This window comes from Castanea sativa, chromosome 3, assembly GCF_040712315.1.
Source record: "Castanea sativa cultivar Marrone di Chiusa Pesio chromosome 3, ASM4071231v1".
Classification (NCBI taxonomy): Eukaryota; Viridiplantae; Streptophyta; class Magnoliopsida; order Fagales; family Fagaceae; genus Castanea; species Castanea sativa.
The window spans coordinates 24,483,195-24,555,283 of NC_134015.1; the positions used below are offsets into that span (position 1 = coordinate 24,483,195).

The following is a 72,089-nucleotide window of genomic DNA, read 5'->3' on the forward strand; positions in this document are numbered from 1 at the left end:
TGAGGAAACTTGTAGTCGTGAAGCAGCTTCTTCATCCAGAGGAGTTATGTGCAGCAACTCCCAGCAGCTATGTATTCTTCTTCCGCCATAGAGGGGGACACCAAATTTTGTTTCTTGCTCATCTAAGAGACAAGGTTGTTACCAAGGTAAAAACAACCACTTGAAGTGCTCTTTCGATCATCCACACTCCCGGCTTAATCTACATCTAAATAACTTGCAAGGCAAGCATTGGAATCCTTTGAGTACCACAAGCCATAATCTGGTGTGCCATTGACATATCGTATGATTCGCTTCACAATAGTCAAGTGGGATTCCTTTGGAGTGGCTTGATATCGAGCATAAACACTCACGCTAAAAGCAATATCTGGTCTACTTGCTGTAAGATAGAGTAAACTCCCAATGATGCTCCTATACAGAGTTGGACTCACTTCATTAAGACTAAGCTTGGTAGATGAACTTATAGGAGTGGAGGCATGCTTTTTGGAATCTAGTCCAAACTTCTTGACAAGATTTGTAGCATATTTTTCTTGTGAAATGAATATGTCCTCCTTCTTTTGTTTGACTTGAAGGCCCAAGAAAAATGTAATCTCCTCCACCATATTCATCTCAAATTCTTTCTTCATCTCCTCGAAGAACTCTATTGCACGAGCATTAGTGGTAGCTCTAAATACTATGTCATCAACATATACTTGAGCTACAAGAAGATAGTTCTCATCATTCTTGACAAATAGAGTCCGATTGGCATATCCTCTTTTGAATCCTCTATCCAAGAAGTAATGTGTAAGCCGATCATACCAAGCTTTAGGTGCTTGTTTCAAGCCATAAAGAGCCTTCTTCAATCTCAACACATGATCTGAGAAGTAAGGATCTTGGAAATCTTTGGGTTGTTCGACAAACACTTCCTCATTACGATATCCATTGAGAAATGCACATTTCACATCCATTTGATAGAGTTTGAAGTCCATAGTACATGCAATTGCCAAAAGGATGCAGATAAACTCAAGTCTAGCTATGGGAGCAAAAGATTCATCAAAATCTACTCCTTCTACTTGAGTGTAGCCTTGAGCCACCAACCAAGACTTATTCCGTATAATCTTGCCATCTTCATCGGTTTTGTTTTTGAAAATCCATTTGGTGCCGATGACATGAATGTTTTTGGGCCTTGGAACAAGTTCCAATACATCATTTCTCACAAATTGGTTCAGCTCCTCATGCATTGAGTCCACCCAATTCTCATCTTGAAGGGATTCTTCTACCTTTTTCGGCTCAAATTGGGCAAGGTAGTAATGATACGTTATATGATTGGCAATAAGTGTGTTTCCCTTTCTAAGAAGAAGACCTTCATCTAGAGACTCGATAATGTTACTTTCCGGATGGTTTTTAACCACTCTTGATGATGGCTTCTTTGAGGTGGACACTTCATCATTTTGGGAGATAGGAGGATGAACTTTTAGAGGGGTGGGAGGACTTGATGATCTAGACATTGACATTGTCTCCATTCTATAGTTCACGAGAGTCAATTCCTTTTTAGGTGTAAGTCCTTCCACTTCAATACCTTGGGCTTCAACCTTAACGATGGGTTCTTTGGAGCTTGGTCTTTCTCCATCATCATCAATTTCTACTCTTGTTATGGCATTGTCAATCATCACATTGATGGACTCCATCACCGTCTTTGTTCTCTTGTTGAAGACTCAATATGCTTGGCTAGTGGTAGAATAACCAAGGAAGATGCCTTCATCACTTTTTGCATCGAATTTTCCAAGGTTCTCCTGATCATTTAGAATGTAACACTTGCTTCCGAAGATTTGAAAGTACTTCACTTTAGGCTTCTTTCCATTCCAAATTTCATATGCGGTCTTCTTTCTTCTTGCTTGGAAGAATATTCTATTACCGATGTGACAAGAGGTGTTCACTGCTTCTCCCTAAAACTTTTGAGGAATTTACTTGTTAAGTAGCATAACTCTTGCCATTTCTTGAATCACTTGATTCTTCCTCGCAACCACCCCATTTTGTTGAGGAGTTTTAGGAGCTAAAAATTCTTTCTTGATCCCATTCTTCTCACAAAAAGACTCAAATCTTGCATTCTCAAATTCCTTGCCATGATCACTTCTTATCTTGACAATAGGAACCTCTTTCTCATTTTGAAGTCTCATGCACAGAATCTCTATCTTCTCACATGCTTCGGATTTCTCTCTAAGAAATTCCACCCAAGTGTATCTTGAGAAATCATCAACAATGACCATGATATACCATTTTCCTTCTAGGCTTTCAGTTTTTGTGGGCCCCATTAGATCAACATGAAGAATTTCTAAATAGCGTGAGGTGGAGATCACATTCACCTTGTGATGATTTGACTTTGTTTGCTTCCCTATTTGACATGCACCACAAATGGTCCTCTCCACCTTCCCAAATTTTGGAAGCCCCACAATAGCCTCAAGTTTGGACACTTTAGCTACTTGTTTGAAGTTTGCATGCCCAAATCTTTGATGCCAAAGTTCCAACACATCAACACGAGCACTTCTACATGAAATCTTTGGTGTAGGAACTACTCCGTAACAATTGTCAGTAGTCATATTTCCCTCCAATACTTGAATCCCTTCTTCATAAATGATTACACACCCCTTCTTTGAGAATCGAACAATAAAGTCCTCATCACATATTTGAGTGATGCTTAAGAGATTCATCTTAAGCCCTTTAATGTATAAAACATCCTTCAATAGAGGTAGCCCCGGTGTCTCAACAGTCCCTTTGCCAAGTACTTGAGCATGGCTTCTATCGCCAAATGTCATATAGTCACTGACCTTTTCTTTGAGAAACTTAAACAATGATTTATCTCTTGTCATATGGCGAGAGCAACTGCTATCAAGATACCAAAAACAAGAATTAAATACCTTCAATGAGGCGTGCATAAATAAGCAAGCATGGGACAAGCACTCTTGACCTTTAAACAGAAAATTATCTTCATTTTCCACTCCCTCGTTAGATTGAATTTTCTTTCTGAGATCATCAACCTTATCACACAACATTCAATTCCTTTTTTTATACTTCTTAATCAAAGAATTTGACTCACACAGACTATTGTGTAGGATATGGTTCTCATTTTCAAAATATTTCAGCATGTGAACAAACATTCTAGCATGTTTCTTTGTGTTTAGTAACTCTAGGAGTTTATTGTTAGGACAATCTTCAAACATACTCATAGAGTCATTATCACAAACATTTGAACCACAATTCAATATAGCCTTTTCCATAGCTAAAGGGTCTAGGATCACACTTTGGTTATGAAACCACAGCAAGTGCACTCACTCTGATATCAATTGAAATTTCAATTAGTGTGTAAAATAATAATGAATGTTTAGACCCCCAATTTCAAATTAAAACAACACACTTTTATACCCAAACAATATATGTGCGGAATAATAGATACAAGCAGAAACCCAAACAAATAAACAGTTCTACACCATAATTAATCACAACATAGCAGCAATTAAATGATAAAGATTAAGGGAAAAGAGATGCAAACACAAAGATAACACCGATACGTGTTATCGAGGAAGAAGCCAAAGAACTCGGTGAAAAACCTCTCCGCCGCCTTCCAAGCAATGAAATGATCCACTAGAAAATAAAGTTGGAGTACATGAATAACAAAAGACCCTCCAAGCCTAGTCTATCTAATGTACTTGAGCCCTCCAAGCTCCTGCTACCAACTGGTTACGCCTAACCTTGTCTTTTCTAACTTTCCGGATCCCGCAATAAGCCCATTGCATCAACCAAACAAATTGGTCATCTCTAAACTGCTTCCCAAGCACCAAAATACCTCCTCACTGATATGAGTATGGTTAAATAAGGATTTGCCTAATGTACCTTTCAAGGATATGTCACTGAATAGGGTGAGAGTAGAGGAATTTGGAGAATCAAAAGGCAAAGATTGTGGATGAGTCAATCTTAGTTTTCTCTCTCAAAATTCTCTCTAGAAGCTCTCAACATTTTGTGGGTATAAGGGTATTTATAATAGGGTACGTGAGGAATGTGGAGAGTCAGTTTTTATCAAAACAGGGCATTCTGGCAACTTGGCCTCGCGACTAGAACGAACCACGAGTTTGAGTCGCGAGATAACTTCCAGACTAGACTGTACTTTTTGTCTTGTAGTAATCTAGGTGCCGTGACCCTTCAACTCCCTGCATACTTCACACGTGTGCCACTTTGGCGACTTCCTAATCGTGAGTCAATCGCGAGACTCCTTTGAATGCACACATTTTGAGTTTTCTTCACACTCTCTCACACACAACCCTTACATAATTCCCACCTAAATATAAGATATTTAATTGCTAAATTACAAGAAAATTTGGCACGGAATAAAGCCAACACATGATTGAATAAATTCAACCTTACAGAAATGTTACATTAGTTTGTAAGTATTTTTATAGAAAAATTTGTAGTAATTTTAGCACTTTTTCCACTTAAAAAAAAATTATGAATTAATAGAAATACAACATAATCACCAATTCATCATTAAGTGAATGAAAAATGTTAAAACTAAGACAAATTAAATTTTATGACAAACAATATAATAAATGATTGTTTTGAATAAAGTTTTTTTACTAGTGACATTCTAGTTTGTAAAATCTATATAGTAAATATCACTAGCTCACTTGGGGTGAATTAGTCTTATTAATTAGTAAAAACTAGCCGCTAACCCATGCGATTCACATGATCATTAAATAAAAATTAAAAGTATTTATTTTACTTAAAAGTCTATGACTTGACTTAAAAAAATGTATAACTTGAAAATAAATGAAAATAAGTAATTTTTTGTTCAATATAATAGTTTAGAAAAATTCTATTTCTTTCATATCATTGTTTCTGCATAACACATCCCGATGTGGGCTATTCTATGGTGATAACTTCACACAATATTCAACTACAATTAAATCTATTATCCACCACCAATCTAATCTATGTTATCTTGATAGTAGATCTACAAATTGCATTCTCATATCCTCCATCATTTAGAAGGTAATTGAAGTAATGATTGTGTGTAATGTATAAATTTTATTTTTTTATAATATAAAATTATTAAAATAAAATCTAATGCTCTGGAAATTTTTTGAAATAGAATTTTAAACTTCTTAAAACTTAGTTAATAGAGTTTCTATTTTACCTAAAAGTAAACTATCACAATTAATGAGAATTTAACTATTTTTTGCAAAGAAAAGGTAACCATAGACCCAATTTTTATTTTATAATATAGGATGTTACAGTTAGATCAGTACCATGTTTAATACGTTAGTCCATTATGATAGTTCCAAATAATATCCTAATACCTATTTATGTGAGTTTTCTTTTTAATGATGCCATAAAGGATGGAGTTTAATAGAAGTCATTTAAGATCAAATGTATCCAATAATTTAAAAAAAAAAAAGTAATTTCAAAAGTATTTTAATTGTAAACTTTTTTTAATCATAAAATAGACTCTATCTAAACTCTAAAAGAAAGCATTCAGAATGATCACATCATTGATACCATATCATGATGGTTGCAAATAGCAATATTATTATTGATGATTAATAGATGAACAATGAAATTGTAAATTAACAATTTAACAATGTTTAAACTATAACAACACATATATAGAAGACTCAAAATATTGGAACATACTTCTTCTGTCATTTTCATTATTCAATCAAAACCAAAGTTTTAAAGATAATTCTAGTTCAATTAAACCCAATACATACATACACATGAACGTAAAGAATTCCAAAAATAAAAACAACAATCTCCAAAAGCCTCTGCCTAATATAGTCAGTATTTTTTTCCCCAGATTGTGCGTTCTTTAGTTCTTTTTCCTTTTATGTCTCATCAAACCTTTTCTAATTGACCAAAATATCTATCATATATGTTAACATTAAACCTGATAAGAAAACTTTACAAACCTTTTATTTTGAAGGCGCTCCAAGAACCAAAATCTATGCAAGAGACTGTACAACAGAGTGGTGTTGGAAGAATAATCCCCCAAAAAAAGAAAAGCCAAGTTGAAATTGTAACAAATAATCCCTAATAAAAAACAATTTATAATATAATATAGGGTTATGGATTCCTAATCAAATTTGGTTATATAATTTTTTTTAATGGATGAATATGTTGGTAGAGTCCATTTCATATCAAATTTAAATTCTATTGAAATTAAAAATGATATATATATTTGTTGAGTCTCATTTGATATAATCATAGAGTTTAAATCCTATTGAAATTATAATTTATAATCAACGTTAATATATAAAAAAAAAAAAGAAGAAGAAGAAGAAGAAGAGAAAGATAACGTGATTGATAACTATAAGGAAATATGATAGGATTTTTTTTGAAAAAAAATATCATCAACGTCGAAATTATCAAATTAATGGAGATATATTCTGTTTTTTGGGATAGATTTATATTAAAGGATCTATTATATAGTTTGTTAGGATTATCTAAAAATTCCCTGATTAGGTGATAATTTATGTCTCCTTTAAGTATAGTGGTTGTATGGCACCAAACAACTAAATTTAATTTAATTTTTTAAAAAAATTTAATAAAATTTATGCAATTTGGAGCTATAACATAAAAAGAATTAAATTGAATTAAATCAAATTAAAAAAGACTGATGTGACCAAAAGTCAAAGGCTTCGGTTTTATATATATACTAGTGAAAGTCTCGTGTGTTGCACGGCTTTAATCATGAGTTTTCTTTATATGTAATTTTTGAGAAATAAAAACTATGAGTTGTTATTATATAATTTTAGAACTCATTTCTAACTAAATGAATGATTATTATTATATAAAAATGCATAATTTTGAATGTTTTTCTTCATATATAATATATTTAATTAAAATTATCAATAAATACTTTTTTAACTTTTTTTTTATAATTCCTTATTTATTAATGAAGAGGATGATTTGCACTCATTTAAATGTTTTCTAATATTTGCATATTATTGTTACTTGCATATGCGTAAGTTGCAATTTGAAAAAAAAAAAATGTGGGGTGCAAGAGAGATTCTATGAAAAAACCATTGATGAACATTTATAAGTTTTTTTTTTTTTTTTTGAGAGAGTTTCAACCTATGGCATCCGCTCCTAATGAAAGCTCATTACCATTAGACCAAGACACCAATAAGTTTTTGGTGTAGGTGGGGATTGAACCTCAGATCTCTTATACAACCATCAGAGAATTTACCAGTTGAGCTAACTGGAACCCATAACATTTATAAGTTTTGAAATTTTGATAATAGATTCTTAGTTAGAGTAGAATTTAAATATCTAAAACTTAGATGCATGTTGCATATATTGTTAAAATATTTATTATTACTTTATCTAAAAAAATTGATAAGAACAAATAAGTTGTTATCTCTATCAACTAAATCTTAGATGCATGTTGCATATTTTGTTAAAACACTTATTATTACTCTATTTAAAGAAATTGACAAAAATAACACTACAACAAAATGTAACTACAATGACGAATTTTAGTGAGGAAAATTTTTTCGTCGCAAAAAAGTACCATATAGCGACAAAATTTATATTTCGTCGCTATTTATAAAATAATTGGTAACATTTAGCAATGAAACATTAATTTCGTCGCTATAGGGGGTGCTGAATTAGAGGCGCGAAACCAAATGGATCTACAGCGATGACTTTTTTTGTCGCTAAAAGTTCTAGTTTTTTGCGACGAAACAATTTTGTTGCTAAAGGTGCTGGTAGTTATGCTTTTAGTGACGAAACATGTTTCGTCACTGAAGGAGACAATTAGCGACGAAAATACTTCGTCGTTGAAAAGAAAAACACAAGATTTGTGTGGAGCATCAGCAACGAACTCAGATTCGTCACTAAAGGCAATGAATAGTGACGAAACTAAATTCATCACTATAGATACATTTAGCGATGAAACATAGATTTCATTGCTATAGAGGGTGCTGAATTAGGGGCACCAATAAAAAATGTAGGCGCGACATCAAATGGAGCTATAGCGACGAAATTTTTTCGTCGCTAAAAGTTCTAGTTTATGCGACGAAACAATTTCATTGCTAAATGTGCTGCTATCATGCTTTTAGTGACAAAACTAATTTCGTTGCTGAAGAAGACAATTAGCGATGAAAATGCTTCATCACTAAAAAGAAAAATACATGATTTTGTGGAGCATCTGTGACGAACTCGGATTCGTCGCTAAAGGTAATAAATAGTGACGAAACTGAATTCGTCGCTATAGATGTCCTATATATAGCACTTTAACTCTCTTTTTTCCCTCACTCATTGGGCAATACCCACTCCCTCACACTAATACCCATACCCACTCCAAATCAAACTGATGAGCTTCGACAATGCTCCAGCACAGGCGAGCTTCAGTGACGCTCCAGCATCGACGAGCTTCGGCGATGCTCCAGCACCACGACGCTTTGGCGACACTCCAACACTGAGGCGCTTTAGCGACGCTTCACACTTGCGACGCTTCAGCTTCCATCTCCCTCTCAGCTTCTCCCATTTCATTTCTTTCATTCTTTGCTACTATATTTTCCCACCTCCCTGCTCCTAGATCATTCTCTATAGGTATATTTATGAACAAAATTGTCAATTTCATCTGGGTTTATTCTTTGTTTGGTTACTAAGATATATATATATATATATTTTTTTTTTTTGGAATTAAATGAGACCCTTTTGCTTTGAATTTAATTTAACTTTTTGGGTCATCTCAAGATTGGGTTTTTTATTTCCTTTTCTTTTTTATTTTCTTTTTTGGGTTTTTGTCATTTATTTTTTATTTTCTTTTCTGGGTTTCTTTTTTGGGTTTTGTAGGTGGAGGAGAACATATACAAATTTGCCAAGAAGGGTTTGTCACCGGAAGCAAGATCCTCCGTGTTCTCAAGGCTCATGGTGTGTGTTTTTTTTCCTTCTATTTTTGATGTAATATTTGAGTTGTGTTTAGATTCTGAGAAATTTTCATTTGGTTTAGGTGAGAAATTTGATTGAGAAATGATAGATAGGTAGTTGTCATTGTGAATAAGAGGAGAAATTATATGGGTTCTGAGAAAAAAATTGTTTGCTATGATGCTTCTGTTAGAATTCTGAGAAAATTCTGTTTGGTTTAGAAGAGAAAATGTAGTGTGACACCATTAGGTACTGTGATAATGTACAGTAGGATGAAAGAAACAGAATTCCGATTATAGTATTTAAGCAATTGAGTAGCTGAACACCAAAGAGAAGTTATCGTTAGGGACTCAATTTTGTTATGTCTTCTAGTTATAACGTTATTTATTTATTATTATTTTTTATTTCTCTTTGTTTTATGGTTTAGTTAGTTATTTTAGATTATTTTTTGTGCTCCTCAATTTTCAATTTTGTTTCTCTTTTTGCAAGAAAGCATTTCAACAGTGAGTGTCCCTTTGGCAAACACTAGTGATTTGTCACTCCTGGCCTGGTGCCTTCGCTTCTTCTTTTTATTATGATAGGATCATTTTCAAGACTGAAGTATTTATAAATTTAACTTTTCTTTTGCAGGCTAAATACACATTGTTTTGAATCACTTTGGATTTTTTCTGAAAATTGTAAGCTTAGCTTGAGCAAAGTAAGTAAATTTTAGTTAAAAACTTATAAAACTCTATACTTATGATGTCGGAAATTGGATTTGTGGTGGTATGTTGTGTTGGAGCAAGCGGGTGGCTTGCATGGTGTTATAAGGTGGTTTAAATACATATTGGGAGTGTTTTTTCAATTCTTGCAAATGTGAATGAGTATTGTTAATTAGATGTGATGAATATTACTTTATTAGATTTCAATACTTGTAAACTCTATACTTGTGATGTTGGAAATTGGATTTGTGGTGGGTTTTTGTGTTGGAGCAAGCGGGTGGCTTGTATGGTGTTATAAGGTGGTTTAAATTCATATTGGAAGTATTTTTAGTTTCTTGCAAATGTGAATGGAATTTTTGACTAGATATGATGAATAGTACTTTAATTGATTTCAATACTTGTAAACACTTTATACTTGTGATGTTTGTGAATGGTTTTGTGGTGGGTTGTTGTGTTGGAGCAAGCGGATGGCTTGTAGGGTGTTATAAGGTGGTTTAAATTCATATTGGGAGTGTTTTTAGTTTCTTGCAAATGTGAATGAGTATTGTTAATTAGATGTGATGAATAATACTTTAATTGATTTCAATACTTGTAAACACTCTATACTTGTGATGTTGGAAATTGGATTTGTGGTGGGTTTTTGTGTTGGAGCAAGTGGGTGGCTTGCATAGTGTTATAAGGTGGTTTAAATTCATATTGGGAGTGTTTTTAGTTTCTCGCAAATGTGAATGGAATTTGTTGATTAGATGTGATGAATAGTACTTTAATTAATTTCAATACTTGTAAACACTCTATACTTGTGATGTTTGTGAATGGTTTTGTGGTGAGTTGTTGTGTTGGAGCAAGCGGGTGGCTTGTAAGGTGTTATAAGGTGGTTTAAATTCATATTGGGAGTGTTTTTAGTTTCTTGCAAATGTGAATGAGTATTGTTAATTAGATGTGATGAATAATACTTTAATTGATTTCAATACTTGTAAACACTCTATACTTGTGATGTTGGAAATTGGATTTGTGGTGGGTTTTTGTGTTGGAGCAAGTGGGTGGCTTGCATAGTGTTATAAGGTGGTTTAAATTCATATTGGGAGTGTTTTTAGTTTCTCGCAAATGTGAATGGAATTTGTTGATTAGATGTGATGAATAGTACTTTAATTAATTTCAATACTTGTAAAAACTCTATACTTGTGATGTTTATGATTGGTTTGTGGTGGGTTGTTATGTTGGAGCAAGCGGGTGGCTTGCATGGTGTTATAAGGTGGTTTAAATTCATATTGGGAGTGTTTTTAGTTTCTTGCAAATGTGAATAGAATTTTTTGATTAGATGTGATGAATAGTACTTTAATTGATTTCAATACTGGTAAACACTCTATACTTGTGATGTTTGTGATTGGTTTTGTGGTGGATTGTTGTGTTGGAGCAAGCGGGTGGCTTGCATGGTGTTATAAGGTGGTTTAAATTCATATTGGGAGTGTTTTTAGTTTGGCGTAAATGCACTTTTAGTTCATACATTTTGACCCGATTTCTATTTTGGTCTCTACATTTTATTTTTACCACTTTTAGTCCCTAAACCAATTAACGCGTGACATTTAAGTCCTTACCGTCACCCAACTAACAGAAAATGCTGACGTGACTGACGGCACAGCAAAATAATAATTAAAAAAAATCTATTTTGGCATTAAAAAATTACCACGTCAACATTTAAATTAATTTTAATTAAATAAAAAAAATTAAAAACAAAAAATTGAACATGAACATCAACAACAACAAACCCAGAATCAAGAACACGAACATCAAACCCAGAATCAAAAACATGAACATCAAAGAACATGAACATGAACAACAACAAAATAGATCAGACCGAACCACACCCAAACCAACAAACCCGGAATCAAGAACATGAACATCAAAAACAACAAAATAGATCAAACCGAACCACACCCAAACCAACAACAACAAACTACACCCAAACCAACAAAAAACCCACACCGATCAGACCAACAACAACAACAAACCCACACCGATCAGACCAACAACAACAACAAACCCTGCAATCCCAACCAATGAACCCAGTCGAACCTTGCACCCACCAACAAGCTCCCTTCCATCGAGACGGAACCGGACCCTAACTTCACGCTCGACGGAGCTTTCTTCTTTGCTGCCGGAGACTTCATGCTCTTTGGCTTTGGTGCTTTGTTTGCCGGTGCCGCCTTCTTCGACGAAGTTGTTCTCGTTGAAGTCCTCGCCACCTTTGCATTTGGCTTTGCAACTGGTTTTGCCTTTGCTGCAACCTTCGTCTTTGGCTTTGGCTTTGGCTTCACAGCCACGGACTTCGCCTTAGGCTTCACAGATGCTACGGCTTTTGCCTTTGGCTTTGGCTTGGTTGAAACTTTCTTTGCCTTGGGAGCCACTTTGGTTGCCTTCGGCTTTGCAACGGACTTAGGCTTTGCCAGAGCAGAAACGGTTGAGGACTTCTTCATCGGAGCGGCAGGAGCGAGCTTGAACAAGTTTTTCACCTTGACGAGCTTTCTAGAGGTGACGAGTTTCTTCAAATGGAAGAGCAAAAGCTTGTGGAAACTTGTAGGCAAGTGCTTGTGCTTTTCCTCGAAGTATTTCGTGATCGCGTACTGGCTTGAACCTGTCTTCTCCTTTAGAGACACAATTGCCTCCGTAATCATCTGCAAAAAACCAAAATCAAACACATAAAAAATCAGTTTCAGATCTGAAAATTTTGAAAAAGAAACAGTTTTTTTTAATTAAATTAATTTAAACCCTGATGTGGCAATTTTTTAACGCCAAAATAGATTTTTTAATTATTATTTTATTGTGTTGTCAGCCACGTCAGCATTTTCTGTTAGTTGGGTGATGCTAAGGACTTAAATGTCACGCATTAATTAGTTTAGGGACTAAAAGTGGTAAAAATAAAATGTAGGGACCAAAATAGAAATCGAATCAAAATGTAGGGACTAAAAGTGCATTTACACCTTTTAGTTTCTTGCAAATGTGAATGAAATTTGTTGATTAGATGTGATGAGTAATACTTTAGTTGATTTCAATACTTGTAAACACTCCATACTTTTGATGTTTGTGATTGGTTTTGTGGTGGGTTGTTGTGTTGGAGCAAGTGGGTGGCTTGCATGGTGTTATAAGGTGGGTTATACTAATATTGTGAGTGTTTTTTATTTCTTGCAAATGTTAATGAATATTGTTGATTAGATGTGATGAATAGTATTTTATTTAATTTAAATACTTATACTTTTGAAGTTTGTGACTGGTTTTGTGGGGGGTTGTTGTGTTGGAGTAAGCTGGTGGCTTGCATGGTGTTATAAGGTGGTTTAAACTAATATTGAGAGTGTTTAAGTATTAATATAGACTTATGCATTCATGAATGAGATAGAACTTTATCTAAGTAGCTTATAGACTTACGCTCTGTTTGTTTCAATGTAAAATATTTTCAAAAAAATATTTTTCAATTTTACAGTGTTTGTTTTACAGTAAAATATTTAGTCAAAAGTAAAATATTTTCAGTCAACTAAATCATCGTAGACAAATTTATGTAAAATATTTTACACTTAAAATTTTGGGAAAACATTTTACATTTGCTCAGTATTTCACACCCCGATACTTATCACTCCCGCACTTTTGCGCTAAAACTCTCTCTCGTATATATCTCCAAAAAAATCCAGCCCCTCTCAGATTTCTCTCCAAAAAACCCAGCCGCCTTCAGTCCCCTCTCTCGCCAATCTCCAGCTCCAAGGTACAACGCACCACCGACCAGCTCTAGCTTCCGCCGGCGCCGCCCATCGTCAGCAAAACCAGGTACTTTTTTGCCTTTTTAGTTCAGATTTCTCCTTTTCTTTTCGTTTTTCATCATCTCTAACCCTTCTCTGGTTTGTACGTTTTTCTGGTTTTTCTTTGATTTTGGTTGCTAACAGAGCAGTAATCTCTGGTTTTTCTCTGGTTTTTCTTTTAAAAACGAAACCAAATCTCTGGTTTTTCTTTGATTTTGTACGTTTTTCTGGTAAGGGCTTTCACTAACTTCCATTGTAACCACTGTTATGTTGTATAGTCTAGCAAGCCTGAATAAATTAGGATATTTATCCCTCTAAGTTTCATTGCTACTCCAATGATCGTTTCAAATAAAAAAAGAAAGAAAAAGAAAAAGAAAAAGAAAAAGAAAAAAAAAGTGCCATCACCCACTTCTATAGGGTAAAAGAAGCGAGTGCCATATTCCTTTCTAGTTTTTACCACATAAGGCCCCAACCATTTGTTAAGTAAAAATCACGAGTTTTTTTTTTAATGCCCAAACCCTTGTTTCGGATTGGAGTAGGCGCTGTTTGGGCCAGTTTACCAACTGGAATTTATGCTCTTCAACAATGGGCAATTCTTGTGTGTAGAGGTGTATGGTGGATGGACTAATCGAAGTGTGGAGTTCATCCCTCTAAGAAACCAAATTTGGAGTTCATCCCTCTAAGAAAAAGAAAATGTCTTACTAGGATCAACAAGGTTAATAATATCCAATCCATAAAGTCATTTTTGTGTAAAATTTTAAAGTTTAAAACACTTGAAATTTTTGTATTTTATAGAGGAGATAGTTATGGATCTTTGATAATTTTGATATTTTACAAGCATGTCAAGTATAAGAAGATAATGTAATTCAACATGGATTTCTCAAAAAACACTTTCAAATGAAATTTTTTTTTAAGGAGTATAACATAGACAAAATTATAGTTATAACTTGAAATCTAAATCTTTAGAAAAATATATTTATTTGTAGATGAGTATATACATAATTTTAAATTTGATTGGTACCATATGCCTGTCTACAATTTTTGTATATACAAGTATAATATATTCAAAGGTTTTACAAAATTATGGGGGCATGACCCCTGTCTCCATGTGACTCCCCCGTACACTCTTGTCCAAGATGTTAGTTGGTTCTCAACAAAAGCCATTGAATGGACCAATGGTACAAGGTACATCATGTTGAAGTTTAAACAAAAACCCATTTTGACCTTTTTTTTGTTTTTCTTGCTTTCAAAGAAGACTTACCAGGAAAACGAAGAAGAAAAAGTTACCACATTTATATTTTAATAACAACAACATACCGGCTTCATGAAGATGTCCTTCTCAAAAAATAAAAATAAAAATCCTGTGAATAACAACAAATCATCTTCATGAAGATGTCCTTATCCAAAAAAAAAAAAAATCTAGATTTAATGCATTTGACATTGAGTTAATGAAGTATAATATCTAGTTTTCCAACCAAAAAAAAAAAAAAAACAGATGATATGAATAGAAGTGAAATCGTACCCATTTTGTGCTTTGTGTGTTTCTGTTATTGGAGTGCTAAGAATGTGATTTATAGAAATGGAAGTGCTAAGGAACATTTGTGCTTTGTGTGTTTCTGCATTAGTAGCTATCTGATCTGACAGGGTGGTTTATATGGATTGTATGTTTAAGAACAAACCAGGTTGCATATATTTATGGAATGTTTCATACTTAAGTCTGATATATTTTTTCTTTGTGTGTGTGTCTACTTCTTTTTGCATATTTGCTTTGTGTGCCAAGCCCTTGTTTTAGTAATTGATATGGGTATTAAAATATGTAGCTGTAGCAATGGTGCGAGTGGGTGTTTTGAATGATGCTCTTAACAGCATGTACATATTCAATTTCGTATGGTATTTGGTTACTACCTCTGCTTTTTGGTTGTGTGGTTGGCTTTTTCTATTTTGTTTTAGTTTTGTGTGGCTAAACAAAAGTTAAAAGAGCCCATTATCTTGGTTTTGTTATGTAGATGGATAACCAAAAAATTCAAGCAGCAGTTCTTGCCACAATTGCATCTGTCCTTGCTGTGGGAGCTATAATATTAGAAGATATTAGGTCTAGGAGATTTATAATTAGGCAACCTCGTGTGAACCGGGATTATGAAAGAGAAGGTTTTATAAGTGATATTCTTCATCGAGGTGACGCACGTTGCAGTTTTATGATAAGAATGAGACTTGTAGCTTTCTATGAATTATGTAGAATTCTTGTTGAGAGAAACTTGGTACGTGAGACTATCTACATGCCTGTTACAGAGCAGGTGTTGATGTTTTTGCATATTATTGGCCATAATGTTAGGTTTCGAGTCGTTGCTGCCAGGTTCCATAGATCGATTGAGACAACTTACCGATATTTTAAAATTGTCCTTAAAGCAGTTTTGCAGTTATATAGGCATGTTGTTAGATTATCTGAGAACTCTACACCCCCAGAGATAAGGAATAGTAGAAGGTTTTATCCTTATTTTAAGGTAAATTTTCAAATTTTGTTTATTGTTTTTTTATTTGTTAGGTGATTTTTGAAATGAACATTACTTAATATTGGTCATCATTAGGATTGTGTGGGAGCAATTGATGGAACTCATGTTCGTGCATCTGTTCCAATTGAAATCCAAGGAAGGTTTCGTGGTCGAAAGGGGGGGACAACACAAAATGTGTTAGCTGCAATTTCATTTGACTTAAGATTCACCTATATGTTAGCTGGTTGGGAAGGCAGTGCTCATGATTCGCGTATTTTAAATGATGCACTTAGTAGACCAAGGGGACTTACAATACCAGAAGGTATTATATAGATAACTAGCATTTATATTTGGTTTTATGCTAGAATTTTTTATAAAAAAATTGATTAATAATTTGTAGGTAAATATTATCTTGGTGATGCTGGTTATAGAAACAGGCCTGGAATCTTGTCTCCTTATCGAAGTGTTCGATATCATTTGAAAGAGTTTAGTGATCATCCACCTGAAAATGCAAAAGAATTATTCAACCTTCGTCATTCTTCGTTGCGAACAACCATTGAGCGAGGGTTTGGAGTTATAAAAAAATGTTTTCGTGTCTTGGACGCAGAACCATTTTGCTCTTTTAATACACAAGTGGATGTTGTTTTAGCATGTGGTGTTATTCACAATCACATCATGGGCGTTGATCCTAATGACCCAATTATGCAAGCTGAAACATGTGAGACAGAGTCTAGTGATCGAGTCCAACCTAGCCGACGCGAAGCATTAGTGGAAAGTAGAGAATGGAATAATAAGAGGGATGAGATATGTCAAGCAATGTGGGCTGACTACATAATTAGGAGGCATGCATAAATTTATTCAATCTAAGCTGTTTGGACTTATTTGTTGATGATGTTTGACAGCATTCTATGATTACGTGTTGTCAACTTAAATTGGCTTTGTATTTGGTTGCTAACAGAGCATAAGTGGATATCTTGTACACTTTTTAAAATGCAATAATTGAATATTTTTGTGGGATACAGTTAAAATTGTTATTTGGTTCCTCAAGTTCAAGTCAACATGGCTTTGCATTGTTTTTGGATGATGAATTTTTTGTTCCATAGTTTCAGGTTTTATTTTTGTAATAATGTTTTATATTGTTATTATCATAATGGTTGTGATTCATTAGATTGTCCTTTTGGCTATAGCTATGTCCAAGAACAAGGGGAAAGAACTAGGATCTCAACTTAGGTGGACACAACCAATGTGTGACATGCTATTTAAAATGTTGGTTGTTGAGGCTGAACAAGGCAACAAGCCCTCAAACAAATATAAGCCTCAATCCCTTGACAAAGTGGCAAAAGAAATTGGTGTGAAGTTTAATGTAGAGTGTTATGCATCACATGTGCATAACCATCTTCGTTCGGTTAGAAAAGAGTGGAAACTCATTCAAGACATTCGAAAAAAAAGTGGATTTGGTTGGGATGATAATTTGAAAATGATCACATGTGACAAGCAAACTTATGATGCTGAAGTGCTGGTATGAAATTTATATAAATGAGCTTCTTCTTTTTTGAGGATCAATAATGATTTATGCATTTATTATATTAAATCATCCAATTTATTGACATTGTCATATTTCTTTGAACAGGCTCATCCTCCTCATGCGCCATATTTAAATAAAAAAATTGAACAGTATGATGAGATGGCTATTGTTGTTGGTAAGGACATGGCAACTGGTGGCTTTTCAAAGCAATGGAGTGAACCTTCTCCATTGGTTGAAAATGAGACCCCACAGAATGACATCCAAAATCCAGAATTTGAAGGTGACTCTAATACATTGCCAAAAGATGCCCATGAAGCTTCCAATTGAACTTCATCTAAGGGAAGGAGCCATAGAAAGAGAACTTATGCAGCTATGAATGAAGATAGTCCTTTCAGTGAGATGACTGAACAACTCAAACAGATTGTAGTAGCCGTTATAGCTCTGAGTCATGGCCCAGTTAATACAAATGAGCTTCATAAAATAGTGATGAATGTTGGCTTTGAAGAAGACATGCTTGATGAAGCTTTTGATCATTTGGTTAATGATGAAAAGGCAGGAAGGGCCTTTATGGCTAAAAATGATAGGATGAGAAAGCTTTGGTTGGAGAAATTTTTCAACAAAACTTTATAACTCGAAGTTGCTGGATACGTTGTGTGAAATATGGTAGTGGTACCATGGTATTCTTTAGGTTATTAATAATTATGGAACAATTCCATATTTTGCAAGATTATGTGTTAATGTTAGCTATATTGTCATAGTCTTTGGGTTTTGTTATTGTAAGTGTGCTTATGGATGGTTATGCAACACTGATTGACATGTTTTGGAGTTATTATGGAATAATGTTATATTTTGGATTCATTAGGATTATGAATGTTATATTTTGTCCAGATATATTTTTGCAGGTTTTGGTGTATTGGTTTCTAAACTATTTTGCTGGTTCTTTCATTTTGTTAATTCACGGTATGCAGTTGGTTCTTTCTCCGTTGGCAAGGGTTAGAAAAAGAGAAAGCATGGTCACTGATGTCTCAAATGTTTTATAGAATTTTTGGCTTCAATTCAGTACTGTGGACATGTTCCTTGACCCAAACGGACATTTTGCTACTAGAAGAAAGCAAAATGATGTTTTGTACTGCTGAACTCCCTGTGTAGCTGCATTGGTCATGATTATTACAATAGGTGAACTCACTAGACATTTGCACGGGGCCAGAAACGTTGGGTGACAACTGTGGTCACCTGCGTTTTCTTCTAAAGTGTCAAAGTATTATTACATTTTTTTTTTCTTCCTTTTTCTTTTGACATTTACATATTTCTTCAAGAAGTGTATTATATGTCAATGATTATTCCGAGCCATCAACCATGTCATAACGTGTTCTTGGCTAAGATCCAATGAGCTCTGGAATTTCGAATGGTCAAAGAGGTTATACTATATATATGTAAATCCCTTTTGTTTGATACACGTTTTTCAAATGATGGGTGTACAAAGAATACTAGATTAGTGCCTTTGATCACTTATGTCTTGCTCTTTCTAAAATTGTAGACACCTGCGTTTTCTAAAATTCATAATTTTTGGAAAAATCATTTAGATATTGTACTTGTTTTAGCCATTGGTGATGTCTCAGTACAATTTTAAATTTTTACCAGTTTTTTTTTTCTTTCCATTTTACATTGTGCCAAACATCGGAAAATATTTTACACAACATTTTCATATACACTGCCAAACACTGTAAAATGAAAATATTTTCTTGTAAATATTTTACATGTAAAATATTTTACCTTTACAAATATTTTACATCGAAACAAACAGAGCGTTAGATGTTAGAATACATTATGCATGAGTTGTCCTTATTTTACTAAAGTAGCATTCACTTTGAAATTGTAGTCAAACATGGATAAAAGTTGGATGACAATTGGTAAGACACCTGATGGCAAATTAAGTCATCCATATATTGAAGGGGTCAATGCATTTATTAATTTTGCAAGAGCGGTTGTGGACTATTGTGGTAATATTACGTGCCTGTGTATTCACTGTGTGAATTGCTATTGACAATCTCCTCAAACTGTGCGTATACATTTGCTTCATCGTAGGATTATGCAATCTTACATTAATTGATATAATCACGGAGAACCTCGTGTATTAAACAAGAACATTCATGATAATGAAATGTCGGATGGTGATCATATGGATGGTATCGATGCCTTGGTAGGTGACCGAATTAGAGGGGAACGAAGAAATACAACCGAAGATGAGGAAGTGCACAATTTTGACAAACTTGAGAAAGATGCAAAGCGTGAGTTGTATCCGGGTTGCACTGATTATAGCATCTTGAAGTTTGTTATTGAGATGTTGAATGTAAAGATAATGACTAAGTTGAATAATAAGAGACTTGATATGATGCTAGAATTGCTGACAAAGGTTTTACCGAAAAGTAACTTGGTTCCAAAGTCAACTTATGAAGCAAAGAAGATATTACGTGACTTGGACATGTCATACAAGCATATAGATGCATGCAAAAATGATTGTGCACTATTTTGGAAGGAAAATGAAAACCTTGATAAATGTCCGGTGTGTGAGGCGCCTAGGTACATGGATACATGTGCCTAAGGTAAAAAGATTCCTCATAAGGTATTACGTTACTTCCCGTTGACATCGAGACTAAGTAGGTTGTATATGTCAGGCCAAAGATCTAAGGACATGAGATGGTATATAGACAAACGTGTGGACGATGGGGTAATGAGGCATCCGGCTGATAGTGAGGAGTGGAAGGAGTTTGATTTGCAACATCCTGATTTTGCCTTCGAACCTCACAATGTAAGGCTGGAGTTCGCTATAGATGGATTTAACCTTTTTGGAAATATGAACAACAACTATAGTATGTGGCCTGTCATACTTATCCCCTATAACCTACTGCCTTGGTTGGTTATGAAGGAGTCATATTTTATGTTGTCATTGCTTATTCCTAGTTCTCATCAACCGGGAAATGAGATTGATATTTACTTGAAACCATTGGTTGACAAAGAAGGTGTAGAAACTTATGATGCTTATAGAAAATAGCATTTTCAGATGCGTGCAACTTTGTTGTGGACAATACATGACTATCCTGAATTTAGTAACGTGTCTGGGTGGAGGACAAAGGGTTATCATTCTTATTACATTTGCAACGATGAACCATATAGAGAAGCTTTGGAAAGTAAAATTGGATTCATTAACCATCGAGCTTATTTGCCTATGGTACATTGTTGGAGATATAGTCAGTTGCATAATGGTTTATTGGAGAAATGGAAGAGATCTTTAGAGTTACAAGTGGGAAAGATACAAGGATAGCTAGATAGAATGCCAAATATAATTTTAGGAAAACATCCAAGTAATAAGAAGAGACAACTCATTGGAGAACCAAATTGGTCAAAGGTAAGTATTTTGTACAAGCTTCCATACTGGAAAAATAAGAAACTTAAGCACAACATTGATGTCATGCATGTGAAGAAGAATATTAGTGAGAGTACTTATGGTACTTTGTTGGGCATTGAGGGGAAAAACAACGACACCAACAAGGCACGGATAAACTTGCAAAATATGAACTTTAGGCACACGTTGCATTTGAAACAACGTCCTAATGGATCATATGACAAGCCTCGGGCTTTCTTTTCATTAAGCCCAAATGAAATGGATGGTTTCTATGACTTTTTGAAATCTGTCAAGTATCCGGATGGCTATGCAGCCAGCATATCAAGGTCAGTGAATGCAAAAAATGGTAGATTATCTGGTTTGAAAAGCCATGACTGTCATGTGCTACTATAACGAATTCTTCGAATTGGGTTGTAAGGATTTGCACATAAAGACATTGGTCTTGTATTGTTTGAGTTAGGCAGCTTCTTCCAAGACTTATGCTCAAGGGCCCTAAGGCGGAGTGAATTGGAGAAACTGGAAGAGTGTATAGTTCTTATACTATGCAAGCTTGAGAGGTTCTTTTCTCTAGCATTCTTTGATGTCATGGTCCACATTGCTGTTCACTTGCCTCGAGAAGCAATTCTAGAAGGCTCGGTACAATATCGGTGGATGTACCCAATTGAAAGGTAATTAAATCATTTGATGCATCCATCAATTACATCTTTCCCATGTGGTATAAAATCACATACTGTGGTTATTTTTTCCTCATAGATACCTTGGAAAATTGAAAAGATATGTTTCCAACCGAATTTGACCAGAAGGTTCGATTGCATAGGCTTACATTCTCAAAGAATGTATTAACAATTGGTCTTTGTATATTGATGGGATCGAAACTGTGCATAATCGAAGAGAAAGAAATGAAGATTTTGGTGAATCTAGCGAAAGATTGATAGTTTTTTCACAGACTGCCCGACCTATAAATGGTGGGCAGAATGATGGCAACTTGTCTCATACATTGCTTGATACTGCTCATTGGTACTTGTTGTACAATAGTCCTGAGTTAAAACCTTATTTAAAGTATGTGATTTCATATGCATGTATTGTTTGATTAAGTTTTGAATATTATCTTCAATGCTTAGCTGAAAATAAATCACCTTATTTTTATTAGTGAGCACAAAAGCACATTGCATAATCCTACTGGTGAAGCCATAACTCAAATCCAACGACAAGAGTTTCCCAAGTGGTTCAGAGAACATGTAAGACATTTGAAATTTAATCATACACTAATAAAAATTAAACATTTAAATAGTTTCATTATTGCTTATTACTAATTAATATCACTTGTTGTATGTCATTATAGATGAATAGATTGAAAGTTAGCGAGTCACCAGAAGCAACTAAACAGTTATGGTCATTAGCAAATGGTCCTAAGTCGCATGTGAAGGAGTACACAGTTTGTATGGTCAATGGTGTAAAGTTTCATACAAGGGACCTAGACAATCTTCGTGTAACCCAAAACAGTGGTGTATGTATCGAAGGGGGCCATGAGGGAGAAATGCACGACTTCTATGGTCATGTGTGCAAAATTTGGGAATTGAAGTATGTGTTTCACCATAAAGTTGTTTTGTTCCCGTGTGAATGGTACAATACTGGTACCAATGGTCGAAGGAGAACGATAAGAACCGATGCACATTGCACAAGCATTGATGTTACAAGTCAGTGGTATGAAAATGACCCTTTTATACTTCCTAGTCAAGCGAGACAAGTTTTCTACCTTCAAAAGATACCAAATTGGGTGAACCTTGAAAAATTGTGCAATCCATCCAACATAAGGGAGTGTTTGATGTCTTGGAAGTCGGGGTTAGAGAATCCAATGATAATACAGAAGATAGTGACGCATTTCAACAAGAAGCGATTGTTGATGTTGTCTTTATCAATGTTGAGGACAATATTATTAAGTATTGTATGGGTGATGTTGAAACTGAGGTTGTTCTTGAAGGTGGAACTTCAGGAGATGCTAATCAAAATGAAGTGCATGAAATACCTAATGTTGATTTTGATATGGATTATGATATGTAGAGTTCATAATAATTGTCTTAAATGTTGCGTGCTTGTCTTAAAGTTTTATGCTTGAACTTGATATTGATATTGATGTGGCCATTTTTTGTGTTGAGTTAGTAGCAATTGTGTTCAAATTTAACACTTGTGAATTGCTTGATATGGATAATGGTGTGAACTGTGATATGTAAAGTTAGTAGTAATTGTTATTGAGATGTTTTGTACTTATCTTGAACTTGATATGGATATTGATGTGGTCATTTGTTGTGTTGAGTTAGTAGCAACTGTGTTCAAATTTTGTACTTGTGAATTGCTTGATATGGATAATAGTGTAGACTATGATGTTAAGTTAGTAGCAATTGTACTTATCTTTTATGTCAATACATAGTTTCAAAAAATGCCCAAAAAGGCCAAATACGCTCATAATATACCAAGGTATGAGATAGCAAGATTGGATAGAATGAGGCAAAACCAAGAGAAAATTGATGCTTTGGGATTGAAGCACATCTCAACTTCTCTAAAGGATTCTGCTCAGTCCAATTGTGCAAAAGAGAAAAGAAGTAGAGCTAGTGTTATGGTAGATGACGCTTATGTACCACCTATTGGTGACGATGACAATGATGATGAGTCATCTACTTCTATAATCCATAAGTTACAATAGATGTTCCATAAGGTACAATAGATGACAATAACTTTGTTGTTCCATTATTTGTAATGACTTTGTTGTTCCATTATTTGTAATGACTTTGTTGTTCTATTATATATATGTTTGTTAGTTACAGATGGCACCAGGACGGCTTACACGCTCACGAGGTGAGGCATCCATTCTGGTGGTCCAATCTACGGTTCAATCTACGGAAACACCTCCTGAGGCAAATCCTCTTGCCCAAAGTTCTTCTAGTGCAGAGGCACAGGCTACCAACGCATTAATTAGCACGACTAGTAATTACATAGAACATAATTAATTACAATTGCACCCTGTCTTTACTATTGAGATTATACTTCACTTAATTTAACATTGATAATGTTTAAATAGGATCTGCTAGGAGAAATACCCGTGGAACAACACGAGGTATAGCAGTAGGGCACTTGTTGAAAAAAGTGGTAAGCTGCCAGTATGTATAGCTGTAGAGTATGATGCTCCTGTTGGGAAGAATACGCGCAAGCTTGTCAATCAAATTGGCGTACAAGTGTGAAGTAATTTGTCTAATTACAATGTGAAAAACTGGAAAAGTGTTGATGTTGCTACTAAAGATGTGGTGCTTCAAAATATAGTGGTAAATTTATATTAATAACGTCTAACTCGTCTTTATTTTCACTAAGCATATTAAATTTATATAATAATATTTTTATAATATATATACACTTCATTTTACAGGATTAGTTTGAGCTACAAGGAGATTCCAACTTGGTAACAAAATCATTAAATACAAAATGTGGAAGATTATTGAGTTGCAACTCCAATAAGTTGCATCAAACTTATAAAAAGCTCGTACAATCTCATGGTGCTAACTATGTAAGAAGCCACCTGCCAAAGAATGCCACACTTGAGCAGTGGACTGGACTCATTGATGGGAAATGGACTAATAAGGATTGACTGGTAAATTATTTATACGTATATTATTATTACCCAATGTTTACTATATTATATTGTCAAATGATTAGCTTAATACTTAGATGAAGTAAATGTATACTGTTTTATTTATGACTTAATAAGTATCTTGAATGTTCTTTATTAGGAAAAATCAAGAAAGAACTCTGAAAATAGGAAGAAAACTTCAGGCAAACATAGATGCGGGACAAAGGCACTTGCTGTTAGGGTTGATGAGGAGGTGCCTGTTTTTTCATTTTCTTAAACCTTAAGATATTACATGAGGATGAAATGACATATGTATGTGTATCATTCTATCCTTATCATTCCATCCCTATCATGTTTGTAAAGCTATAACATATGTAGTATTAATGTTGTGATTATTTGTTTCTTTCTCTCTTTCAAATGATAGGAAACTATTCTCAAAGTGCAAGAGGATCATTGTCAACATCCTAATGCAATTCCCCTTACACAAGAGGAGATCTCAAACTTGGTTTTTAAGAAAAAGTTCGGTATTGTGAAAGGACTTGGCATGAGACCTTCTTTTTCTCTAGTAACCACCGTTTCATCTAGTTCCTCGGTGGAGTATATCCAACGGCTAGAAAATGAGATAATTGAGCTCAAAGAGGGAAGAGCTAGGGAGCAAGAGGAGCGAGCTAGGGAGCAAGAGGCACGAGCTAAGCAAGAAGAGGTCCAAAAGAATATTCTTAACTTTTTGAGGAGTAAGGGTCATGATGACGCTCTTACCTATGGGGGTGGTTCATCTTCAAGTTAAAACACTTATTGGTTAGTACTTTATATTACAATTTAAAATCTATATTTGTTTTCTACAACTTATACATTAGGAGTTGTGATTTTAATTCATTGGTGTTGCTACTCTTAATGCATTGTTAGAAATGTTTCTTATAACATAGTTAATGTTTTTACTGTACGATTTTAATATAATATTGTTTTTATATTTGTGTAGATTTCTTATTGGTGGCTTTTAGAGGATTTACTTTTGGCATTACTTGAAGACATATGAGGACATCTACCATTAGTTCTAATTATATTATGCTACACTTTTTGTATTGTTATAAAACATCTTGAGTTATTGTATGTGTTGCAAACAATTATTGTATGGAAGAAGTTTGAATTGGATACTTCTTTTATTTTTTACTTGTGGAATGTATAGATCTTTTTTTATAAATGTGTTGTTCAAATAAATGTGTTATTCAAATTTGAGGTTTTAATAATGTAATGACTGGTTACAGGTTAATATCAAAGCTATGAAAAAAATAAAAACAGAAAATAAGTTTTAACGACAAATTTTTTCGTCACAAATATAGCAACAAAAAATTGTTTTAGTGACGAAATATTTCGTCGCTAAATGTAGCAAAATTTTGTAAGAAATGGTTTTAGTGATGAAATTTTCGTCACTATATGTGCTTGGATTTTCTTAAAAATAGTTTTAGTGACGAATTTTTTCGTCGCTATATATACCCAAAAATAGTTTTAGTGAAGAAATTGTTTGTCACTAAATATGATTTAATAAACTGAAGTGTTTTTAGTGACGAAATATTTTCGTCACTGAATAGTGTTTTTAGCGAGGAAAACATTTAGCGACGAAACGTTTTCGTCGCTAAAAGTTTTTTATTTTTAAAACAAATTGGACTTTTAGTAATGAAATATGTCGTCGTTAGGACTTTTAGCGACGGGGTTTCAGTGATGAAATGAGTTTCGTCACTAAAAATCCGATTTCGTCGCTAAAAGTTTTTACTGACGAAAAACTAGACTTTTAGTGACGAATTTTTTCATCACTAAAAATGCATTTTGTTATAGTGTAAATAAGTTGTTGTTTCTATGAACTAAAACCTAGATGCATGTTGCATATTTTATTAAAACACTTATTGTTATTTTATCTAAAATGCATGTTGCATGTTTTGTAAAAACACTACTTATTATTACTTTATCTAAAGAAATCGATAAAAACAAATAAGTTGCTGTCTCCATCAACTGAAACTTAAATTTTGTTAAAACACTTATTGTTATTTTATCTAAAGAAATTGATAAAAACAAATAAGTTGTTGTCTCTATTAACTGAAATTTACATGCATGTTACATGTTTTATTAAAACCCTTTATTGTTATTTTATCTAAAATGCATCTTGCATATTTTGTAAAAACACTTATTGTTACTTTATCAAAAGAAATTGATAAGAACAAATAAGTTGTTGTCTCTATCAACTAAAACTTAGATGCATGTTGCATGTTTTGTTAAAACACTTATTATTATTTTATCTAAAGTAATTGATAAGAACAAATAAGTTGTTATCTCTATCTAAAAATTATTTTTATCCAAAATATTGCTGTAATTTGGTAAGTTCATTTGGCAATATCACAGTTTCAAAGCCAACTTTTATTATATAGTATATAATATATAGATTAATAATATATTTGAAATAAAAAAATATAATATAAAAATAAACTAAATATCATTTAAATGATATTTTAGATTAATAATATTTAAATGATATTTGGTAAAGTCATTTGGTGCAATCACGATTTCAAAGCCAATTTTTATTATATTGTATATAATATATAGATTAATAATATATTTAAAATAAAAAATTATAATATAAAAAATAAACTAAATGTTATTTAAATGATATTTAGATATAAAAACGTACTTTTAAAATTTTCTTCTTAGTGGGTTCCAGCTAGTTCAACTAGTAAAGTTTCTGATGGTTGAATAAGAGATCTGAAGTTTAATCCCCCGTCTACACTAAAAACTGATTGGTGTCTTAGTCTGATAATAAAGAGTTATCTTCAAGAACAGACGGTATGAGTTATAAGTTGAAACTCTCCCACAAAAATTTTCTTCTTAAGTTTCAAACGGACCGCCCCTGTGAATGTTCTCACACTAGGCAACATCAATCTCGCCAACCTTACACCAGTAAACGAAAAGCCAGCCGCTAAGGGCAAGTTTAATTCCGAATGACAGATGGGTCACCAAACACATGGACCAACACTCCAAATGGCCCACGCTAAGAGCAAGTTTGTGTAAGGCTTGCCTTTTAAACTTGCATATGGCGTAGGGATGGCAATTTTTCCCCGCCCCGCTTGACCCGCCCCTCCCCGCTTCGCCCCGTGCGGGTTTTCCCCGCCCCGCAAAGGTGATGGGGTGGGGATGGGGCGAGATTTTAGACCCGCATCACAGGGTGGGGCGGGGATGGGTTTACACTTTTTAGACCCGCCCCACCCCCTCCCCGCGTTAATAAGGATTAAATTATAATTTTTTCATACTCTAAAATCCTACTATTTAAACAAAAATATCATCAACTTATTTTATTCTACCTAACGTGGTTTTACCTCTCTTTTCTCTCAAGCAAAGTTGGAAATAAGGTACCGATTTTAACTCTTTTTTTTTGTCTTTTCATTCATGATTCAAATGTCTTTCTCAACTTACTGTTCATCATTAATATAATATGAGATTTTTGTGTCATACTATGAGATTTTTGTTGTGACATTGTCTTGTTAAACATTTAAATAATATTATTTAGTTTTTGCTAAAAATTAGTTTGATTTGATAGGATAAATTTATTTATAATTTCAAGTATATTTTTAATATTGAAACATGTCATTTTATTTGAAAAAATGGTAATAGTTATAGGGAAAATTAACAAGAAATAAAGTTTTACGGTATAAGGCGGGGCTTCGCAGGTCTTCACGGGGCCTTAAGGGGCGGGGATGGGGCAAGAAATTTTCCCCATCAGGCGGGGCGGGGCGGGGATGGGGCAAGAAAAATCTATACGGGGCGGGGGCGAAGATCCCATCCTTCGGCCCCGCCCCGCCCCATTGCCATCCCTAATATGGCGGAGTGATTCACACAAGAGGTTTCACAATTGCCATTGGTTGGAATTCAAACACGCATGGGTCTCAAGCATCTCAAAAAAAAAAAAAAAAAACAATGGTGTTATATATTGTTCACATATTGTTCACATATAGCTTGTCTTTTCAGTGGTGATTCTATGCAAAGTATTGACACAAGATCTTTTTTATGCAAAGTATTGACACAGGATCTTGTTTACCTCAGTAGTTCTACCATGCCAAATGTATATATCCCACACCAAGCTATACTTTCAAGACATTCCAAACTCAAGTTTTAACATTAGGTTAGTCTATGGTAAATCTAGGGTTAATCAAGTATTCTCAAGTGTATAAACTCTATATTAGGTTCATTGTAACACAAGTGCTTAGTATATATGTAGCGGTTAAGAATTTTCTGCTCTCTCTTTTGTGCTTCTGCTATCATTCAATCATCGCACAATCACACAACTTTCACAGATAAAAATCCAGAGGTTAAAAAAGAAGAGAAAAATCATTTGTAAAAACTCATGTTTTTAGTATATAAATATAAAAACACAAAGTAACACACTGTGCGAAAGAAACACTCTAAGAAAACAAAAAGAAAACACATCACATTATGATCTCTCAGTTACTCCACCTCCCATGAAAAACCCATTGACTAGACACCAACACCAATACCATCTTCTGCCCTAACGTTTTCCAAGCTTCCCCATTCCTATCCCACCACACAACATCATGACCCGTCTTTTTCTTTTTTCCTTTTTGTGCATATGGTTCCTCTTCTACCGATCACAGCTGAGCATAACTACGTACCACTGTGAATACCAATCAAATTTCTTACCTTAGATTGTTAATTTCAAGCATCGACTCATGTGGGTTTGTGGGTTCTATTGAAACTGTAGATGATATAGTGGTAAAAACCTTTGCACATAGATCAGACACAACAAACCAAATTTCGATGACAACCTTTGGTATGTAGGGGCCAAAAAATTTGGTGATGATTAAGGCCAGACAATGCATTTGTGTTACTTAGTCCCTTATCCTAACTAACTGACAAGTCACATTGCTGTCTAACCCAAGGGGTAATGAGATCCAAATAGTACCATGAAGGATAAGGATTGAATCCAGTATTCCTGTGTGCACTGACCCAAGTCGATTCCGTGAATGAAATACATCATACATGGTCCTTATAGGTTATGTTATAAAATTCCAAGTACATCCCAAAACTATCTCATGATGACCCCTCTATTTTCAATTGATTTCTAAAATCTTAAAATGTGCTTTCCCAAGTTTTTAAACACATACACTCTAGTAAAGCCCTTTGAGTTAGCATTTAGTATCACTCCTGGTACAGACATGTTATGATGGGACGTTGCTCCTCAAAAACTTAATGCTGATAGGCTTATTCGGTGTTGAAATATATCACATGTAATAATGGGTTTCAAATAGAAATTCGATTCTCACACAAAATGATAAAATTGCACGCATTGTAATTTGCCCATGCATCATTTGCATTTTTTTTTTCAGATGCTTATGGATTTCATGTATCTTAATATATTTTCATTTTTTTTAACATCCTTTAGCTTGAAAAGCATGTTTAAAGTAGGGTTATGCATGTTTTGAACATTTTCCAGATTTGGTTTCAATCCTTTTGTTATTGTTATGATGAAAATTTATTTATTTGTAAATATGTAGCATTCTACTCATTAATTTTTTGTTCTAGGTTTTCGTTGTTATTATCTTGCTTTATTATTATTATTATTTTTTAAAATTCAATCTTGCTTTTATTTTCACGGTAATAGTGTGAATGCAGGGCCGGCCCAAGTCCTAGGCAACTTAGGCCTAGGCCTAAGGCCCCACCACAAAAAAAATATTTACCCTTTATAAAAAAGGCTCATTCTATTGTAAAAGGTCCCAAATTTTATAAAAGATATGAATTTTTTTAAATGGTCGTGCACTTTTAATTATTAGTGATGTTAGGGATATCACAAATTTTATTATAGATTTATAATTTGACATGTTACTAATCACAACAAAGTATTTTAAATATTTATCAATTACATTATTGAAGCTCATCAACCGCTGTTATTGTTATATTATATTGTGAACATTTTGTAGTACCTTTAGTATTTTCCTTTTTTATTTCTAACAAGGCTTTAAAAAAAATTTACAAATGTGTTAGATCATCAATGATGATTAATCTCCCTTAATAGTTTGAAACTTTCATATTTTTAAACTAATCTACGACCAAGCTACACATCAATTAATATCATAGATTATACATTAGATTAAAAATATAATTAACTATGTATCGTCGTATATCCAAGATAAATTAATTTTCTTTTTAAAAAATAATATATATTTTTCTTTTTGTTAAATTTATGTTTCAACTTTGATATTCAATTCTCTATATGAAATTAACCTTAGTTTTAGTTAGTATCATTCATTATATTATGTATTTCATACATCAAATTAACTTCAATTTGATTAACATTACATAGTTTTATTTAGTTGATATATACATATAAAAGGCCCCACATAAATCTTTTGTCTTAGACCTCAAATTAGGTTGGGCCGGCCCTGTGTGAATGTGCAATGATTTGAAATGTTATAGTTGTAAACTACTTATAATGGTCATTTAACATTTAAATATTAGTCTTTTTTTTTTATCAAAAAATAATAGTCTTAAGATCGGCTAAGGTGAGTGTCATATACCTTCCTACATTGAAACTTATGGTCATTCTATGGTGCCCCGATTTTTTTAGTGGGCATGGTACCCACCTTAGATCTTAATCGTAGATTTTAAGTGTTTTGATATTGACCGTTTATTTAATATAAGTGCTATACTGGTTAGAGTATCCACAGTAGTAGAGCTAAAAATTTAGCTATTTGACACCACAAAAAGTTACTTTATCTGATTTTACCTACTCACATGCTGAAGCAGTAGATCTATTTTAACTTTCAGCACAATAAAATAATATAAACATCACAATAAAATAATATATCTACTACAATAAAATAATATATCTACTACAATAAATAACAATCACAACCACTCGCAACCGCTATTGCTGCCACTACTGCCGCCGCCACTGTCTCTTCCACCGCCACCGCAATCGCTACCACCGCCACTACCGCTACTGCCACTGACGCCACCTCCACCGACTCTTCCACCGCCACTGCCGCCGCCACCACATGATTACAAATAATCGTCTAGTGTTAACAAGTGATTTTTATAACCTCAAATTATACTTATACATTTTTTTTTTTACTAAAACAATTTCTCAATCATCATGATAGCAAATAAGAAACTAGAGTAACAATTATATTTTTGTTTTAACCCCAAATTATATATATACAAAACTCAAACCAAATTATGAAATTGAGGAACTTGGGCTGCTGCAAATAATTTTCGCTTATGTCCTTATGGAATTGGGATTGTTTTCACAAATGTTGCCCATTTTGGATATATGCCATCAACAAGGTAATATCCCATTGTGTAGTTATGACCATTAATTGAGTAATGTGCTGCAGGAGCACGTCCTTCAACAAGTTCATTAAATATATGAGACCGCTCTAACACATTAATATCATTATTTGACCCAAGTAACCCAAAAAACACATGCCATATCCAAAGATCATATGATGCTACTGCCTCCAAAATAATAGTAGGTTCACGAATATGACCACAATATTGACCTTTCCATGCAGATGGACAATTTTTCCACTTCTAATGCATGCAATCAATTGAACCTAACATACCTGAAAAACCTCGGCGTTCGCCATGAGCTAACAGTTTAGCAATGTCTTCATTGTTTGGGTTTCTCAATTATTCCTCAGAGAAAATATCAATTATCGTAGTAACAATTTTTTTCAAACTTTCTAATGTAGTAGTTTCTCCAATCTGCACATATTCATCTATCAAATCACCCGATACTCCATACGCAAGCATTCTAAGTGCAGCAGTTATCTTTTGTAATTAATGAAGATAAACCAAGTTTGTTGGCACTATTTCTTTTTTGGACAAAGTAAGAGTCATGAGCTTCTACCTTAAATTGAATATGGAGAAAAAGAGAACGCTTTATCCGAAATCTCCTATGAAATAAAGTGGGTGGATATATTGGTGTGGGAGCAAAATAATCAAGAAAAAGCCTCTCATGGCCTACCAAATGATTACGTTGGATAGAGCGACGACGTTTAGGTTGTGATGTTTCCATAACAAGTTCTTCGATTATCTCATCCTCATGTGAGTCATCAAGAAGCAACTTGTGAAACAAAGAGCGATTCATGGATGCAACTTTCAAGACAATTGGAAATCAATTATTACTATAGATGCAAGATTAAAGTCAAGTGACATAAGCCACAACAAAATGAATATAACCAATTCACGCACAAGTCACAACACAAACAAGATGAACAATAAATTTAAAGGTTTACTACCAAAATACTATAAAATACTATAAATTTTAAGCCACTACAAAATACTACCAAAATACTATAAAAGGTTTACTACCAAAATACTTAAAGGCCTACATAAGCCACTACAAAATACATAAAGGCCTAAGCTACATCCAAAATGCAATCAAACTCATTAATTACGTGAACTTCGTCTTGCCATGATTTCATCTTGGAGTTGTTCATAAAAAGCTTTTTGTGTTCCAGTCAAGCCACTTGTATCTTTCATCACGATTCTCTCCTCCTCTAACATATATTGCATCTCAAATTTTTTCTTCTCAATCATGACTCTTTCCTTCTCAATCTTAAGTTTGTTGTCACTTCTTTCCTTCTCAATCGTAAGTTTTTCCCTCTCAATAAACATTTTTTCCTCTTCCAATCAAGTTACCTCCTCAATAAATTTCAATTACTTGGTCAAATATTCCCTTACATCTTTTCCAGTGGCTTTGTTCTTTCGGTTGGCCTTTTCGGCCTTCTTACCAATTGGCCTCTCAAAATTGGAATCGTCACCAAGTCCGGACCCACAATCCCCTTTGCCCATAGATGTTGACTCTAGAGTTGGAGGAACAGATGCTCTCGATCTTCCATTAGGATCAGCAAACTTTGGTTGGTCCTTTAATATGAGCCAACAATGTTCAAGAAGAAAGGGTTTCTTGTGCGTCCCTTTATACAAAGCCTTCGCATTGGTAATCTAAAAAAATTAAAAGAAATATAACATGATTAGTATCTTCAAACTATTGGTGAATGGGTATGTTAACACTATTGCAATATAATTTATACTAGATCTTGTTCGGTTATACCACTTTGATGATGTGCGTTAACTTTAGCCATGCACCTTGCAAACTTATTTGTCTTTTCACTAATCGTTCCCCAACGACTTAACAAGGAGATAATAGTACGTGTGGTATCAGATGTATTGTACTGCATGAAGTATTCCCAAACTTTTTGACGAAATGTATTTTGTGTTTGTTCATTACTGTTTATGACATCAACACTAGTATTGAGCCATGCTGACACTAGGAGTTGATCTTTCTCTACACTAAAGTTAGAGCCCCGTTTTCCTTTTTTAGAAGAGGCATTTTCAACTTGAGGTGGAGAATCAGAAACTGACATAAGAGTATTTTGAGATGTTCTTAAAAGTTGTTAGTCAATTTCTATATCCCCATTCATGATACCCGTGTAATATGTTAGGTCTCTATGTGACTCCATGTCTCTATTTGACTCCATAAAATTAGACCCAAAAAAAAAAAATAATAATAAATGTAAACTTCCTTGCACACAGAAAATTCCCATAACATTTATGTTAAAACTTAAAATACTTAGAATTATAACAATAGAACATGATTATGCATAAATACTTAATTTGACATGTAGCTTAATCCCACTGATAAAGAAAACCACACAACAAATTCCTGCAAACTAAAAATTCCCTATACATTCCAATACAAATACATTCTGTCCATTCATGGATGCTCTGAATCAAAACGAATGGATGCTCTGAGATCAAATGACAAAACTTTTCATTGAGCAAGAATAGGAAAAAAATTATTGCATCTAAAATAATAAACTGAAAGAACAAGAAAAAGAAATCATTGACCACAGTCTTTGATGTTATACCCAAATAAAAAATCCCACATTCTTTGATGTTATACCCAAATCAAAAATCTCAAAGCATCCGCATGAAGAAGATAGAGACAACTGACCTGAAGTGGATCAGCGGAAGAGAAGTGGGTTTGAGGCGGATCAGCGGTGTGGGTCTGAGGTGGATGGCGGTGTGGGTCTGAGGCTGATTGGCGACTTGGGACGGTTGGTGGGTTGGTGACGTCAAGCTTTGGTGGTGGTGAAACAGAGAGGTGAGAGTTTGAGAGATTGAGCTTAAGAGAGTTTTGAGAGATAAGAGCTTCAGATGAGGCGGATGACGGCGTGGGTCTGAGGCTGATCGGTGGCTTAGGACGGCTAGTGGGTTTGTGATGTCAAGCTTCAGTGGCGGTGACGTTGAAGATGAGTCGGGCAGGTGGCGGTGAAACAGAGATTGATAAAATGAGAGAGTGAGCTTGAGAGAGTTTTGAGAGATGAGAGCTTCAGATGAGATGAGAGTGACACTGAGAGAGAGGCGTGAGAATAAAAGAATGTAAAAAAATAAACCAACCTATATTATTTTAATCCGGGTTGGGAATAAAAAATTAATTTTTTTAGCTCTTAGCTATAGTGCACTGTAGCAATGAAGGTAAAAAATACCTTTAACTCTACTGCTATAGTGTTGCTTTTTGTGTTTTGGTGGAGCTAAAATAGCTATATAGCTATTTAGCTCCACTGCTGTGAGTGCTCTTACAAGTTTAGCAGATCAAGTATAAAAATTGAAAAAAAAGAAAAGAAAAATCAGTTTGGGTTTGTTCTCTAATCTATTTTTTGATGCGTGCACAGACCATCCTATTTTCACTATGGGTCTTGAGTGTTGAATCTGTTGATAACCTTTACATTGAAGACAAAAATTGTCAATAACCAGCGATCCTAAGGCCAAATCATGCTATTGAGGACCTTGCAACCACTAAGCAATCTCACCCTATAGTATATTTTCAGAACCCACCCAAAACTTCTAGATCTAACAACTTTTCTATCATTGTGTGTATTGTATCTATGAAAGGAAGGGGGGGGGGGGGGGAAGACAATCATAGAGCAAGAAAGATTAGAGCTGGGAAGAGCTAAGAAAAGGAAAAGAGAAAGCAGGGGTTTTGAGTGGCGGCACTGCATTTTGCAGTGGAGGTCGTGGTGGTCCTACTTCCAAAGCGGTGAACCGTACGGCGTACACTGATTAGAGAGATTTTTAGAAGCAGGTGTTTGTGTGTGTGTCTGTGTGTTTTTTTTTTTTTTTCATCATCTAAGCGCTGATTTGGCCAATAGAACTTAAACACGTTAACATTTCATTTATTATTTTTGCCAAAAATGTAAATTGCATCATCTATATTTGACCAAAATTTATTTCAAACCTCTAACTTTATTTTTGTTCAATCTGAGTTACCTATATTTCAACTTTATTTAATCAAGGTTTTTTAATTTCTGTTAAATTTTGTTGTGTTAGAGTTCAAATTTTTAAATTTTCTATAGAATTTTTTAAATTAAAAAATTCAATTAATTACTAAATATTCTCAAGAGAAAAAAAAAATTTAAACCAGTCAAGAACACTAACAACCTTTTTCAACAATTATCTTCTCAAGAACACTAACAACAAAATAGTTCAATTAAAATTTTACTATTTAGAAAAATATATTTTAATTTAATTATGCACATATATGCATGACACTATTATTTTTAAAGTATATTTTGGGTTAAAATAAATTTACCCCGGTTGATTAATTCAATTACCCAAGTTAATTAATTAGATCAAATTACATGCAAATCGTAGAGGCACAAAAAAAATCACCAAATAAACTAAACGTAGCGAAAATTAAATTGATACAGTGATTTGTTAACAAATGAGGAAAACCTCTCATAAGGCAAAAACTCCATCAGGTGAATTTAATGTCACCAATCCCAAGAATCCACTAATCAATAATTAAGTAGTCACAAGTATGAAGAATCTTACCATTATTATGACATATCCCAAAATACCAACCTACAGTTAAACGTTCACTCCAATACCCAATTGAACTTGATCTTGTAGCAGACTTTTTTTCCTTTGTTGTTCAAATCTCCAATTTATGACTAACTCCAACAACTTGATTGATTGTTATTGGCTGTAAAGTTCTTCACTTCATGAATAATGAAGATTAGGAAGCACTTAGTTACTAAACCCTAAGACGTATAGACGCAATAGCTTCTCACAAAATGTATGAATTCTAGGTCTCTTGATTATATTGATCATTTTTTTTTTAATGTTTTAGGGTAATTTCGGTCTTTTTAGGTTTTAGGGTATTTTGATCATTTTTTAGGTTCAAGAGTATTCTGGAAATTATTAAGGCTTTTAGAGATATTTTGGTCATTTTCAAGTTTTATGAGGTATTTTGGTCATATTATAGGTTTCAATGATATTTCAATTTTTTTTAAAGTTTCAAGGCTATTTTGGTCATTTTTAAGGTTTTATGGGCATTTTGGTCATTTTTTAGGTTTAAGGTGCATTACAGTCGTTTTTTAGGTTTCATGGTCATTTAGGTTATTTTTTTAGCATCTAAGGGTATTTCAATTATTTTTTAAATTGAGAGGGTATTTCAGTAAGTTTTTAGGTTTTAAGGTCATTTCAATCATTTTTTAGGTTTTAAGGATATCCCAATAATTTTTGAGAGTTTCGAGATTATTTTGGTAATTTTTAAGTGTTAGGATGCTTTTTGGTAATTTAGTATATTTAAGGGCATTTATGAAATTTTAGAGATTTTAGGAGTATTTTTGTTATATATATTCGTCGATTATTAGGTAATTTGGTGAGGTGTTGGCTATGCCTATATGTAATGTTGGTACAACTTAATATGACGGTAGAATTGTCAAATGTGAGTAAAAAAAAAAAAAAATTGAATGTGATAAAAGTACAGTTACATGTGATGTTGGTACTATCCAATGTAACAATAGAACTGTCAAATGTGAGAAAAAATAGGGTACCACTAAATGTGACACAAGTACACTTAGATGTGATGTTGGTACTGTCTAATGTGACAATCGAACCATCAAATGTAAGGAAAAAAGAAGAAGAAAAGGAACCACTGAATGTGATAAGAGTACAGTCACATGTGATGCTGGTATTGCACAATGTGAAAATGGAATCGTCATATGTGAGAAATAAAAAGGAACCACCAAATGTGACAAAAATATTGCCAAATGTTATGTTGGTATTACCAAATGTGACAATGAAACTATCAAATATGAGAAAAAAAAAATAAAAGAACCACTAAATGTGACAAGTGTACAGTCACATGTGATGTTGGTACTACACAGTGAGGATGGAACCGTCAAATGTGTGGGAAAAAAAAGTACTGTAAAATTTTATGCTGGTATTGCCGAATGTAACAATGAAACCATCAAATGTGAGAAAAAAAAAGGGAACTACTAAATGTAACAAAAGAACAGTCACATGTGATATTGGAATTGTACAACGTGATGATAGAACCATCAAATGTGAGAAAAAAAAAAGGAACCACTAAATGTGACAAAAGTACAGTTACATGTGATGTTGATACTACATAATGTGAGGATAGAACCGTCAAATGTGAAAAAGAATAAGGGAACCACCAAATGTGACAAAAGAACTGTCAAATGTGATGTTGGAACTACATAATGTGAAGATGAAACCGTCAAATGTGAGAAAAGAAATAAAGGAACCACCAAATGTGACAAAAGTACAATTAAATGTGATGTTAGAACTGCACAACGTGAGAATGAAACCGTCAAATGTAAGAAAAAAAAAAAAAGAATCACTAAATGTGACAAAAAAACTGTCATATGTGACATTGGAACTACACACTGTGAGAATAAAACCGTCAAATGTGAGGATTTAGTAATCTGGTATAGTAGGTTGCCTACTAGTGAGTACCATACCCCTTAAAAAAAAGGGAAATACGGTAGAATTAGCCTGTAACTTAATTTCTAAACTCAAATTATGGAGGTAAATTAGTTCTTAGCTTGTACTTTTCCATAATTCTATTGAATATTTCTTTTAATTTTATCTTTTAGGTTATATTTAAGACCACAATCATGTATTTATTTTCATATTCGATCCAAATTTAATATATCAAAGAAACCTAATAAAGTTTGAGGGTTTTTTTTTTCTTAATTTTCCTTAGTAGTTTATTAAGTGGTGATTTCATATTAAGACTCCTCTTGTCCCAAATTGTTTGGTCTGTATTTCATTTTGGGATGTCTCAAAATTATGTCTTGTTTAAAAAATCAAACGCCAATAATTTATTAATATTTTCTTTATGCCCTTAATTTATTTGGGAGGGGGCATTTTCTTAAAATAAAAAAGTAAAAACTTAAAATTTAAAATCCATTATACACACAATTTTTATTATAATTTTTAAAAAAAAAACTTTGACAAAGATACTTCTGGGGCTTCTTTGAAAACTTTGTTATCCACTTATCCTCGGGACGTAGTTCTAATCTAAGCTTGATTTACTTATTATGAATAAAATTGATTTACTTTTAAAGATACGGAGTAGTAGATAGTAGCAAGATAGAATTATAATTTACCGTATTAAAATTTGATTTAAAGATAAAGGTTGAATTTGGATTAGACTTGGTGGCTATAGAATTTGGACTTGAATATAGGTTTGCAAATTGTAAGAGTAGTACAAAAATAAAATTTAAAAACTACAATAATTTTGAAAATTGCTTGGAGGTTGGCTCCAATACTAGAAATGTTTTTTTTCTTAAATAATTTTTGATAAATTTGTTTAAGGGTAATTTAGGAAATTTTTACCTTTAAAAAAGAAAAAGAAAAAAGAAGAGATAACACAGTTAATAATATTTACCTAAATAATTGAGTTTTTCTAATTAGGCCAAACAATTTAGAATGGAATGTGTATCTTAATTAGGGTAGACTATCCATAAGGTATTCTCCATCTAAGAAGTCATCGCTAGGGGGCCCAAAACCCATTTGCAAGCCTATTCGGCCTAAAGGGCAACAATGTGGGCAACTAATCAAAGTTTCCTAATCAAGGAAGTCAATACTGTACCGGTTTGGCTAGCGGTACGATATATTTCGAATATCGGTCAATACCGGTGTACCGTTTCGGGTTTACCACTATTTTATATATATATATATATATATTAGCAAAGAAAATTTATAAGTTTAAAGTAAAAAAAAAATTATCTAGCAAAGATATAAAATATAAATTATATATATATTAGCAAAGATAATCTTTAAATTATCTTTGATATATATATTGATATATATATATATATATATATATATATATATATATATATTAGCCGAAGTTCTGGACACAGCCCCCCACCTATTCATTCTCAATAAAAAAAAGCTCCCACCTATTCATGTAACCAAACATGGTTAACAAAAAGTAGATCAAATGGTTCAGAAGCTTTAAAACTCTTGAATCAATCTATACCGTCCATTTTAGGTCAACCTACTTATAAAAGCTGCATTACACATTTCCTCTGTTCACACTCTCATTGCCGCCTCTATCTTTTTTTTTTTGGTAAACATTGTTGCCTCTATCTTTTTTTTTTTTGTTGGTAAACATTGCTGCCTCTGTCTTATACTCTCATTGCTGAAGTCTATGGTTTTCACTCTCTCAGCATAGCACAACATAGCTTCACAAGACTCAGCCTTGTTTTTCATTTTTCTCATCTGGGTTTTCGAATGGATAGCCTTGTTTTTCATTTTTCTCATTTGGGTTTTTGAATGGGTAGCCTTGTCTTTCTTTTTTCTCATCTGGATTTTCTTTGTTTTCATTTACAGGCCGAAACAGCCGGATTGCGCCGGTACGGCCAGTTTTCGCCGGTACAGCCAGTAATTTTTCTGGTACCAAAACAGGAGTGTACCTGTACCGGTGCACTGGCCGGTACGATATATACCGGCCGTACCGGCCGATACAGTACGGTATCACCCACACTGGTCCTAACCCAAGCTAGTATTTTGTCAAAGGCTATAAATTGGCATCAGTTATGGAGCCTTGTTAACTGTGTCCTCAGGTCAATTGTTAATAAATTATTTTAGTTAAGTTTGACATTATTTTTATGGAAAATATAAAAAACTGTCAAAACAGTTAATTTATTTTTTTCTTATAATTTTTAAAAAAAATATTTTTAAATCAATACCATTGGGACATCCGTTAATTCTTCCCTTATTTATGTGAGAAAAAAGGTTTTTTTTTTTTAATAATTTATTTATCCTCTATATATAGTAGCTAATCACCCTTGAGTTACAAACCTTACAGCCTCTCACTCTCTACTATATTGTTCTTCTAATCTAGGGTACCATCTCAGACTAGACATTGAGATTTGGTCTATGGATACATACAAAAGAGCGTTTGATCTTTGTAGTCCTGTACGTTCAGTGACAGTCAAACTTTCAAAGTCTTGAGGTCTTAAGAAACCATAGGACATGTGGGAATGAGGTTTGATTGGATCGTTCTTTCTAGGATGGAACCAGAATTCAAACTTAGAGGGCCCAAAATTCTTTGTTTGAAAATTTTCAAAACTTGGTATATCAATACTAGAGGTTAGCAATGTTGTATCATTTCTAGAATTTTTTTTTTTTTTTCATGTTTTCTCTAAAAACATTAAACATTGCAGTTTTTTTTAGAAGATAAACATTATAGTTGGCTTTCCAATAATCTATGAATTAAATAAAAGTCATATTAATTATAGGGATTTATAATCAATTGCTTTGTAGTTCAACTAAAACTTCTTAGTATGAAGGTTCACATCCGCACTCATTCTTGTTGTAACTATCAAATTATTAAAAATAATTGGTAGGAATTTATTTTGGTTCTTAAGAATTGAAAAAAAAAAAGAAAAAGAAAAAAAGAGTGGTTCTAAACTTATAGATTCTTTGGTTGGATTGGATTGGGCTAATTTTTTAATCTTTTCAAATTAATTAATTATTTTTAAAAATCAATTTTAGTTATTATTTCCATTCTGAATACTAATTATAACAACAATTTCTATAGATTTCAATTAGCTCAACTAGAAAAATCTTTGATAGCTGAATAAGAGATCTGTGATTTGATCCCCGCTTACACCAAAAACTAATTGGTATCTTAGTTTAATGATAACTAGCATGTAACCCACGCAAACGCATGAATGCATTCAAAATTATACTAATTTTTTATTATAAAAATATAAATAATTAGTCAAACTATTAAAAAAAATAGAATATAATACATGCATACATATAGATATATTTAAAATTAAACATAATTTTATCATAAAATATAAATAATTAGTCAAATTATTTTTTTAAAAAAAAGTAAACGTAAACGTAATTAGTCACATATTAAAATTCTTACCTAAATTTAATACTACTTATGATCATTTTTTTCTTCTAATTTTTAATAAGATAGAACATATGAAGATCTTTGTTGTGTGGTGATTTTTATTAAGTATATGTGATTGGATTTTTATTTTAATGATTTTATAGTTCATTAATATTATATTCTTAGTATTTTGCATTCATTAACTCACTTAGCACAAAAATTAAAAAACTTAAGTGGACACATAGCACAAACTAAAGTAAATAATTATGATGTGGTCCTCTCATATATATATATATGTGTGTGTGTGTGTGTGTGTGTGAGCATAATCATCAAAAGCCCCATGATTTCGTGACTACTTGTGATCATTCTCACTAATAGAGTAATAGCTTTTGAAATACCAGCTTCCACCTTTATGGCTTTATCACTTAAAAATTAAGAAAGGCAGAGCAGCTGCCTAGCCACTCAAGTCATGCCATAATGCAGAGAAAAAGAGCGAGGAGGGATATCAAAGGAGAAAATATCAGATCAAAGATTTGTTTGGTCAAGATTTGTGATTTGTTGTGTTGTTACTTGTTAGTATTTATTTTTAATGTTTAGACTGGATTTGTGATTTGTTTGTTTGGCATTTTTGGTTTGTCTAAAGGTTTTTCTTTGTTATTTGGATTTGTGGATGATTTTGTTGTTGGTTTGTCTTAAAGGTTCTTTTGTTATCCGGTTTTGTGAATTGCCCAAAGGATTGTCTCAAGGTTTTTGTTTTTCTTGGATATAAATGCTGGTCTATGATTTTTCAAAATCTGGGGGACCTCGCTATTTGCAAGGAAAAGTTGAGATATATAACTTTCATTTTGTCTAGACTTTGATCTAAACATTACTTTTACGTACAATAGCTTACTAGAGGACAAAATACAAAATTTTCTTGGTTACCATCCACAAAAGATTTGTACCTACGAGTGACATTTCAATTGCGTTAACAATTTTTCAAAATATATGATCTTTTAGTACATCCTCCATACTGCTTAAACTTTTTTTTTGGGGATAATTCTCCATACTCCTTGAACTTGGCCAACATATCACGTGTATTTCATGTTTAACTTTAACAATGAATATGTCTTCAAAAAACTTTAACAATGAATATGTTTACTAGTATAATTATGAAGAGGAAAAAGGTACCAAATAATAATTTTTCCATTAGTCTGGTTAGTGTATGCCTTTAGAACATCAATTAATTATCTATTTTAAGAAATTTATATGAAAATTTAAAAAAAAAATAAAAAAAGTTAATTATTTTTTCATTTTTCAATAAAATTTATTTAAAAATTTATTAATGGATGTCCTAAAGACATAAGTTAGTAAAAACATTTTTCTAAAAAATATAAAATTATTGGTTATTTCAAGAAAAACTGTCCATTTGGAATTTTTATTTTATAAAATAGAGTGGGGTGTTGTATATCTTCGTGATAATATTGTCGTCTCATCAGTTTGGCATGGCATTTCGAAAACAACACTTTAAAAAAATATGAAACTTTTTTTTTGTGAGAGGTAAAAGATAAATCTTTTAATATATATTTTTTTTGTGTATAACTTTTTCAATAGGTCATTTTTAAATAACTGAAAAATAAGTTTTAACAGTATGTATCTTTAGCTACATGACAATATGATATTATATAATTGAATCTGATTTTTTATGGATAAGTTTACTGAATAAGATTTTATACTTAATTATCATATATAATTTTTTTGTTGTTCTTGTTGAGATTAAGGTTTTGGTTGTTCTTGTTGTAATTCCTCTTGTACGTCTATTAATATGTAGCATCCATGATTGTTATTTTCATATTTTCGTTATGTTGTGTTCAACTTTTTTGCCATCATATTGTCAGATTTATGACATTTTTTTTTGTTATTATTTAGGTAAAAATGCAAATTACATTTTTTTTTTAAAATTGATCAAAAAAACATTTTAGGCTATTGGAAAATTTAGACCTCGATTGATAGAATTAACAAGTTTTAAAGGCAAGTTGTTAATTATATCTATTATGAATAGTCCTTGGTTAAACAAACAAACATCAATATCATGTCAATATTATACACAACAGAATGGTAAATAAGGCAAGATATGATGACTCAGGAAAATCAATGAAACAAACTAGTTTCACAATGAAAAACCTGGGGGAACACCTTCCTAAAAAGCAATCTACTATAATAGAGATAAGTTTAAGATCTAGTATAAAACCTTTGTCCCTAAATTCTAGAATCATAGTAGATGAACTTATAATAGAAACCTTTTACCACTTCAGAATCTCTAAACTCTCCAATAAATGAACATTCCACCCATAATCACAATTGGAACCTCCAATTGAATTCAAGAACCTCTTGATGGTTTTCTTCACAGTAGCAAGTCTGTATTCGTTGCTATGAAATACAACATGCCCACAATACAAACACAACATGCTCTAAAATACAAGAACACAAACAGAACATCTCCTTTAACGAAATCAACCCAAATTGAACACACAATCTATTCAAGAAAAACAAAAGCGCAAGCTCAGAAATAGAAAAGCACATGCTCAAGAACACAAACCCATTTGCCTTAGTCTACTTGAAACCGACATGCAAACCCACTTTGAAATCAAACACAAATCCAAGCTAAAAATGCGGCCTTTCGAACCTCCAATATCAAATCCCAAACAAAAATAAGAAAATCCCCATAACAGAAACATAAACAAAAAGAGTCCATATGCTCAAACCCAAAATTAATCAAAACACAATCAAACAAAAGAAAATAATTTTCGGCCATGGGTCAAACAAAAATAAAGCTAAAAGAAAATGGAAAGGGAAGGGATGGGCTGGGTGGGCATGGTTCTAGAAGAAGTGAAAAAAGAAAAATTGAAATAACAAGGATTAGAAGGTGATGTGATAATTTTTTGAGGCACTTTAGTTTCATTGATTCAAAATCTTCAAATCTAAAGCAAAGAGAGACTCAATCTTCAGATCTACTGCAAAGAGAGATAGAAAGTTAAAGGGAACAAAAATGAGAAGGAATAATGAAAAATGGCCGGTATTTATAAAATAAAATAAAAACCAAAATAAACGATGTTAGTGGATAAGAATAAAAAAAACAGATAGCTCAGATCCCCACTGTTGCCATGATGTTCTGGTAGTGAGTAGTGATCCTATTTTTCTATTCATCCTCTCATCTAGTCCTTCTAATCTTCTTCTTCTTCTTTGCGCAGAGTCCTAAAAGCCAGATCTTTCCTTCTTTTCTATTTTTTAATTTATGTTATGGTTATGGACTGTAGATTAAATTAATAGCTTTTAAACTTTTAATTATTTTTTAAGACAAGTGTAGCATTAATGGCCTTCAAACTTGAAGTTTGGGCAATGTGCCTTTTTTTTTTTTGATACGGAATATGGGAAGAGGAAACCTAGACTCAATGCTTAGCAGAATGGAATAAGGAGTTAAACTCACCCACATAAGTTTGATAGGACACTAAACCACTTGAACTTAATTCAAAGTTTCAAAAACTTTTATTTTTTTAATTTTTTTTTAAACCTTAAAAGCTTCCAGCAGCAGGTAGAAAAAGATATTAATTATTTTTTAATAATAATAATAGTATTCGGTTGAAAAAATGTGGCCATAGGTTAGCTATAGCCACGTTTGAAAAATGCGGCTATAGGTCCTTCTTAATGGGAAAAATATTTGGCTGGACCTATAACCATGTTTTTAAAATGTGGCAATAGAATCTATAAAAAAATATGCGGCAATAGACTCTATCCAAAAAAAAAAAGTGGCTAAAAACACTTACAAATGCGGCTATAGAATTAACCTATAGCCGCAGTTTAAAAATGCAACTATAGGTTAGAGTTTAAGCTGCGTTTCTTAAAAACGCTACTATTGGTTAGCTATAGCCCCGTTTTTTGTAAACGTGGCTAAAAAAACGCGGTTATATCCCGCGTTTTTTGGTAGTGATAAGTGAGTTTCAATTTAAGCTTAAATTTACACTGATTGATCTTGATGAGTTGTCAAGATTAATAGGGGAGTAATTTAAATATAGCATGTGAGTATTTTTAAGGACACTCATCAAATGGTGGGTGGATCTCTATTGGTATTTAAATACTCCTATAATAGTCAGATAATTGATCACCAATAGTGAATATTGTGAAAAATGCGAACATACGAACAGTTTTGTTAGTGGTCTCACAAATAGACTATGAGGACGTTTGGATGCAGCGTCCACGTTTTGCGTCCAAGTTTTGCTTTTTTTTTTTTTTTTTTTTGCTGCTGCAGGAGACAAGCGCGCAGTGCGCGCACTGTACATGTACTTTTTTAGTAATTTTTTTATTAAAAGTGGGTCCCGCAGCACTATTTACACATTTAAAAATTATTTTGCTACAGTGTTTTCAGTTTTCAGTTTTCAGCAATAAGTTCTATCCAAACGAATCCTATATCTCTCTCTGCATGTAAAACCATCTACAGTTGCCTAATTAAACTTTGGAGCGTGGAATACACGGGAGAACAAAGAGCAAGGACAAGTTTTTTAAAGTTATCAAAGAGCAAGATCCGGCAAGTAGGTGATCTATTCTACCAAGGTATGTGTTTATATGACTCATAGTATTTATTTAAAAATTTGTTTATAATATTAATGATATTTTCCTTTCTTAGCTATGTATTATGTAAATAAATAAATAAGTATATATATATATATATATATATATATAATTTTAGAAAGTGATATAAGAAATAATGTCTTTCTTTTCAAAGAATAACAATAAATTGGGTTTTAGACAAAAGGAAAATTTCCATTAATCCTAAAGTAGTCTAAACCTAAACCAGTTTAAAAATATAAAATCTAAACCATATTAATTTTTAGAAACCTTGTTCCAAATATTTTCCATTCAGATTCGAAAATGCAACATGAACCATCCACTTACTGTACACTATTAACATTTTTATGGTGTTGTACTTAGATAGACTTTACCTATTATTACTTGATATTAAATTCTAAAATACTATATAATAACATTTAAATATAAACTTTAAATGTTGTAAGCACTATAGTCAATCAAAACATAACTTGACCAATATTAATAATTCGATTTATATAAAATTTTATTGAACAATGTGTTTACCAAGTCCATAAAAAGGGTATTATAGACTAAAACACAAACATCCAAATTATTTATTAGAATCTATGAAAAATGTTGTTTACACCCCTACAATGGCTTACTACCATTTTTAATGAATTGTTTAAGAGTTAAAAGTAAAGGTATTAAGTCAAGATTAAAAAATTTCATGATTTCCATGGATGCACATATTCAAATCAATAAATAACCAGCACACTTACATAGAGACAATCATGATTATTTTAATTAGTGAAAACCCAAAACGGTTAAACACTCTAGGGGCAAGGACTAACTCAACGAGTCTAATATTGAAGGTTGCTGCTGTACGTAGGTTAATTGCACCACTTACCGTGCACGTAATTAGACTAGGTACTCGAGCTCTCCGCTTTTGCCAGTAACTGTAAACTCCTACTTTGTACTTTTGATGTTACTTGTTGCTATAAGTCGATCTACTGATTGCAAACTAATTTCTTGGTCACTCCTAGGCATCTTGAAGATTTGATGTAGTTTATATTATTTAATTAAAGTTTTAGATCACACGTATGGATACAAAATAGAAGGATTTTCTCATGAAAGCTCTCTTTTGTACTCACAAGATAAAGTTAGGAAGAAATGGAAAATAAGATTTTTTTTTAGCTCTAGTATAGTTTCTTACCTCTAATTGTCTTGCATATGATGCTTTATATAGGAATAAAAAGTAGGGTTAAATCTGAGACCAAACAATTTTTCTAATAAAAATCAGATTTTTTTTCATGTTGCAATTTTGCACGACCGAGGTTTATTCTTGCTCGAGCGAGATTCTCGGATTTAGCATAACTATGCCATATCACATACTTCAAATCTAAATTGAGTCATATTTGTATTCGTTTTGAAACCTCGAATATCTACTTTTCAATGAAAAAAGTTTTACTAAAAGATCTATTTTGGTGCAAAAGATAATATGGGCAAAGGAGTATCAACTCTTTATTTAGAGCATATCAAAACTTTATTGTCATTGAATAATCTTATACCCAAACTTTATTGTCATTGGATAATTTTAGAGCATATAGAAACTTTATTGCCATTTAATGATTTTTTTACCCAAACTTTATTGTCATTAAATAATTTTTTACCCAAACTTTATTTAGAGCATATCATTGTAGTAGTGGCCACTACTACAATGATAAAATACACCAATAAACTTGACATTTATTACAAAAAATGTCATGAAAATATGAAATGAGTACACTAAAAAAAACCTAAGCTCACTCTATGGATAAAAAAGAGAGGAAGAAAATAACGGTGGGATAGATTTAAAGTAAATCTAAGATTTTTGTAAACATTATTAGTTTAAAGAAATTTTGAGTAACTATTTATTCAGTCGCATTTCAAGACGTAAACTAAAACCAAAACTCATTCAAAACCCTACCAGGTTTAGTCATGCACGGAAAATAATAAGGATGTGCAAAGTAGATCGAAGACCCAATTTGGAAATAGTAGAAAACTCAATTTGGAAACTGTATCAATGATCTTTTCAATATAGAGCTAAAATAGAGGTAAAAAGGAAAGTTCAAAATTCAGGTACTTGCTACTAGTGGATTAAGGGTTACATCATGGGATGTGGATTAAGGGTTACATGAGGAATATTGGGGTTGCTACTGGTTTTACGGCTGAAATTTGGGCCTTAAGAGATGGGCTTTTACTTGCTGCCCAACTTGGCATTGCGCATCTAGTTGTAGAATTAGATGCTCTCAATATTGTTAATCTTGTATCAGCCAATACAACCTCTAACAGATCGTATTCCCCCCTCCTCAAAGACTGCAGGTACCTGCTGGGGCAATTTCATCACTTCAAGGTCAACCATACCTTTAGAGAGTCGAACAGGTGTGCTGACAATCTTGCACTAGCTGGCTGCTCTCTTACTGGGGATTTTGTTGTATTAGATTTGCCGCCTAATGATGTTTTATGTAATCTTTTAAGTTCTGATGCTGCTGGATCGTATTCCTTAAGGCTCACTGCCATGACTTCGCCTTTCATGGCTTCCTAGTTTAATGCATATCACGTTTAACCACACACACAATCAGGTACTTGAGAGGAGCTATTATCGAGGGAAACCCTGTAAAGTTCCTTTCGGGACAAAAAAGAGGAAGCAGAAAAAAGCTTATTATGGTAAAGTTTATCGTGATCATTTTTTTTTTGGTAAAGTTTATCATGATCATTTACGTAGGCATTTATATACATACTGATTCTCTTCCAAGCTAAGGATTACTACTTGATATAAAATTAGTCTCGTATGGGAAAGGGAGTGAGTGAGAGATTGAAAGGTGGATCAAAGATTTAGCCAAAAAAAATAAGATGGAGGATCAGAGTGCAAAGAATGGTGGTATTAGGGTCCTAGAAAACACTGGTGTAGATCAAGAAGAAGATGAAGAGCTTTTAAGAGGGATGATCACAGGCAATCCTTTGTTTGGGTTGTTGAAAGATAGTAACATGAAATGTTTGAAGGTACTTATATCTCCCTATTCTTCCTTGTTTTTTTTTAAAGGATTTTTAATTTTTTATTGTCAGGATCGATCCTCTCCATTTCATGGTTTAGAATGTTATATTTATTTTTAATTTATTTTTGGATCCAATACTGTATAAATTATTACAAAATATAAAGTTTTAAAAGACATAGGAGTAATAATTTGTACACTTTAAAATTTGTTCTAAACTATGAAATAGATGAAATTTCCACAACTTGATGTGAAGATCCATGTGGTGTAATTAAGAGAAACTGTGGCCTATGGGGACAAAGGTAATTGACAGGACAATCTGGAAAATCTTTTCTTCCCTTTATCTTGACTGAAGTGGAAAGAACCTAAAAATTAAATACGTCGCACTTGAGAGGAACATCCGAAATGTACTTTCTTACATACAGACTACTTCCTACTTGGAAAAAGACTAGTCTAATGACCTAGAAAAACGCCATATATCATTCATGGGCTGATGAGCCCATTGAACTATCCATGTGGCTGAGAGTCCTTGCGGCCGAGGCACAACGATGTAGGGGGAAATGGACATTTGTCCATAATTTTCAAACTATATAGCAAAATACCTTTATTTTGAAATTATTTAGCAAAATTCTCATATTTTTTAAACTTGATTTTGATAAAATTGAGTTCTGTGTAAAATTTAATATTCTCAAAATCGAGTTTTATGTATATTTTTAAGTGGAATTTGACATTAACAATGTCGAGTGTTACTTATATATATATATATATTTTTTTTTTTTTTAAAAGTGACAAAATATGCATAGAATTTGACATTGTTAATATCGAGTACTTGTGACTCGATTTTGTTAAACTCGAGTTTAAAAAACAAAGACATTTTGATATATACTTTCAAAACAGAAGCATTTTGTTGCATAGTTTGTAAATTAGGAACAAATACTCATTTTCCCCTCATCCATGGCCTAATACATAGATGCCAGCCATTTTTTTTTCTTTCCTTCTCAATTACACACACTATACTATATGGCGGGCATCTAGGTATTGCCATGAATTATAATTGGATATGTTAGGTTAGCTGATGGTATACAAATGCTTTATTTTACTCCATGAGCTGATGGTATCTAAAGTCAAGTGGACCACTATTTATTTATTTTCTTCTTCTTTTTTAATGAATAATGCTAGGTGGCATTAGGTGAAATAGAAGATGTGGGTGAAACAAATGCAGTAGAACATCAGCAATCCTATTCCAAGCTCTAGGGAGAAAGCACTCTTAATTCGTCGGACCTTGATCACTTCATGGTATGGCCCTTATCCTCTCTGCAGTTAAATATCTCTCGTCTCCGACCTTAAATGGTATTTTATGAGACGATTTTATTAGACTACTCTAAGTCTCTATCATAGTATGTGTGTCTGAGATCATCTCATAATTTTTTTTTTTTCCACAAACACACCCGTATATTTATGATAATGATGTGATTCTGAGCGTTTAATGTGCTTTTCTTTAACCAAGTTTTTTAGAGCATTATAATGGGGATAGTACTTCAAGAAAAATGTAGTGTATATATACTGTTGTTTACCAAAAAATAAAAATAATATAATCTATACAATCTTTCTTCTTTACTTGTTTTTGGAGGGGGGGGGGGGGGGATGTATTTCACTTAAAAATAGGCATGCAGAAGTGTTTTTCTTTGTGAAATAAATAAAGGGGGTAATAATGAGAACATTTTCAATGGACAGGAAGTGGAACTAAGCAGGCTTAAAGAAGCCATGGAACAACCAATAAAGGAAGCAACATGTTTCAGCAATGCCATTAACATTGAACTCAAGCGGCTTAGTGGCAAGAAATAATATAACCCATAGGCTAAATTTGGTAGGCAAGAAACTGTTGGCTATCTCCAAAGGATCAGATAATCATCTCTCCTACCAAAAACGTATGTGGTTAGAGCTCTTGGTTTGGCAATTAACTATCATGTACTGCTGGTTGTGCTATAAAACAACCTGTTAAATGCGTATGTTTATGAATTAATATCTGGATTAAGATCTTTTAAAGTTCCTAAGCTACTCTATCATATAAAGATTTTAATTTCAGCTATTTTTTCATGTATAATAAATGGTCTAGGTTATATCATGACATCGTTGAATTAACAAAACCCCTTAAAATAATGGCTTTTGGAGTACAAGCCAATATTTTCAGACCGCCCACACTAAATTTATGCTATGCAATACAAGACTTCACACCAAAAGGATTATGCCCGGTCACTGCTTAACAAAATAGGACTTAAATGTCTAATTCAGAACGAATTAAGGAACAAAATAGATATTCTTATTACAAGTATTAGAGAGTACAAATACAAAATCAATTGAATTACAAAAGTACAAAGCCTAAATTGATAACCCTATAGATTAATTATGAAAGTTCAAATAGCGTATAAAACACCAATGAACATTTAGACCCCCAATTTCAAAATTACCAACACAAGCTTATACACAAACAATATATGTGCAGAATGATGAATATAAGCTAAACCCAAATTGGTAAAACACTTTAAACCATAGTTAATCACAAACACAGCAGCAATTAAAAGGCAAAGAGTAAGGGAAGAGAGATACAAACACAAAGATAACACGACAGGGTTACGTCGAACCTTGTGTTCTCTAACTTACCGGATCCTGCAATATGCCCATATTGCATCCGTCATCCTTGGCATCTTCCAATGATTTCCAAGTTCTAAAAACACTCAACACTCTAAATGGGTGTGGGTAGTGTTTGGGTACAAGTCTCCTCTCAATAGGTATAACAATAGGAGAGGGAATGAGAAAAGATTACAAAGATTTCTCTTTAAGAATGAGTAGCTCTCTCTAATAGGGGGGTGTATTGTAGAAACTTCTCTTAGGATTTTTCTTTCAATAGGCTTCTTTTTTAGCACATTACATTTTGTAGGTATAAGGATATTTATAGTAGGGTATGAGAGGAATGTGAAAAGTCAGTTTTCATCAAAACAGGGCATTTTGGCAACTTGGCCTCGTGACTGGAACAAGTCGCTAGATAACTTCCAGGTTAGACTATACTTTTTGTCCTGTAGTGCTCCAGATGTCGTGACCCTTCAGCTCACTGCATGCTTCACATGTGTGCCACTTTGGCGACTTGCCAGTTGTGAGTCAGTCGCGATATCCAGTCGCGAGACTCTTTTGAATCCACATATCTTGAGTTTTCTTCACACTCTCTCACACACAATCTTTACATAATTCCCACCTAAACACAGGGTTTCTACATGCTGAATTACAAGCAAATTTGACATGGAATAAAGCCAACACATGGTTGATTAAATTCAACCTTACAAATTACAAGAGACGTATACTCCTAGATAAAGTTCATGCGAGATGATGGCTCACTTACAAGCATGAAGATAACCATCCAATTGATCGGAAATGTCTTTAGGTTGTTAAATGAAGTGTGCATGCCTTAAATGAAAAAAACAATTCCCTATTTATACTTTGGCCCTTGAAGATACTAAATATGAATAACTACTAATGCCTATGGGTTCTTTATGTGCCTTCATTTAAGTGACTCTGTGCTTTCTCTATCTTGTATTTTCTTAAGAGAATATTTTATTCTATTTATTGTGGTGATTAATGAGATAAAATGTATTAGAGCAAATATTGGATTAGAGACATGCGCAAGAGGGAGGTGAAAAGAGAAGGTAAAAATCCAGCAATTACAAACATTCTTATACATAAAAAAAAAAACAGAGAGGTTATTTGGTGGAGTTTTGGGCTTGAACACTTTGTGCAGAGCTCGTGCAAAGAAGATCTACACCGGTTACAAAGATTAGCCAACTAAGAGCGAGTGTAATATTTAGAAGTATTATTCAGTTTCTCAAACTGCAATTGGCATCAACATGTGCCATTATTTATTATTTATCTCTCTAACAAATGGATTTTTAAGATATTCATTATGCTGGATTACTTTAGTTGTTAAGAAGCATAAATTTTGAGATGACTTCCATCCTACATGAGATCTTGATTTCGGTTGAGCTTCCATGTCCAAAGGGCAAGGATTTGCTGCAAACTAAGTTGCAGCAACTCCTGCAAAATGCACGTGTAAAGTGGCCATTTGGTGAAAAATTCAATCTTGACAAGGAATTTTTTATTTAAATATAAGTTTGAACTAGTGTCTATCTAAAGTATTGCCATGTGCATTTTCGTAGGAGTTACTGCAACTTAGTTTATAGTAAATCTTTGCTCGTGTCCAAATTGTTCTTTGAAACAATAACTATTAAATCAAGATTTTTTAAAGGGATAATTACAATAAACCCACCTATGGCATGACCCGTTTTTACTTTGCCTACCTATGGTTTAATCATTTACACTTTGCCCACCTGTGGTAACTTCCGTTAGGACTCTGTTACCCACCTTTCCCTTTGCCGTTAGAAAAACAATTTTTTAAGAAAAACAAACATAACAAAAATAAAAAAGTTAGGGTTTTTGATTGCTGAAGAACTTCTACAAGAATAGATTGGAGGAATACAAATAAAATATAAAAAAAAAAAATCCAATAGCTTCCAGACCCATCTCCTTCATTTATTTATTTATTACTTTTTCTCCCTCTTCATCTCTATCTCTCTGACTTCTCCCTTTCTTCAAACCCACTCACTCACGGCATCACCCACAATCCACCATCAACCAAAAACAACGCCGTCGTAGTCGATGGTTGCAGCCATGTATGAATATTGGGTCGAGTTTGAAGGTTGCGTTGAGTTCCTGTCCGTTGAGTTCAATTGAGTTCCTCTCCATTGGGTTCAATTTTAATTTCGTTCCTCTCCGTCGAATTTGAAGATTGCGTTATGGGCAAGATGGCTTGGCGAGAGGGTGATTGGGAGAGAGATGGGTGAGCGTGAGCGGCTAGTTGAGGAAGACGAATGAATCGGGCCAATGTAGCAGCAGTGAACGAAGAAATGGTGGCAGTGAACGGCCATGGGTTCCTTCGTGTTGAGTTTGGCTCCAACTGTGACTTCAATTCGCCTCTCTTTCTCTCTGCTATCTTATTTTCTTTATTAAGGGTGTAGTGGGTCTGTGTTTGTGTTGCTAGGTGTGGTGGGTCTAGGTTTTGTAGAGGGGTTTGCTTTGGTTTTGGTTTGAGATTTGAGAGAGAACTAAGGTGAAGCATTGTATGATTTTTGTGAATAACTGAAAGTGTTTGAAAGGATTTTTGTGAAATTAGAGTAGAGCACTTTCAATTGTAGGATTTTTGTAAATTTTTTTTAGGATTTGTGTGAATATGAAAATTTTATTTGGATTGATTGGCTCAAGGCTGTTCATACCAAGAGCAAGTGTGTTCTTGAACCCAAGCTACAAAACCCCCCTCTTTGATCTTGTTTGTTTGAGTTTCTTCTGTTATTTTTTGTTTTTAGAGGAGAGAGACATGAAAGTGAAGATAAAATATATTTTTACCCCTGATTTTAACAGAGGTGGGTAACGGATGGGTAACGGATTAAAGTTCAGGTGGGAAAAGTGTAAATGATTGAACCACGGGTAGGCAAAGTGAAAACGGGTCATACCACATGTGAGTTTATTATAATTATCCCTTTTATAAAAAAAAAATTAATTTGGTAGCCACAGTTAATATATGCCTAAACTTGATTGGGCCTAGGAGTTCCAATTTTGAACGTGAACTTTTATCATACAATGTTGGCTTGAAAGAGAAAAAGAATTGAAAGGACCAAAAAGGAAAAACAAAGCCAGATGAATTAATACATTGATCGATCAAAACCTTCACCAACCCAATCATAAATTCAGAATCACTAGAAATCAACTTAATCGTTCATCAGTTGCAAACATAGGAAAATAAAATAAAATACTAGAAAAAGAAAACAAAAATTTCTAGCAAGTTTTTGATATTGAGATAGTTTGCAGCCATGATGAGATCAAAGAGAAAATCTTGATCGACATCAAGAAACTCAGCGTCATATACTTCTTGAGTTTTTCCTTCTCTTCTTTCTTGTTGTCCTCCTTGTCTTTCATGTCCAAGTGAGTCTTTCACCACTCAAGCACCTTGGCTAGGGTTTTACCATCCAAGTTTTGCAAAGGAATAACGTTCTTGGTGCACCCATCATCATCCAAGTTCTTGATGGCTAAAGATTGAACGGCCACATGCTCTTCAATTCAACTTTAGATATTATTCCCTAATTTAATAGACTTAGAGCATCAGCATCAGTTGTTCTAAAAGAATTCTATTTTCACACATCAAATTTGTTTTTCCTATTTTAACACACCATTTTATAATTCACCTTATATTAGATATTTTATAATTCCATACAACACATTAAAATAATATATACAATATATTAAAATATCCTAAAAAAACTCATACAATTCCAAAAAAAAAAAAACCTACACTATCACCCACAGTCCACCACAACTCACTGCCTACCACTACCACCACCACCACCACCACCCACTGCCACCCCCATCACAACCCACCATTATTGCAAACCCACTACCACCCAATATCAACCAACCACCATTCAAATTAACCAACCACCACTCAAATTAACCAAACACAACCCACAACAATAGCCTAAAAAAACACAACCTATAGAAACCACCCAAAAAACATCGCCAAAACCACTGCCAGAGAAAGAAGAGAGGTCCAGATGGTGTGCGAGATGGTGGAGGGCGAGATTGAAGAGACTTGGATGGCGAGATGGCGGCGAGCAAGAACAGAGAGACTTGAATTGCTTGGCGAGATGGTGGTGGGAGAGATTGGGTAGAGTTCGGTGGAGGCGTAGGCAGGCAAGTTGGCCAATTGGCTGCAAGAGACGGAGGCTGAGTAGAGAGAAGGGCTGAGAGAGAGAGAGAGAGAGAGAGAGAGAGAGAGAGAGAGAGAGAGAGAGAGAGAGAGAGAGAGGTTAAGAGAGGATGCTGAGGAGAGATGGTCTGAGAGTGGGAGAAAGGCAGACGAGAGAGATAGATAGTGAGAAGAGAGAGAAAAATGAGAATAAAATAATGAGAGTAGAGAGAAAAAGAATAAAAAATTATTTTTTTAGCTTTTGGATCCGTATCGTTCCAAATTCGAAATGGTACTGTTCATCAATGTTAAATCTTTTAGCATTTAGAAGATCTGATATAAGAGGTTTTTTGGTGTTAGGCGTGCCAAATGCCAAACATTTGGCATTTGGCACACCTGATGCTAGTGCTCTTATATGGGTGAGAATTCTAACTCAAAGAATTATTCCCCGACTTTAAGAGACTTACACGTGTGAGAATTGCAACTCAATGGACCACTTAGATTATTTTCTTTAATGGATATAGACAATGCTGACTCAATACAATTTAATTGAAGACCAAAGACAAAAGCTTTAAATTATCATTTTAATATTACTTAAATAATATTTAGTTTATGAACCACCAATTTAAATTTAATTTAAATTCTATATTATACTTTTTTTTATTAGAACTCATTATTCTTACTATTCAATACGATTAATTCACTTGAACAATGCTAATGATACTACAAATTTTTCTATTTAGGTCTTATAAATTGACGTGTTACCCATCTAAAAAAGAAAAGTGATTCAAATATTCATTTATTATATTTTTTAAGTGGCACTAATCATATTCGTCTCACGTCAGTTTGAAAGTTTTTGTATTAAAATTTATAACAACTTTAGCCTTTAATTTTTCTTTCACTTAATGGTGATTTAGTTTGATTTCTATTAATCAATAGTTTTTTCTATAAAAAAAAAAATGCTAAAACTACAACAAATTTTACTGAAAAAAATTTAACAAACTCATATGAAAATGAACATGATTAGTAGCACTTTTAACAAGATAATAAATAAGTATTTGAATTACTTTGGTGAAATAGCAATTTGTATGACCTATGTAATAAAATTGCAGTATTTCTAGCATCACTTAAGTTTTTAGGGTCTTTGTAGAAGTTGTGGAAAAAGAAAATGTAACACTCACAACATTCATTGCTCTTATTCCTAAGGTAAAGAGTCCCGAATCTATTACTGAATTTCAGCCTATTGCACTATGTAATATTTTATGTAAGCTTATCTCAAAAGTTTTGGCAAATAGATTAAAAAGAATTTTGCCTCAGATCATTTCTGAAACACAAAGTGCTTTTCAATCTGACAAAGCAATCTTGGATAATATCTTGGTTGCTTTTGAGACTCTCCATTGCATGAAGACTAAGAAGTATGGAAAAGTGGGCCACATGGCGCTGAAATTAGATATGAGTAAGGCCTATGATAGATTGGAGTGGATTTTTTTGCAAAAGATCATGGAAAAAATGGGGCTTCACAGTAAATGGATTAGATGGATTTTGGAGTGTGTTAAATCTGTTACATATTCGGTCTTGGTAAATGGGGAAGCAAAGGGTCATATTATTCCAACAAGGGGTATTCGTCAAGGAGACCCCCTCTCCCCCTACCTTTTTCTCCTTTGCTCAGAAGGCCTAAACGGACTAATCCAAAATGCAGTGGATGAAGGGGAGGTGGAAGGTGTCTCTCCTTGTCGTTATGGCCCAAAAATATCTCATTTGTTTTTTGCAGATGACAGCCTAATTTTTTGTCGAGCTCAGATTGAGGATGTCAATACTATTCAAGAAATTTTGGGAAAGTATGAAAGGGCTTCGGGACAAAAGTTAAATTCAGAGAAGACCAATCTTTTCTTTAGCAAAGGTGTTTCCGAATCCTTAAAGGATCTATTAGAAAATTTGCTTGGCGTTCCGGAGATCAAAGAATATGAAAAATACCTCGGGTTACCTGCAGTGGTTGGTAGAAGGAAAAAGGCAAGTCTAAATTATATAAAAGATAGGGTTTGGAGTAAATTGCCGGGTTGGAAGGAAAAATTATTGTCTCAGGTTGGGAAGGAAGTTCTTTTAAAGGCAGTGGTACAAGTCATCCCTACTTTTGCTATGAGTTGTTTCAGACTGCTTATCGGCCTTTGTCAAGACATTGAGATGCTCATTCGGAAATTTTGGTGGGGTCAAAGGGGGGATAGACGAAAGATTCACTGGAAGAAATGGGAAGTTTTGTGTCAACCAAAGCCGGAGGGGGGGTCTAGGCTTTAAAGACTTATGTAAGTTCAATGAAGCAATGTTGGCCAAGCAAGTGTGGAGATTAATCCATGATACAGGTTCTCTATTTTACAAAGTTTTCAAAGCTAAATATTTCCCTCAAAGTTCGATCTTTGAAGCAAAGTGATCATTGGGTTCCTTTGCCTGGAAAAGTATTTTGTTTACTAGAAAACTTATTGAGAAGGAAGCTCGTTGGAGGGTTGGAGATGGTAAGTCTATAAGGATCTTTCATGACTTTTGGTTACTAAATGCACCAAAAGGCAAAGTGGGGACCCATCAAAATTTGTTAGCACCTGACTCCACGGTGGATACACTCATGGATGCCCAAACAGGTTGGTGGAATACTCACCTCATTGATCTGTGTTTCTATCTGCCTGAAACTACACTTATAAAATCCCTGCCTCTGTGTATCGTTCCCCAACCTGACATCCTCATTTGGCCAAAAGAAAAATCTGGTATTTACTCCGTGAAATCAGGGTACAAAAGTCTCATGGAATTTGCTGCCCTCAACACTGTCAGACCAACAGTCTCTGCTGCACAAAAATCCTTTTGGAAGAACATTTGGAAACCGAATGTACCCTGAAAAATCAAGCATTTTTTATGGAAATCATGTACAAATTCTCTACCCTCAAAAGAAAATGTGATAAAAAGAGCCATTCCTATCGATCCCATCTGCCATCTCTGTTCAAGGGATAATGAATCTGTTCTCCACGCTTTGTGGGGTTGTGAGAAGGTGTAAACGGTTTGGGTAGCTGATTTTGGTTGGGTAGACAAAAACATAGTTGCCTTGGGTTCTTTCTATGATTTAGTGCAGTTGATCCAGGAAAAACCTCACACGTTTTCGTTGTTCAGCATCATAGCGTGATCTATCTGGCTCCACAGAAACAAATCTCGCCTCCAGGAACCTTCTTTGCCGTTGGACAGAATTGCAGGTTTTGAACAAGACTATCTTCAAAGCTTCAAGACTCAGGGAACTCAAGAAAATCATTCTAGGGGCAGTAGACAACCCTCTCAAAAGCATTGGTGTCCTCTACCTCAGGATTGCTTCAAGACAAATTATGACAGAGCAATGTTCAATGAATCAGATGAAGCTGGCCTTGGTGTAGTCATCCACAATTCTGAAGGTCAAGTTATGGCCGCTTTGTCCAAAAAAATTAAGAAACCTCCTTCAGTTGTGACTTTGGAGCTACTGGCAACAAGAAGTGTAGCAATCTTTGTTTCGGAAATAGGTTTCCAGCAATCTTGTTTTGAGGGTGATTCGGAGATTGTAGTAAAGTCCTTATGTAGTAGTGGTATGGAGAAATCAACTGATGGCCATATTATAAAAGACACTTTGTCTTATGTTAGCTTGTTACAAAGCTACTCTTTCTCTCATGTCAATAGGCAAGGCAATGCAGTAGCACACGCCTTAGCTCAGAGAGTAAGACTTGCCTTCCCTTTACAAGTTTGGATGGAGTCTGTTCCACCAGATTTAGATGCTGTTATTTTGGCTGAATTAAAGCCCCCTGAATAAAAGACTGAAAGTATTTCCTTCTAAAAAAAAAATAAATAAAAAAGAAAAAGATAGTGGTGCACCAATCAAACGATATATTGACACATATACGTGATACAAGATATAAAAAGCTTGATTTAAGAATGAGTGAGTTCAACTTTATATTTATATTCTAATTCAAAATAAACTCTCTAATTCAGTCTCCTTGTAAAAATCTTGGATTTAAGAATTATGCCAATGTAATCTTAATTGGAACATAAATTTTCTCCCATTTTTTATTGGAAAATTGGACATTAATCTTTACAATGGAATTGCAATGAATCTTTGGCTTTGCGCTTGTAGAGACCATTCACTCTTTGTGTTCTTTGAATGTTGTTCGTATTCAAAGGTTTTTGGATGGAAGTTTTTTTTAGGTTTATAGGGCTTGAATCCAATTGAGCTTCGGTAATTCTAAGACTCGTAAACACTCTTTATCAACTTTATACAAACTGCTTTTCTTATACTATTAATTTTAGGGAAATTACACTTTGTCCATTTGTGATTTGCCTTAAAAACACTTTTCTCACCTGTGATTTAAAAAATGACATTTTACCAACCTGTAGTTCTATTCGTTAACAGTCTATTGCCCACCTGTGGCCTTACTATTACTCTAACACAATTTAACTTTAAAACATATTAGAAAGTGGATCAAACACACTCCAAATACACATGTTTAAATGCATACATCGGATCACAAGTGATTTCTTTATCTTTTAATATTTCAAAGGACATTAATATTTTAGGAAGAGGGCAATCAACAATATAAAATTGAATAAAGAAGATCCAGATCAATAAAGTCCCTTTTGGAAGAAGTCAAAGTAGGGTACTCGAGACAGAATTTTATTGCAAATTAAGGAGTCCATCTGGGTAGAAATATCAAAGCTTATGAGAAGGCATTAAATCAGACTGTATTGAATAATAAAGAAATTGGCTTTGGTGTCATCATCATGGTTTTGCTTTTCATACATCATTCAAAGATTTTAAAATCCACCTGGAGACCATTTCAATTTATGGGATTTATAAGGAGACCAAGCTCAAATACACAAATATGAATCCTTCAAAGATTAACCAAACCATTTTCTCAAGAAAACTTTAAGATTTTAACCAAACCAAACAACCATACTTTTTCTTCTTTCTCTATGAATTGATAAGAAAGAAAAATGTGAAATCATCTGAAAGATTACCATCAATTTATGCAATTTAAAAAAAATTAAAAATTAAAAACACCAGATTAGAGAACGTACCTAGAATTTCACTCTAGAGGGATATTCCTCAAACTCTGTCTCAGGGGTTTTGATGGGAATGGCAATCGAAAGTGATTATGGAAATTTCACTTGATGATCTTCATGGAGTGGCTAAATCCGATGAGAGAGAGTGAAGGGAGTGGCATCAGGTTTAATTCTCTTAGTTTTAGTGTGTTTGATTCACTTTCTAATATGTTTTTGAGTTAAATTGTATTAGAGTAAGGCAAGACCTCAGGTGGGCAATGAACTTTTAATAGATAGGACCACAAATGGGTAGAGTGTTATTTTTTAAACTACATGTTGTAAAATATTTTTTGGGCAAATCACAAGTGAAAAAAGTGTAATATTCCCTTAATTTTATCATGCCGTTTCTTTAATTGTTGCTTTCCTTATACTATTCCAATTACTTCAATCTAATAAATTTGTCATCAACATTTCTCTATAAGTCTTTCATACTATTTTCTCGAAAAATGAAGGACTTCTATATAGGCTGTGGCCCCTTCCCGTTAAAAATTCTCTCATTTCTGTCCCATACTGATTCTGATTAAGCTAAATAAAATGGTAGATAAAAATTTAAAGGTTAAAAAAAGAGAGTAAATTCACGTTTTTAGTTTATAAATATAAAAACACAAAGTAACACACCGTACTAAAGAAACACTCTTAAGAAAAAAAAGAAGAAAGAAACAAAGCACATCACATTATGATCTCTCAGTTACTCCACCTCCCATGAAAAACCCATTGACTAGACACCGACACTAATACCATCTTCTGCCCCAACGTTTTCCAAGCTTCCTCATTCCCATCCCACCACACAACAACATCATGACCCATCTTTTTCTTTTTTTTCTTCGTTTCGCATGTGGCTTCCTCTTCTATTGGTCACAGACAAGCATAACTATGTACCACTATGAATTCCAATCAAATTTAGTACCTTGACTGTTGGTTTCAAGCACTGACTCATGTGGGTTTCTGGGTTCTATTGAAACTGTAGATGATATGATGGTATAAATATTTGCACACAGATCAGACACAACAAACCAAACGTCAACGCCAACCTATAGTATGTAGGGGCCAAAATATTTGGTGTTGATTGAGGCCAGACAATGAATTTGTGTTACTTAGACCCTTACCTTACTAACCGACAAGCCACATTGCTTTCTAACCCTAGGAGTAATGAGATCCAAATAGTGAATGAAAGATAAGGATTGAGTCCTGTATTCTTGTTCACTAGACCCAAGTCGGTTTCGTGAACAAGATACATCATACAATGGTCCTTATAGGTTATGTTATAGGATTTCAAGTACCCAAAACTATCTCATGATTACCCCTTTGTTTTTAATTGATTTCTAAAATTTTATAATATGCTTTACCAAGTTTTTAAAACACATACAATCTAGTATAGCCCTGTGAGTTAGAATTTAGTATCACTCTTGGTACAGACACGGTATGATGGGACATTACAACCCAAAAACTTAATGCCGATAGGCTTATTGGGCGTTGAAATAAACCACACATAATAATGAGTTTCAAATAGAAATAGAATTTTGATTCTCATACAAATTGATAAAATTTCACGCATTATAATTTGCCCATGTATCATCGGTGAAAATAGCCCAGTACCATGTTTTGGCAAAATTTGTAGCAAACTTACACTGTTTCGAAAATATTTAGCAATCTATCACTTTTTTAAAACTCAAATTTCACAAAATTGAGTTCTAAAAAGTATTTGAGTTCAGTGAACTCGAGTTCCTAGTGAGTCGTCAGCGTAGCATTACTACCCTGAAATATGTGTAATTAAAAAAATAATGTGGTACTTGATATTACCAAAATCAAGTACTTCTTTATAGCACTCGAGCTTAATGCAAGTCGAGTACCTTGTTTTTCTTCCTTTTTCTACTTTTTGTTTCGTACAAAACTTTAACTTAGGAAATGCTGACCTATTTTCCACACTACTATTGTGTTGCTCTATCTATATATACAGCTATATATGCTATATGCCTTACTCATCCTTGACACATATCTAACTCAATGGCTTTCTTTGTTTGCTTCTTCCTCTTCTTTCTTATTTCATCTTCAACTGCTTGTGATCGTTGTGTCCACCAAACTAAGGTTGCCTATTTCTCCAAAGCTTTAGCACTTTCATGTAAGCTTCAAATTGTTCCATCCTTTTACTTCTTTTTCTATTTTTTCCAATTTTTGTTTGGTTTTTTTGATTAATACCCCGATGATTGTTCATCATGAAAAGTAAAATTTGGCATTGACCTAGATGATATTTTTGTGAAATAATAAGTCGGTAAAAAGAAAAAAAGTAAAAAGTAAAAACAAGGTACTCGATTGCCTTAAGCTTGAGTACTATAAAGAAGTACTCGATTTTAGTAATATCGAGTACCACATTATTTTTTTAACTACACAAATTCCAGGTCAGCAATGCCACGCTGGCAACTCACTAGGAACTCGAGTTTACTGAACTCGAGTATTATTTAGAACTCGATTTTGTGAAACTTGAGTACTAAAAAAGTGGTAAATTGCTAAATATTTCAAAAATAGTGCTAGTTTGCCACAAATTTTTCCAAAACGTGGTATTTGGCTATTTTCACCTGTATCATTTCCATTATCAGATGTGCATGAATGTCATGTATTATAATATATTTTAATGTTTTTTTTTCCTTTTTTTTTGTTGGTACATCCTTTGGCTTGAAAAGCATGTTTTGAACATTTTTTAGATTTGGTTTCAATCACTTTTAATTTCAATCCTTTAAGGACCGTTTAGTAGTAGCATTTAAATCACAGTTTTCAGTATTTAAATGCTGAAAACGGTGGAGCCCAAAAAAAACCCTGTTTGGTGACAACATTTTGTAACAAGTGTTTAAATTACATTTGTTGATCTTGAGAGTTTAAACATTATATTTTGAGTGCACCTGAGGAGTAGTTTTTAGTTTTAAGTAATAGTTTTCAACAGCATCATTGTAATTAGTTTGAAGACTGTGGGACCCAACATCTGACTTGACATGACTAAACAATAGTGATTCTTTCTCCCTCTTTCATAAAACTCATCTCTCTCTCTCTCTCTCTCTCTCTCTCTCAGGGTGATTTCACTCGAATAGGTTTGTGGTGAACTTGGGAAGCTTTGATGAGGAAACAGTCTGATGGTGAGTGAGGAAAGGTGGGTACAGTGATGGTGGTGATGTCGTCGCTCATCGACGAGAACTTCTTGCTTAAGCATAGAGTTCTAGTGATTCTTGATCGCATTATCCGTACAGCCATTGAGGAGCCTAGCTATGGAGACCCACTTGTTATTATACTTAGCATGAGCCTGAACGATGAGGTTGTCCTCCGCCAACTGTTGATTACACCTTCGGGGTAGGCAAGACTTCCTGGACTGAGTGAAAATTGTTAGAAATACTGAATGAATGTATTGTATTTCTCAAGTAATAAAATATACAAGAGTGCCCTTATAGAAGAAGTAGAGTATGTAGTACAAGTATATGTGTAGTACAAGTAAACAAGGTGGCCTTAAAGCCCACAACCTATTACACGTTAATAGCCCCCCTCAAACTCAAGGTGGGTGTGAGACCAACTTGAGGTTGTTAACCAAAGCATGAAGGCGTCTCTTAGGATGTGACTTGGTGCAGATATCTGCAACTTGAACTTTAGAGGAGACCGAGAATAGCTTGAGAGCACCATGGACAAGATGATAAAGGATAAAATGATAATCGACCTCAATATGTTTAGACTATTCATGGAAGACATCATTGTGAGCAATATGAATGAGACTCTGGTTGTCACAATAAAGAGGAGTAATAGAGGATATGGACACACCTAAGTCCTTAAGAAGCCATCGTAGCTAAAAGAGCTCAGATGTGGTATTTGCAAGGGCACGATATTCTGCTTCAATACTGGAGCGGGCCATAAGGGTTTAATTCTTGCTTCGCCAGGAAATCAATAAAGAACCAAGGAGAAAGCGATAACCAGTGGTGGACCTGTGATCAGTGGGAACTCCTACCCAATTATCATTAGAGAATGCACGGAGAACAAGAGGAGACTAAGCAGAGTAGAAAAGGCCATGGAAGAGAGTGCCCTTCAGGTATCAAAGAATACGCAGAATAGTAGTATAGTGAGTCAATCGTGGAGCAGACAGATATTGGCTCACCTTGTGAACAACATAGGAAATGTCTGGACGAGTGATAGTGAGATAAACTAGGCTGCCAACCAATCGTCTGTAAAAAGGGGGATTAGACAATGGTTTCCCCCTGAGGAAGTTAGATGCACAGTAAGTTCAACTAAAGTGTCAACAGTCTTGCTATCAGTGAGTCCACCTTAAGACAAAAGTTCAGAAGCATACTTAGCTTGAGTAATATAAACACTATCTGTGAAATGAGTGATGTCAAGACCTAAGAAGTAGCTGACATGTCTACGATCTTTCATCTCAAACTGCTGATTGAGAAAATCTTTGAGTTCTTAACCATACCTCAAGCCCCCCAAGGTGGTTAGGGTCCTTAGGGATCTCCTTACCTGACCAAGGAAGATATATCTGCTATTTTGTTCGAAACTAAGAAGTTGGAGGGTGTTTTTTATGTTGATACCAGACTTCCTTATCTTGAAGAGGTAGCTGGAAAACCTTATCCTGCTAATTACACTCCTCCTATTTTTCCCAAGTATGATGGCATGATAGGGAATGCTAGGGAGCACATCAGGTGGTATGTAGATACACTGATAGCTCACTCCCATGACCATAAGTTGAGGCTTAGGGAGTTCTCTAAGTCATTATAAGGCCATGCTTTTACTTGGTACTCTAGTCTTGCACCAGGGTTAGTTTTGAGTTGGAACGACTTGGCGACACAATTCATGAAAAAGTTCTTTACTTTGGAAGATAAGCTTACATTGTCAGATCTGCAACATGAAAAGCAAAGGGTGTCTGAGGGTTGCTGGAGTATATTTGTAGGTTCCGAGACCTTTCTTTGTTGTGCTATGACCCTGTGAAGGAGAAAAGGCTGGTGGATGTTTGTATTTCGGGTATTCTGTATGAATATCAACCTTATCTCGAAAAGTTGCAAATTTCTAGCTTTACAAGGCTCGTAGAGGCTTCGAGAAGAAAAAGTATGTCTGTGAGGAAGTCTTCAAAGGGTTCGGCTTTATAGGCTGTGGTACGCCTAGACTGCCTTGGAGGAGAGAAGGCAAGAAGTTAGAAGTTTTTGTAGCAAAAGAGCCTAAGAAAGTAATTAAAAATAAGGAGAGGGAGAGAGGTGGTATTCCCCTTCCTTTTACTGTGTCCACTGAGGAGTTATATAGCATCCTAGAAGTTTTGTTGAAAGATGGTGTAGTGGTGTTGCCTAAATGAAAACGTGAACCCACAGAGGAAGAAAAGTAGGGTCCACTTTATTGTAGTTGCTACAGGAGATGCGATCACCATACCATGGATTGCTATGCTTTGAGGAACATCTTCCATGATAGGGTAGCCAAAGGAGATTTGGTTATCAAATTTAGGAAGAGGGCTGACCCAAGGATGCATAGACCAGAGGTAGTGATGATTTTCTTCATGGGTCATGAGGATCCCATGGAAGAAAAACAGAGAACATGGCTAGTAGTAGCTCAACGCCTCCACCTTTGCTAGATGAAGAAATGGTAACGAGAATTCAGCAAGAAGATAAGATACATTCATTTCTTGAAGGAATAGGTCTTAGGCCATTGGCTAGGTGAGAGGCAACCCAAGCTTTGACCAAGGTGATGGAAAGGAATCATGAAGTGGCAACTGTTGAAGGAAGTTTGATGCAAGTGGCATACCAAGAAGTAAAAGATTCAATCACATTTTTTAGTGAAAATTTAGCTAACCGAGTTGTTGATGGTGACAGACCCTTCTACCTTACTGCCTTTTTAGGAGCATCTCAAATCAAAAGGGCCTTGGTAGTCACTAGCGTATCCACCGACGTTCTGTCTCTCCTAACATTTGATGCCTTGGGTATTTCGAGAGAAGGAATCATTCTAGACCCACAATAGGTAACAGGGGCGGGGTCCTTACAGCAGAGTACCCTAGGGCCTATGTCTATGGATCTTAGGGTTGGGCCAATTCGGGCACCTACTTTCATGCATGTAATGGAGGGAAGTACATCTTATCACATCATTTTAGGCCGTCCATGGCTGAAGGCATATAAAGTTGTGGCTTCCACATATCATCAATGTGTGAAGGCCTTTTGGAGGAATAGGCAAGTGGTTATTGAAGCCACTAGGATACCTTTTGATAGAGCAAAGCTCCATTTTGTTGAGGTGGCTTTATATCAAGAGTATGAGCCTGAGGGCAAGAACAAAATTCTTCCTTTTGATCCCATTGCTTTGCAAATAAAGGAAAAAGATAATGGCAAAGTTGTAGAGCCAAGAAGGCCCTCCAAGATAAGAGGACCACCAAGCCTGATGGCAAGGTTGTATATGAGTTCTGATGATTAAAGAAAGGGGATGAGGAGGATGGCAAGCCTGATTCCCTTAATCTGATGCAACAACCAGAAGAGGTTCATGTAGTTGAGGAGCTTGTGAAAGAAGCTCCTGAGTACATGAATGATGTTGTCAAGAATGTGTAGGAAGAACTTGTTGAAATTGATTTGAATGATGGAGAAGACAAAAGACTAGTGAAAATTAGCAAGAGTTTGTTTGAAGAAGAAAGAAGAAAGCTGATAGCCTTGTTGAGAGAATACATAGATGTTTTTGCTTGAGTTACCAAGAAATGCCAAGTCTGAGTCTAAGTCTGGTAATGCACAAGTTAAAGGTGGATCCCAATGCTAAGCCTGTGAAGTAGCCATCAAGGAAATATCGTTTGGATGTAAAGGAAAAGATAAAGGCTAAAATGAATAAGCTTTTAAAGGTAGGTTTCATTGAAGAGATTGATTGTCCAAGTTGGTTAGCCAACATAGTTCCTGTAAAGAAAAAAGATGATTAGATAAGAATTTGTGTGGATTTCCTAAATCTCAACAAAGCTTGTCCTAAGGATGAATTCTCACTTCCCAACGTTGATATTTTGGTGAATGCAGCAACTGGTCATGAACTCTTTTCCTTTATTGATGGCTATAGTGGGTATAATCAGATATTTATGGAGCTAGCAAATGCCTTGAAAACTGCCTTCAGGACACCTTTTGGGAACTACTTCTATAAGGTGATGCCTTTTAGATTAAAGAACGTAGGTGCTACATATCAAAGGACTATGACTTTGATCTTTGGTGATATGCTTCATAAGCAAGTAGAAGATTGTGTTGATGATATTGTGGTGAAGGCAAAGAATCCTTTTGAGCATTTACAGCATTTGAGGTAGGTATTTGAAAGATGCAGGGAGCACAACTTGAGGATGAACCCTTCCAAATGCACCTTTGGTGTATCTTTAAGAAATTCTTTCACAAAGGGATTAATTTGGACCCTACAAAGGCCGAAGCAATAGCTGACCTCAGTCCCCCCACAACTTTGGAGGAGTTGGGAAGCTTTATGGGAAAAGTTTCTTATTTAAGAAGGTTCATTTCAAGCCTAGCAGAGATCTTGAAGCCTCTTATGGATCAGACTAAGAAGGGAGTGACTTTTGTATGGTGTGATCAATTCCGAAAAGCATTCAAGAAAATCCAGATGATATTGGCAGACCCTCACAATGGTGGCCCCTTTGCCTAGTAAACCTCTTTTGTTGTACATAGCTAACACAGAGCAGTCATTGTGAGCATTATTAGCTCAAGATCAGGAAGGGGTAGAAAAACCAGTGTATTATATTAACAGGCTTATGAAGGGACCAAAGTTAACATATTCAATTATTGAGAAGGTATGTTTGTCTTTAACCTTTGCTGTGTCAAAGTTCAATCATTACTTTTTAGGGCATCATGTGCAGTTGGTGACCAAAAGCAATCCTATGAAGTATCTTTTAACCCACCCTTAATTGTCGGGGAGAATGGCATAATGGACCATCCTGACGTCATGCTTTGATATCGAACGCATAAGACCAATTGCCATTACAGGCTAGACGGTAGCTGATTTTTGGCTAACTTCCCTGAGACAAATGATTTTTCACCTCCCTAACAAGAAGTCTTGGAGATAGAGGAGTAGGAATGGTCAATGTATTTCGATGGCTCGTCTACATTTTAGGGGGGGGGGGGATAGGAGTGGTATTAAAGTCACCATGAGAGGAATACACGTTTGCTTATAAGCTACATTTCCCCTGCTCTAATAATGAAGTAAAGTATGAGGCTTTGTTGGTGGGGCTGAAGGCCGCCAAAAGGTTACGCTTAAAAAGATTGAAGATATTTGGTGATTCTTAGTCAATGATAAAGCAATTCTTGTAGAGCCGCAGTTCAGAGGATTATGAAACACTTTACTCCCATAGAATACAAAGTGGTTAGCAAGAATGAGAACAAGCTTGCTAACTCGCTGGCTACCCTAGCAATCAAATCCGTATTAAAGAAATAGAAAATGACACTTCAAGTGGAGAAACAACCTGGTTTAGTCCAGGATGAATTGTGTCTTCCTCAAGATTGTCGAGAACCCTTGTTAAAGGCAATGGCTTAAGGAAAGTACGTTGGGTCAGAATTATCAACAAATATGAAAGACTTCCTTAGGATCAATGGGGATTTATTTTTCAGAGGAGTAGAGGGTTTGCTGATGAAATGTGTCTCGAGGCAAGAACAACTGACACTGCTGCACAAGTTGCAGTATGATGTTTATGGTGTAGACCTTAATGTCAGCCTGTAAAGAAGACTACAGAGGCCAAGGATCTTTTGACCAAAAATGGCCAATGATGCTAAAGAAGAGCAAAGGAGTTGTAAAACTTGTTCCATCATCCCCCCAGACCAAGCAGAAGTGCTTAATGGCTAATTGCAAGAAGAATATTGGCAAGATCCGTACTTGAGATAGCTTTCACATGGTGTACTACCTGCTGATCGGGTAAAAAGAGAAAAGTTGAAAAAATACGTGACAAGGTTCAAGGTAGTGGATGGGTAGTTATTCAAGAGAAGCTTCCAAGGAAGGTGGATGGTATGTATTACCACTAAAGAAGTCAATGACGTTCTTTCAGACCTGCATAAAGGATAGTCAATAGGACACCTAGGTGGGAGAAAGCAATGGAAAATGGCTTTTCACCAGGGATATTACTGGTTTACAATGCAAAGGGATGCTCAAGACATTGTCAAAAAGTGTCAAGAATGCCAAAGGCAAGGGCATGAAATACACACCAGCCATCAAAGTTTTCATCCAACCATGGCTCCATATCCTTTCCACACCTAGGGGCTGGATTTTATAGGACTTACAACCCCCCCCCCCCCCTTCTAAAGGATGTACATGGATATTGGTAGCCACTGAGCTATTTACTAAGTGGGTAAAAGCTGTGGCTATGAAGAAGGCAACAAGTAGTTAAGTGGTTAATTTCTTGAGGGAGAATATAACATATCATTTTGGGGTACCCAGCAAAATTATTTCTGACAATGGCGCACCATTCCTAAACAAGGATTTGCGCCATTTAACAGAATGGAACTCCATTTCTCACACGACATCGATACCTTATTATCCCAAAGGAAATGGTCAAGCTAAGGCCTTTAACAAAAGATTACTGAAGATATTGGGAAAAATGACTAAGGAGAATGGAAAGGTATGGAAAGAGGAACTTCCTACAGCTCTGTGGGCTCAAAGAACAGCCAAATCACAAGCTACAAGAGCTTCACCCTTTTCTCTAGTCTATGGCATGGAGACTGTTATCCTAATAGATTTAGTAAGGCCAGTAGTGAAACTAGCAGAGATAGCAGGGATACCCAGAGAAGCTACTTTGGAAATTGTGGAAGAAATATGTGATAATGCTGCCTCTCATAACCGCCTTTACTAGGCTAATATGAAGGCTAGGCATGAAAGCCAAGTTAAGGAAAGAAAAATTTAAGTGGGAGAACTTGTTTGGAAAACTGCCCTGCATGTACAAGGAGTGGTTGGAGCTGTTAAACACAAGTTTTCTCCAAAATGGGAAGAACCATATATAGTGGAAGAAGCACATCCAACAGGACACTATTGGATAAAGGATTAGGCAGGTATAAAGGCGTATAGCCCCATTAACAAAGCTCACCTTAAGAAATATCAAGCTTAATCTTGTAAAATTATTTTTGCCGCCATAATGTCAAATTGATGTCGTGTTCCATGACACTTATATTATTATTAACAAAGTCATTTATTCAGCTATTTCATATTCTACTGTTCATGATATGCATGCAAAGTCTAGATAACTTAACTGAATAAAGCATAGTAAAGTTTATAATACAAATACATGGCCTTTCAAGACCATAAAATATTACAACATGGAAAATTAGATAATGTTTGTGAGAAAACTAATGTTTTTAAGAGAGAAGTTTGGATTGCTCAGAGCTCCTAGCACGCCTTCCAACTTTTCAACCTCTTTTCTTAAAGAGTTATGTTCTGCCGTGACACCTTCTAATTGAACTTGAAGGGTAGAACTCGCTTCTTGTTGGGATATTAATTCCACTTGAAGTCTATTGATAGATTCCTAGAGCTGAGTGATTGAAGTGCTACGTACTTGTAAGGTTGATTTTGTTTCCTTTGCTTTGTTGATACAAGAGTTTTCCTTAATTCTCAACTTGCGAAGTGAGGACAAGGAAGCATGAACAGAGGGTCTTGCCTTCTTTAAGTCCCTCAATGTAGCGACACGGCTCTTTAACTAGCAGACATTGACACTTAAGTCCTCATCCTCACTCAGTGAAAGGAAATCGTCAAGGGGAAGAGCTAGACAATCCTCTTTGCCCTTTGACTGCAGTTGGGATATGATAGACCCAATTTGTTGTAAGAGAAAGCCTCTAAGTGACAAGGTCCATTTAATGGTATCCTTCATGGTTTCGGGATATTTTGAGAGCAATTGAGAACAGATTGCTCTTAAACTAGGAGTCATTTCAGGATATTTTAGTGTTAGACTTTGTTTCCTCATTAGAAGTCATTTCCTATACAGAAATCTCTCGGGTTGAGGAAGTGACTT

The 72,089-nt window shown here is 34.2% G+C and overlaps 4 protein-coding genes across 4 annotated transcripts; 2 read left to right on the forward strand and 2 right to left on the reverse strand.

The window, feature by feature from the left end:
- Window positions 1-11,617: 11,617 nt before the first annotated feature.
- LOC142628729 (uncharacterized) lies at window positions 11,618-13,638 on the reverse strand. The gene is made up of 2 exons (XM_075802772.1): window positions 13,633-13,638; window positions 11,618-12,271 (listed from the first exon to the last, which is right to left on the reverse strand). Exons 1-2 carry the CDS (start codon window positions 13,636-13,638, stop codon window positions 11,618-11,620), a joined length of 660 nt encoding a protein of 219 aa, XP_075658887.1.
- A 1,752-nt stretch (window positions 13,639-15,390) lies between these two features.
- Window positions 15,391-16,725, forward strand: LOC142628730 (uncharacterized). Its single transcript, XM_075802774.1, has 3 exons — window positions 15,391-15,885; window positions 15,970-16,195; window positions 16,274-16,725. Exons 1-3 carry the CDS (start codon window positions 15,391-15,393, stop codon window positions 16,723-16,725), a joined length of 1,173 nt encoding a protein of 390 aa, XP_075658889.1.
- Window positions 16,726-17,062: 337 nt separating this feature from the next.
- LOC142628731 (uncharacterized) lies at window positions 17,063-17,725 on the forward strand. The gene is made up of 2 exons (XM_075802775.1): window positions 17,063-17,392; window positions 17,504-17,725. Exons 1-2 carry the CDS (start codon window positions 17,063-17,065, stop codon window positions 17,723-17,725), a joined length of 552 nt encoding a protein of 183 aa, XP_075658890.1.
- A 15,416-nt stretch (window positions 17,726-33,141) lies between these two features.
- Window positions 33,142-33,848, reverse strand: LOC142628732 (glutathione S-transferase T3-like). Its single transcript, XM_075802776.1, has 2 exons — window positions 33,516-33,848; window positions 33,142-33,426 (listed from the first exon to the last, which is right to left on the reverse strand). Exons 1-2 carry the CDS (start codon window positions 33,846-33,848, stop codon window positions 33,142-33,144), a joined length of 618 nt encoding a protein of 205 aa, XP_075658891.1.
- Window positions 33,849-72,089: the final 38,241 nt, after the last annotated feature.

Bases quoted from the DNA above. Each gene is read 5' to 3' on its own strand.
- LOC142628730 (XM_075802774.1), top strand. From the start codon at position 15,391: ATGGATAACCAAAAAATTCAAGCAGCAGTTCTTGCCACAATTGCATCT. The intron at 15,886-15,969 runs GTAAATTTTCAA...GGTCATCATTAG, and splicing joins GGTTTTATCCTTATTTTAAG to GATTGTGTGGGAGCAATTGA. The intron at 16,196-16,273 runs GTATTATATAGA...AATAATTTGTAG, and splicing joins GGGACTTACAATACCAGAAG to GTAAATATTATCTTGGTGAT.
- LOC142628731 (XM_075802775.1), top strand. From the start codon at position 17,063: ATGTCCAAGAACAAGGGGAAAGAACTAGGATCTCAACTTAGGTGGACA. The intron at 17,393-17,503 runs GTATGAAATTTA...TTCTTTGAACAG, and splicing joins CTTATGATGCTGAAGTGCTG to GCTCATCCTCCTCATGCGCC.
- LOC142628732 (XM_075802776.1), bottom strand. From the start codon at position 33,848: ATGTCAGTTTCTGATTCTCCACCTCAAGTTGAAAATGCCTCTTCTAAA. The intron at 33,427-33,515 runs GTATAAATTATA...TAATTTTTTTAG, and splicing joins GTATAACCGAACAAGATCTA to ATTACCAATGCGAAGGCTTT.